Here is a 71,382-nt window from a genome sequence, read left to right as displayed (position 1 = left end):
TACAACATTTTATTAAAAAAAACAAACTTGTGGCTAAATAGCTATGGCAACAAATACCTATAATGTTATATTTGACAGATGAGTAACTTGTGAACAAAGAAATATTTTCAAATTACACTGTTTAAAGCACTCATTATTTAGTCATGCATTTATATTTTCCTTAGAAGTTGTTTTGATAGTAAACATCAGTCCAGTGCTTGGCATTGAATCTGTTAAGAAAGTAATTTCAAATTATTGCCAGCCTTAAGCAATCATTACACAGAATTATCACTGCATTATTTTCTGTGTTCAGTAATTTTGCTCTTTTGTCTTCGCTTTATGTTTATAGTAGAAAAATAGTGAGCAACTAAAAGTGTCACCTTTTCAAGCAAAAAAATACAAAGTCAGTTCTCTCAGCTGTGGTGAATCAGAGGAAGATACAATTAATGTGGAGCTCTGAAGAATAAATTTCTGTCATGATCAGTAGTTTTTGCTGTTGAAAAAGACACATTGAAGTCTGAGCAGGGTTGTCAGAACAGTGTTGTGTTATTGCACAGGGAATACGAGGGAAGTTGCAAATAAGGGAAATTTTAACAGTCTGCTAGTTTTCATTTTCTACTGGTCTGGATTTTTATGGCAATAGTGAAAACCATGCTGCAGAAAAATTAACAGTAGAATTGCAGTGAGTTTGCAATCATGAATATTCATTGGCTCAGTTAGCAAATTAAAAAGGAAATCTCGGTATGTTTTAGTAATACTGTTGCAGCTGTCTTCCATATTTGTACAATAGTATATAATCAAACTCTAAATGAATTCTTTGTCTGGATGATGAATTTTTATTATGCTGTTCTCATCCTTAATGTTTCACATATCATCCTTTGTGAAACATCATTTAAGGGCTCCATTCTCCATTGAGTGGATTCTTTATTAAACTGACTGCTTATGAAGATGTTTTACATTTAGTTTAAGATTCTTGGTCATGGGTTATACTATCGTGGATGAGTTCCCAATTTGTGTTACAGCCAAGGCCAGAAATGCACACTTCAAAACTCATATTTCATGTGAATATTTAAAGTAAATGTAATGAGAGACTGTCACTGTCTTCTCCAATTTCCTACCTGTAGGTGAGGCCAGGATTCCACACTGAGCTTCTGCAGAACTCTGAAGGTTATAGCCACCGTAAGAGGACCATCAAAATTAAAAGCATGAATGACCATTTTTTGATGAACCTTTAAAAATTACATCAGTGATTACTCCAGTGTGCCCCTATCAAACAACAGAGTATTTTAATTTTATATGATGAACACGAATACCACTAAGGGAAAGATAGGCCAATGTCTTTACACAGGCAAAGATTATGCTTTTAGGCAGGTGAATGGAGATTGGCTCCATTGATGTATTCACTCAGTTTCACCACCCTAAAGTAGATAGGTATTACCTAATACTGCCAGCATTTCCACCTATTCTAGCATGTAGCATTTACTGTCACGAAGGCCCATAGCTCACCCTGTGTCTGTGAACTGAATGTATGGCGCTTGTCAGTTCTGCTAGTAAACAGTGTCTGGAATTCATGCTGCTGAATAAGAAAATGTAACTCAACGAGAGGTGGACTTGAACAAACCACAGCTGGTCTGTTCTTATTTTGGCTCACCCCAGAGCAGCTCTTTCCTGAGCTATGTTAATAATGTAAGTAATATATTGGATACGTTACGCTAGCACCACTAGCCAATGGAGTCAGCCAGGATGACTAAAGTAGATTGTAGGATGACATCTGTGTCTGTTCAGTATTTCCTAGCTTGGCCATTCCTGTTCAGGTATAAATTCAAAGATCATGGAAAGTATAAGACTAATCATATATCTAAAGCAGCTTTGTGCGTTCTTGAGGCAATGAGTGATGTCTTTTAACTTCACCAGGTAATGACTTGCTTATCTGTGGAGCATATGTCAACCCTTTGTCAGCATGATGTGCTGTCACTGGCTTATATATAAAAAATCTAACTAAATTATTCCTATGTTATTATTGATCTGCTAACAACTGGAACAGAGACAGTTGTTAAGATTTGTTAAGATAAACAGTTTAAGACAATATACTCATGTTTAGCATGAGTCACCACAAACACTATTTTAATTCCTTTTACTTTTAGAATAATGGTGTTTCCAAATGACTCGTATGTAAAAAATGCAATACATTGCTAAAAAAGCCAGAAAAAAAAACAAAAGCAGACTGTGTTTATATGAAGCTAGCTGAAACCTGGAATACAACAGCTTAGAAAGAAAATTACTTCTCTGTAAACAGCTTGAAAATAGGCAATTTAGTTTGACAGTTCCAGTCTGGGGACGTGACATTTACTAAGTGCACCGAGGACTGCATTTAGGAGGTTAGATATATATTAACAATGAGCATTTGGAAAAATATGAAGCTCAGGATTGGGGGAGGATTAAGTGCTGTAGTTCTGTCAAGAAGGACACAGGGAGAGAAATAGTTCAAAAGAGCATCAGTTCCTGAGGAAAACTGGTGAGAGTACTGTCAAATCAAACTTGTCAGTGATCAACTCTGAACATTATCCCATAGAAATGAGCATTTGCACTTAGTTTAGGACGATGCATTATTTTTTAAAAAATTACGAAGTCCTGTAGAAAATATCTGGATTATAAATAATTATTTTTACAAAAGCGTTCTAGTAATTTTCCACAGGTGCACGCAGTAGGAGGTAATACAAACTTTGATTTTTCTGAGCTAACTGAGTGTTGTGTGGAATGAATAATGTTTTGCAGATAATGTTCCCTAAGACATCAACAAAATGGTAAGAATCAAGATTTTCTGCAGGAATGGAGGTTGCATTATTCATATACAGTTATGGTGAATCCAAGAGACATTTATTTGTAGCTGAAATTTGGGTGAGAATTCATCACTTAATTCCTTTGAAATGCTGAACTAGTTGCTATGTGAATCTGTATTTATAGCTTACTCTGGTGTCACCAGCAAGAGGCAACTCCCTGTAACTTTCTATTGCAATGAGCAAGCTGTAGGACTGGATTCTTGGAAATAAATGTGTGTTTTTTCAAGCTGTTGATTTCACCAATCATAAACTTTAGTGTATGTCATGCTATATATATCTACCACACCTATCTCAAAAATATTTTCCTTGTGTTGATTTTTAGAGCCAAGTACCATAAAGAATGTGTCGGAGAAGGGCAGTAGTGTTGCAGATTACTGCCTTTATGCATCAGTACCAAGGTTATCATGACTTACAAAACAATGTATTGATTCCAGGAACTAACTAAATCAAATGCCTGCTACCAGTGCTCACTAAGAAGTACCTGTGCAAACAAAAGGGTTCGGTTAGTTCTTCTGGAAACTAATCAAGAATATTCACTTTCAGCTACTCAAGACTGCTGTATACTACCCACAACTTGGTATTTTTGAAGCTGTGGTCTCCATATCTTGGAAGGACTTGGGCTTAGAACACATACTAAGAGAAGTAAAATGATTTTGGAATAGAGTAACGGTCTGAAGGACAAAAACTGAAAGAAAAAAACATAAATATTGCCTGGGAAAAACTTATGAGTGGTATTGCTGATGATTAAAAAATCAGGAAGACTGTGAGTAAAATGAATACACAACTGCTATTGATCCAATTTTAAATGGGATGTATGCGAAGCAGACAGTGCTAGACTTGCATGCACTGTCTCATAACTTCTATTGTTGAGATCGAGTACTGAGCTAGGTGAAACATTTCCTCAGAGCTTTTGGGGCATTTCATAGCCCTCACAGACCTCTCTCTTTATGTCTTTTTGGATATTCCTTTCATTTCACTTCCCATTCTTATATTCATATGGTTCAGACAAGAAGTAATGAAAAATATTCAGATTTATTAAACAGAATAAGGTCAGATAATGCCTTTAGCAGGTTTTTCAATAAAGCCAGGAATTCTTCAGAAAATCCATGTCAAGAAAGCTGATATCCTCCAAACTGCTTCATATTTGTAAATTCTGGCTAACTTACTGGGGTAAGGCTAAACCAAGCTTCAAGCTTGAACGTAATTTTTTTTTTTTTTTTTTGTTTAGGTTTTGGATACTATTAACAATCTGTGACGAGATTCATGTAATTCTCTATTGTTTTCTTTAGCTAGAGAGAAATGTAATTTGATGTGTACACATTTGAGGATGTGCTTGCAAGGGTATATTCACTCATGATTATATATTTTGGCTTGTCCTGGAGTGCACATTGTGTCTTCCCAGAAAATAGGGTTCTTGTTGGAACTATGAAATGGAAGGATAGCACTTCTTCCTGAGATAAACAGATGGATGCATGTATGCATTAAAAAATGGAAATAAAAAAAAAAAAACAGAGAACAGAAGTATTGGACATAAACTGTGCTTGGAGAATCAGAAAAGTCATAAATTCATAGACTACTCGTTAGATATTAATCTGTTTTTACTGCTTATTATTATTACTTATAATAGTTATTGAGAGATAATATTTATCAAGACATTACTGTTAATGTGTGTTGCATCTTGTTTAATGGAGTCAAAATTATCTGCTGAAATAGATCAAATTCATTACAAAACAAATTTGAGAATATGTTTCTTCTAAATATTAGAACTAATATTTAACTTGATAATAATTTTAATTCACACTAAAAATCCACATTTTTCTGTTGCCAGATCTTTCAGTGAAAGTTAAGGAATAAACAAAATCAGTCTTGTCATATACATTTGAATATCTGTCTCTAGAACTAGTCATTCACCAGTGTATGAAATAGAAACTTGGAAGTTGTTCCATACAGCAGAGGGCAGCAATGATAAAATGGCCTATCAAGTAGGCGATTACTATATGTCTACTTTTATCTTCGTTATTATAATATAACTTAAGCAATAAAAATAGAAACTATTAAATAAGTCCAGAATTAAGACTTTTATTTCATTTTTCTTTCATGGCAGCATTTATTTTGATTAATAAAAGAAAATTATTTTCATATCTAGTTTCTAAATTTAGAGCTAGAACTTATGTTTTTCATATTGCAAAAAGGTCACAGAACTTCCTACCTTGTTTTTTGTTTCTTTGAACAATTAAATAAAATCTGGTTCTGAATTAACAAATGGATTATTTTTTTCCTGAGGTTGTAAATTGCTAGTTCCAAAGATGCAATGTATTATGGATTGCTTTATTACATATCCTGTTATAATTCTTTTAAATTAGTGAATTATTTTTCACGAGGATTAAAATGAATGGAAATCCATTTAAAGCAAACAAATAGAAAATCTAATGAATACTGATTGTGTCAAATTATATCTTTTGTTTGGATTCTTTGTTTTGAATTAGATCATTTATGATATTCATAACATTGTTCTGCTGACTTCCTTCATGTCTATAGCTCTTTCATCTGCATCTTTCCTGCATGTACAATGCAGTAGATTGCTTCTTCTGGTCCCTGGTTTTGCAGAAAAGTTGCAGAAATAAAATATCTTTGAGGGTTCTGCTCCTCCTCTGTCAAATATATTTGAAACGGGCAAAATTGTTCAAGACTTGCTGGAATGGAAGACGAGTGGAATTCATGTAAAGTCAGGGAGGGGTTCAACTGGCAAAATGTAGTTGATGGTACAGACATCTGCAACAGAGACAACTGCTGCAGGCTCTCGACTGTAAAGGAAGTTATAAACACAATCACTAAGTGTAGAGTACAATTCCTCTCTTCCAAAAGTAGTCTTCTAGAATAGGCCAGATGAGCTGCCTCTTAGAAGGTCTCTTTCTTCTAGTGACACTGTACAGGGAGCCTAGAGTGACTATATAAAGACTTTTATACACACCAAATTTGGATAAGGCTTATCCTGCCTACGCACATAGATCTTGACAATTTAAGCATCGTTTCCTTTTTTCAATATGGGAAATCACACCAAAAACAAACAAACAAACAAACAAAAACCCTCTTTAAAGGAAGAAAAAATATAAATAAAATAAGGGAAAAAAGGTAAATAGTGGAGACAATATTCTTATATGAATACTAATTTTTTTTTCTCAAAAAAAGATTAAAGAGATTAAATAAATTTTTGGCATATGATACAAAGCTTGGCATACGATACGAAGCTTCTCTGGGACAGGATATTATCTATTTTATTTAGAAAACATTTTATTTAGAAAAAAATTAGATCAGAGACTAAAGAGTGGCAAGTAGTGGCAAGTGTGACGGCTTTACTGAAAGTTTGATGTTTTGTATTAAAAAAATAACTAATAGGCACACAGCTGTATATTTGCATTCTGAGAGATTTATTACCACCTTATGGGTGTCTTAAAGAAGAGGTAATGTAAAGAATGCCAAGAGGAAACACTGTGTGTTCTTTTTCTCTCTCATATGCACATAATTCCCTCCCTCAAAATGACAGTAAAGATGGTCTTGGCAGGTTTATCTCTCAGATTTTTGTTTCAGCAGTAGGAGAGCAAACTGAAGTTAATACGCAGCCAGTTATCTTAAAATACAGACAGGCAGTCTTTGAGTTTATGCTTATTCTCTTTACTAGACAGGATTTTCTAGTCAGACCGTTCTGTGTCACTCAAAAAGATGTAGAGAAACAATACAAGGAGACTCATCACTCAGAATGGGGAGGAAATCCAGTACATTGGATGCATCCATTCTCCAGACTTTCATCTAAGGTTGTGTACAGAGAACACGTTCTTAAATCCAGAACTCCCACCTCCCTTTTTTCTCCTTGCCACCGATGTATAAAGAACCTTAGTTTTCTTCTTGAATAAATTTGCCCCAGCTTCATCTTCAGTTCTTATCAGGGATTCTGGAAAATAAAGTAAAATAAAATTCTAAGTAAAACCAAAACCAAACTTCTTAAGAGAGAGTTAATTAAAAATTTCCCTCAATGCACCAACACTCTGCATACTAATCCACTTAATGCTTTCTTTTGCTAGCTAACAACTGCCAGGCATTGACTTGTTCTGCTTGGCTACTTTGAACTTTACACTGAGCTGCAGATTGTGTGTTGTTAGATGTAGTTTAACCACATCTAGCTGTTAGATCTAGTCATTAATGAATACTCACTTTAAGCTCAATTAAGTTGTGGAAAGTGACATTAAACATCATAGTTGTGATTTTCCAGACCTGTGTGTGAGTTCATGCGTGCGATACTTTTAAAAGGCTCTTTCTGTGAAGCTGGAAACAACACTGAGCAAAACTGGGAGCGGGAGTTTTTAAAAATAAAGTGAGAGTGATTATCGATGAGTATGATAGATATGTTAAATAGAAATGGGACAAATTCTGCAGCCATTACATTTTTGTAAAAAAAAGTAACTTTTAAAAGAGGGTACAATAAAAATTGTAGCAATTTTTTTTTGACAAAACAATCCTTTATTTTCCTTTATCAACTGTCCAAACATCATAAGGTAATTTATACTGTAATCTCTTTTTTTTTCTAATTGTACTTCTATACATAGCAATATAAATATAATGCCATCAAATAACGTATTAAAAAAAAACAAGGAAAACAGAAAGATCACTGGCAATGAAAAAAAATGAATAAACGTAGCATTTATGTAAAAAAGACAAAACGGAAAAGCACAAATATAAAGAAAAGAGACTTAAATGTTAAAGTTAAGGATATTTTTCACAAAGGGAGCATGAAAGTTATACAATATGCAGCATCTGCAAGGTAAGTAGCTTGTGGGCACAGATTTTCAAAAACTGAAAGCGTTATTTACTTTAAAATTCCCATTGCTGTCTTGATGAAAAGACAAGTTTAATACTTTCTGCTACTGTTTTCTCCACAATAGGTTATAATTAGAACTAAATATAAAATTAAGACATACAGTTCTTGGAACAGTATGTGGGAGACTACAGGTACTGATTAGAAGTAGATTGTCTGGGTGGTAAAAGCCTTAAATCAGTAATTAGAGCTTAAAATAACAACCAAAATCACATTAAGTGATACTGTTGCAAATACTTGTACTTGATTATTTTCAGCTGAGTGTTACAAGGTTTTCCAAACTCATGGCCTATCACTCAGGTGTGATAGCTTTGTGTGATAGTTGCATGAGATTGAAGTTTGTGGTAAGATGAGAGCAATTAATGAGACCTAAGAAGGTCTCACATGCCATACAAAATAATGTTTTGTTAACCCATATAAATTTTCATGCCAGGAACATACAAGGACAATAGATCTCAAGAATTATTTCTGCAGTATGTGGAAAAAATACTTCTGAAGGTACACTTCTCAAAACTTAAGAGGCTTTGCTGGTCTAGAGCGGGAGTAATCCATGAATTCCTTTTGTCTATTATAAATAGATTTCCAAGTCTCCCTGAGGAAACTTTCTGCTAACACGTGAATCTATCAATCCTGAATGAATATAAGGCTTGTTCCAGAGATATACATTAATATAGTTTCACATATTAATACGTATCTCAGATAATTTCAATAGAATTCAGTCATTTTAATTAATTGGCACTCATATATATAATGATATTGTTGGGATTGACATGTGAGGCCAATGAAGCTGAATAGGCTGTAGTAATTTTAAAGCACTGATATTTTTTATTAAAGTACTCTGGCATTAATTCATTGGCAAGGATACTTTATATAGAGAAATTAAACTTAGATTTCTTGCAAAATATAGTCCTTTCATATGTCAGTATGCTGCCTATGGCTGTAATTATAGTAATGTGCACACATCACATTAATAACACGGGGGAAATTTGCAGTACTTCAGAATTGTCTATTTGCCAAAATTGCTGTGATTAATAAAAGGGCAAAAACCGCATTTGCTTAGTCCATCAAAACAAGTTATACAGTATTTAAGGAATAAGAGTTTATAGTTACGTTTCTCAGTTAAGATATGAAGTTCAGCGGGGGTCTTGCTAAAATGATGCCTACATCCTCTCCCTATTCTGCTGTACAAATAAAATTAAGTGGCTTGCCATGTTGACAGAGCTCATGAGAATGTCCTTGTCATCTCTCAGTGAGTCCTCTAGAGAGTTTTCCTATTCACATATAATTTATTCACTGATCCTTTGAAAAACAGTAAATTACAGAGTGCAGTTATTCATGGCATTTGTGAATGGGCAACTTGCTTTTGTTCTTGCAGCAGGTGCGTAGGTGGGAGAAACAAGACAAGCTGCAGTGAGTCTTACTGGCTCACTTAAAACCAAACAGCTGAAAATCCTGTAACTGAAAAGAGCTTGCTGCATGTGCTTATCATATTCTATGTCTGATTATGCTGTTTGGAAATTGCCTTCACTTCTAGTCATGGAATTTTTGGGACATTATCAAGTGAGCTTTCTTAGTCATAAAAGATAGTGCTTGTGCATGAAGATGTGCTTTGTCTGAGATCATGAACACAAACATGAAATAAAATATGAATTTTGGGAAGTTCCCATTTTTGTCACATTCCTATCTCTTCTGATATTCATTTTACTAGGATGTTTAGCAGTGTTGGTCAGCAATCTGTTACTCTCTTGCAAGTATACCTCCGTGATGCAAGTTCAAACTGATTAAAAATGGTGACTTATCTGTGTAAGTTCTTGACGTCAGATCCTTGCTTGAGCATGAGATGGTCCTGAACTAAATGTCGAATCAAATTAAAGAAGCAAATGACACTTTTTAGTTTTCCATGCCTCTGGTTTTGATCTGTCATTGTGTTAGAAGGGCAAGTTGCTTTGATTGGAGATACCTAGTTCTGTGGTATCTCTGAGAGCTTTTTCTCCATACACATGATCATTCAACAGCAAGCAGAACATCACTGGGTTTTTTCCCCTTTATTAAAAATCACCAAAAGACATGCAATTAAATTTAAGCGAGAATGGGAGAGACTGTTATAAGTAATGAGAGAATTATATTAGTTATAGTTGCTTCTTGAGGTTTAGAGTCATTTCACTATATCTGTGAATCTATTTCTTTCTATTTGTCAGCACACTTTCAATAGGCATCTAATTACATGGCTCTGTTTTTATCACTGTCCAATTTTGTTTGCTGACACAGTATCAGCATGGGTTGGTAGTAGGGTAATAATGCTATTACAGAAGAGTTTGGAGAAAAAAAAAAGGAGTTAGCAGTTGGCTTCAGAAATTATGTAAAAAGTGGTACTCCAAGAGTCATGCAGACAGAAAAATTCCTTGATGATAGCTCATGACTGAAAGCAGAGGCAATGCTGTGATACTGAGGGTTAAAGCAGAAGTGGAAGCTTGAGTCTTCATCAGTAACTTTGCCACCAATGGGAAACTCATCTGCAAGCCAGAAAAGGATGTTTACTACACTTAGCCTGAAATAAAAAGGGAATTTTCTTTGAAATCATAGTGCCCTGCACCAGTTGACATTTGTGGCTTTTTAATACGCTAAATGTTTCCTTTAGTTACCATCACTGTGTAATGAGATATTGCCAGTATTGTTATGCAAATCTTCTCTCAATCTTTCAGTAGTAGTAAAACATAAAATGTGTTTTTTTTAAACATTAGCTTCTCTCAGCAAATTGAAACAATTCATCCTCTGTTTATACACATTAACTGGATGGAATAAATTCTTCATTTCAATTAGTAATTATATACAAAATTCCAAATGATATACAGATAAACATATTTTGTTTGTTCTGAGATTGAGCAATCCACAGAATTAAGTGTTGGAAGCTACTCTCACATCTTCTGAGGAACTGTTTTTATTAGTGGAACAAATGTGAACATAGTTAGATTTGTTTCACAGAGCAAATTACGTAAAGGCTAGAGATGCCTGTTATAACTTTCTGCTTTTCAGTCATTCATGTAACAAAAAAAGAGTTTATATTGTTCCATATACCTGTACTTTGTGTTTTTGAGAACATCATTTCTTTACTTCACTTGAGCTGTTGTTGTTGGTTTCTTTTCTTTTCTTTTTCTTTTTTATTTTTTTGCACCAATGTCTGTTGCCAGCTCTCAGCTTTACTAATGCAAGATTGTTCCCTTTGAGCTGACAGCGTTGGAGGAAACACTACTGGCATTTTAGAACCCAGGATTGTGTCCGTATAGCTCTAAAGAGAACCACGATGTTTCTAATACTGGTAAGGTAAGCAGCCTTACTGCTTCTCAGGATTTGAAGAGCAAAGTTAATTATTCATTACTACACTGAAGGTTTGGAAGGTGGGAGAATGATATGACTGGTGTACTTGTCACTGTGGAAATCTGTCAGTCATCAGTTTTCTCTATATTCTAGTGCAATAATACAGTAGCAACGTGGTGACATAAATGTCAATGTTGCAACAGCACCCCTCAGGAAAATCAGAGTGGGAAGGGGAATGTTTTTGCACCACAGTTTGAGCTGTCCCTGCTTTTATAATTGGTGTGAGTGTGGTACAGAATGAGAAGAGATGAAAGAGACTGTTCTCTGTGGACAGCGTTTCCCAAAGAAAAAAAAATATATTTTTTTTAATGGAAGTGCTTTAAAAATGTGTTTTTTCTATTCTGTTCTGGTATTTTCAAAAGGAAATAAAGTTTTGATTTAAAAAGAAATTTAAGTATATTATAAAATTGCTCCATTAATGTAACATGGCAGAGAATAGTTAGGGTGCTTGCATGTAGCGAATTACATTCTTCAGTAGATTTTACACATCTTGTATTTGTTAGAGTAGAGCAGGCACTATTTACATAAAATGATAACTACAGAAGTATGTGAAATACATTCAATAATGTGATGCTTAGAACTTGCCAAGAAGAACGTGTACTGATTCCTGTCCACCTCCATTGTTACCTTAAGAGCGGCTCTCTCCATAGCAACTGAAAACTTTTCAAGGCAGCAATAAACTAATCCTCTCCAGCTTCCAGAGCACCATCAAGAATTTTAAAAACATTGGACTTCCAGCAGCTAAGTACTTCTGAGGATTCAAAAGGCCACAAAGCTAGATACACAAGCATTCTTTCTCCCTTCAGAAGGTAAGAAAATAATATTTAGAAATCAATGTATCCCCATAACAATGCTAACAGTAATATTTATCTATATACCAAAAGATTTCCTAGCATCTAAAACTTAGTAACTTTAGTTAGGAGTGAATGCCAGCTTGGATTCAGTGGTGTTTTTGTTTTGTTTTTTCTTTTTAGATACTATATTAACTGGTTTCTTTTAAAACAAAACACACAAATCATATTGCACTTTGAAAAATGCTGATCTTGTGTGTGGCTGTTTAATGCATGTGCACTGTCATCCACAAATGTCTGTTGCTGCCAGCATATGCCAATCAATAGAATGAAAAAGTCATTGTGGAAAAGAGAAGTGAAACTCTTCCGTGTTTCTTCTGTACTGGGATGGATTGTTGTTAAAGCAAAGGTGATGGTATAGTCTGATATTGGGAAGGAGAGTGTCAAGACAGATTTATAATACAAAATGTGTTTTGCATCTAGAGTTTAAAAAGTTGAACTTTTCACGATGTGTTTGTCTTGTTTGTTTCCTGAGTTCTATGAATGAAATTATGACCTCAGTCTTGTAACTCTTTCCTCTGATCATAAAATGTCACTGATTTTTAAGGATATCCTGATCATTCTGTTTCGTGTTGTATAGCTGGAGTTTGGTAATATTTATAAAGTGTTTTGAAAATGAAACTTGCTCTATATCACTGCTTTCTAACATAATTACTGTACTTTGGTATGAGAATTAGAGTAGTAATCTTTATTTACAGATATTTTTTGCTACTAAAAACCTGCTTCATAATGGAAAGAAAGTGAAAGCTACGGTATTTTCCTGTTCTTACTGAAGAGGATTATTAGTGAATGCAATACCATAACACTGAAATGAAAACCATACACTTTATTTGTATGAGGAGGGAAAAGCAGTTTCAGTCAATCTCTTATTGGTAATTCTACAGAAATTTTAAGGCCATAGTTGTCTTAGTTTCCTGCTGTTCTGGGCTGTAAAGCCCTTACAGGCTCCCTGTTGTTCAGAAACAGCCTGTCACTGCAAATCGGCTTAGCCAACCAATTAATAAATCCTTTCAAACATATTGCATTCACACTAATTAAGGGGTTGGGGTTTTTTTCCCCTTTACTATTCAGATTCCTCAGGTTTCGAGTTTAAGCTGTGAAGTGCAAACAACACTCCAACACTCAGTGCAGCTCAGGCGCTGCAGGAAGAGGAGATGTGCTTTCTGAGCAAGCACCCGGCTCTTGGGGTGGTATGTTCCGCTTTCCTGCTCAGCGTGCTTATTGCTGAAGGACAGTATGGGGAAGAGCACGGGCAGGATGGCAGCTCTGCTCCCAGCCGAGGCTATCTGATGGAAGTTTTACGCCTTCTTTCAGCTGACAACCCTGAGCTCCACACAAACCACTCACGAGAACTGGTCAAAATGGTGCTGGAGAGAGCTGAGTGCCCACAGCGGATTTATGGCATGCAAGAGGATTGTAATCTGGTCAGTGCTTCAATTAATGAGCGATATTTTTACAGAATCTTCAATGAGTTCTAAAGTTGTTTATTATAGTAAAGCCATCCTAAATACAAAGCCTGAACATGTATATCATGTATATCACTCATTGCAGCCAAAAATTGATAGTTCCCACTTTAATCATTTCATTGCAAATTATTAATGCTAATTGTTTGATCTTGTAAAGAAGAGATGTTCCAGACATGACAAGTATGCCTTAAAAACTCCATACTTCAGTCACATAACAGTAATAGCTTTCCTTTAAAGATTTCAAGTGTTTATTTTCCAACAAGGATTTTCCTGTTTCACTCTGATCTAACTATAAAAGCATGAGCTTGAATTTGGCTCGCAGAAAATTTCCACTGTGGAAGATACAGGTAAAAACTAGGGAGAAGTTCTGTCACTTATCTTCATTGTAGGTTTTGGTTCATAAAAATAAAGGTGAGAGGATTTGTGCAGATTCATCTGCAGCTTCACTGAAGTACTGAAGATTTGGGGAGGTTTTTGGTAAGCAGTTTGAGTCAAGGAAAATCAAAGGCAGAATGATGAATCTGCAAATCCAGACTGAAGCTGGAAACAGTCCAGGGTACTGCTCCACAGAACTCTTGGCTGTCAAGTTGAGTTGAGACTATTTTCAGAGCCAATTCCTGGTTTGACAAGGAAAGGAATGAGAGTAATAAGATCACATATTGTGGCAGGAGGGAGACAGGTGAGCAACTTAGCTGAAAGGAGCTACAAAGGGTTTGGTCGGTCTTGGCCTTGGTTAATGTTACTCCAGCTCTGGCTTGGTCCTGTGACCTACATACAGCCAAACATCTCTTTATGTTAGAATGATGAGGATGTTCATATAGGTGATTGTTTTGAGAAGATACCATTCTTGGTAATCAGCCGAGCCAATAAGATAGATATTTTCGTCCTGTGCAGAGGATGCTTACTCACATAGCTGTCCTTTCCTTCAAATGTTCCCATTTTTCTTGTGAGCCCCAGTGTGAAATTTCTTATATAAGTAGTGTAGGTGTCTAGTTTTCCCTAAATCGTTGTTTTGGTTTTGGTTTTTTTGTTTGTTTGTTTTAACAAAAGGAGTTTGTACAGGGGATTTTCTCAGTGTTTGTAAATATGGACCCAGATTAAGAGTGAGAATGTCTTAAATAGTAATGGGTATAGATGCATCCTAATCATTTCAAAACAGGGGGCTAGGCTTTGTTCTCCCTCTGTCTTTAGCTTCTCTGAATTGCCATCGTTTATCTTCCGTTTGTGATCTTTATTTGGAGAGTATAACCACTGTGTCCCTGAATGGAAGAAATCTAAATGAAACTCTGCTGAGGCTTACTTTATCTCTTTAGGCTTCATCTTGGAAATTTTCTGTGGGAAAAACATGAGGGCATTCACCATTTGCAGTACATTTCAGTGCTGGATTTATTAGTAATACTGCATGCGTCCTGCATGCCTAGGAACGCAGCTCACTATAGGAAATCCAGAGGGTGAGAGCCGGCATCTTCAGTTACATGCAGTCTTCATGGTGCTGTGCTGAGGTCTTCCAAGATGATTTAACAAGATTAGGTAAGCCAAGATGGTGCTTCTCACAGTTTTTGCGGCCTTTCGAGATCTCCAAAATTTTAAACAGAATGCTCCACCTTAGCTTGGCATTTTCTTTCTCATGAGTGTTGAGGATAACTAATTGATTTCAGACTCAGCTTTCCCTTCTAAATCCAGGATTCCAGTCATACCAGATGACTCTGGTTGCAGATTTTTATTTTTCCTTTTTAATGATGTCTCCAATGGATATTTAAAAGCAACGAAGTTTAACAATTTTTTAGACTCCTTCTTGGTTTGCTGTTACATACTGGCTTCCAGACTCTTTAGGCAGGGACTGATGGCTCTTAAACAGCATCTGACATTCCTTTATCTCTTAAACACATGAAGGTATGCATTTCTTGCAACAGTAAGAGATGCTTTGTTTTTTTCTAACTTCTGATCTCTTAAAGAAAATCAGGGTACTGTTCCCAGTTTCAAACCTGGGCTCTGATTTTCAATAGCAAATAAGCTTTTCTAAACCAAGATCATGCAGGTTGTTTTGCCTGTAAAATATTCCTAACAGCAAAATTACTAGTGATGAACCCACTTATGTTCTCTTGATATCTCCTTAACTGTTACTTTTTGTGGGCTGACCATATACAGTATAAGAACTGCATCTTTTTACAATGTACCCGATACCTTCCAAAAAAAAAAAAAAAAATTACTTTTCAACCATCTTCCTTGCAAGAACAAACAAAAGACTCACTGATTACAATTTATCCCTACTGGGTTTTGAAATTTTACAGAAACCTTTGAAATTATTCCAGTACATATAGAATATTTTTTTTTCGTATTGCTATTGGGTATTTGAAAATACTAGCTGGCCAACTTGAGGTCTTTAGGATGGTAAACAGGGTACCTATGTTATCCTAGCCCAAATATTAATGTTCAGAGTCATACACTGGAAAAAATTAGACTTCTAGACCTCGATAGACAATTTAGTCAGGGCACAGTGGATCACATTTTTTATCATATTAAAATGGAGCTTACTTATGAGTATAAATATTTAATTTGGTCATTACCACCCACAGTTCTTTTATTATATTGAGTATTTGTGTCAATTTTTGCTGGAATTATTTATATTAAAAAGTGGCAGCTCTCTCAATTCCTTCAGGGAACACTGTCTTCTGAACACAACAATATGTGTTTGATTCTACGCTGCCTCTGTGTAGGAAAATGAACTAATATACAAGGTGAGCCACACCAACCAACACATTATACTTGTAGCCATAAACAGTTCAGTATGACAACAGGGGTTCTGTTTAGGACTCGTGAATTTGAGTGTAATTATGATTCTCTCATGTGTTGTAGTTTATTCTCACAAATGTACAGTCTGACTGCTCTACCGTAACGGTTGAGATTAGCTGACATGGCTACTTAGTGCTTGGAAAGAGCCAGCTGGAAAAAAAATAGCTGCACAGTAAATGACAATAGTTATGGGATCTCTTCAAGAAAGACTCCTCATTCTGGAATTCACTATCTTATTTTCCATGGCCTGATACAGAGCTCTATTGGTTTTCTGACTTAGTTTAAAGGCTAACTTCAGTTTGAGCAGGCAAAAGTTTCTGTCTTTCCATCAACAGCAATTGGAGTTTTACATATATTATATATATATATATATATATATATATAATTATGTTATATATATATATATAACTTTGTCTGCTCAACCATAAACCATGCACAGCGTGAGTATTTCATTTCAGTCCCTCTTGAAATCCATTTAGAGGACCAGATAATGCTGAGAACTTGTACTGTCTTTGCACACTGAGTTGTTCCATTTAACAGAATGGATTGAGAAAAAATAAAGATAGCCATATGGCTGTAGGGTCAATTAACTCTCTTAACAATGTGTCAAAAATGATATAACTGTTGTTCACATACTGTGAATTAACTGCGGTCCAGATATGGTCTTTGTCATATAGCAGAAGCCCATATAGAATGATTAAGCAGTAGGCCTTATCTAATATATTTTTAATCAGGAACAAAATCTGTTGAAACCAGTGGAAGACTTTCTTTTCTCTGTAGTGAAGTTTTGATAAAAATTGTTCCTGTTTTGTAGTAAATCTTAAATCCTTTGGAGGCTTAACATTTCTTCAAAACAGAAGAGGCTCTGGAAAAAAAAAAAGAAAGACACAAGGTGTTATATTGCAGCCCGTAGAACTGAAATGAATTACGTGTGCCCTCCTCTATTTCCATCAGCCTGCATCTGTGGAGTCTTAGGTTTGATCCCTTGTATTTTAGAGTTGAATTCTCCTATTATCCTGTCTAGTTGAATTACAGCTGACCAGCAATGTGTTTCTTGAATTGAATTTCCATTTATTTTAATTTCTTCACAGTGCCTTGAACCAGATGTGATGTTACTAATAGCTGGTGGAGAAGTAGAAGATCATCTCAGTGAAGAAGTATTTGAGAGAATTTCTCTTGTTCTCCTCTACTACATTCTTCATCATAGAGATATGTGTTCTTCAAAACTCAACTTGAGTAGCAAGGACTATAAATTTTACCTAAAGAGTATGCTCAATTTAAGACACGATGAAGACTGTTATTATTTTTCGCGGAATGAAACAGAAGACATTTTGGCTGCAGTAAAGCAACATTTTAAAACTCCTGAAACCCAGGTAAAGAAAGGATAAGTAAAAATACCTTTATAGTTGCTGCTGATATAGTTCCTTTAAGCTAGTTCAAGCATCGTGTCTATATTGCAGACAGCTGGCAAATAACAGAGCACAGTCTTTTAGTGTACCTGCTGTCCAATGCTAGCTTTCTCCTTGACTTGCTTTTTTGGCACGTACTACCTAACACTTCCATAGATTCTGCTGAGACGTAGTTGGGGAAATAGCATATTAGGGACCATTCCCAATAGCTAATATGATACAGTTGCTCTGCTTAAGGTAGATGGAAAAGGTTGTAGCCGCATAGCTGCAAGATCTTGCACTTTGCCTCGAGGACAGAAAATACTTTTCTCACCTGGTCTTACTAATTAATATAGATATGTTACTAGGAATTGTATGTAAATGGTATAAAGCAGAGCAGTTCTAAAACTGGTCTGGCTGTAGAATAAAAATGATACATCTGTTTGCTGTGATGAGATCCTATGAGATTCTATGTCTGCACAAAGTGGGGTGGAGTGAAGATTATGCCCTAAGATCTGAAGGGCTCATTCATTTGTGACACATACCTAATTGTCTTTGAGCATGAATATGCCTTGCAGTAAGACTGACACGGATAAGCTTAAATTTAAGATTTAAAAATAAAGAACACACTCAGTACATTCAACTTTTAAAGTCATGCAACAAGTTTTATCACTACACTATTCCTTATCTCAAGTCCAATAAAATTATAGAATAATATTATGGAGTTAACAATCTAAAAAAACCCTACTCTTTTCCTTATAAAAAAAGCATTAAAATAAGGTTTTTTCAGATTAGATAACTACTAAAGTACAGGTTGACGTGCTGTGAGAAGCCCTTTAGATCTGTTCATAATATTAAGTTAAATGTGGTCTATTGCAAACTTTGAATTTCTCCCTTTCTTTTTCATGTCATTGAATTTTAATTTGCACCACACTGTAGTAGGAGTTTCATGCACAAACAGAGGATGGCAAGGAGTCCTGGCTGAGCAGCGAGCACTGAAGGCCTCCAGTTCTTCTTTCTGTGTTCTTTGTGTGATCATTCCCCATCATGAATTATTCATTGACCAATATATTTGATTCTAGGTCTTGGTGAATGCGCTGATTTCCAAAAAATCCAATGGTATATGGGCAAATATAAAGAGGCACCAGTGGATATTTGGCATGTCGAGATTAGAATAGCAATCCATAAAGTGCTTTGCTGTGCAGTCTGTTTGTTTGCACTGGCAGTATATTCATTTGTCAAATCTCTTGAGTAACTCAGGCTTTACTACTGACATGAGGGAAAAGAGGGTTGGTTGGTTTGTTTAAATGAAAGATACTCAAAACATTATAGACTTTCTAATGCTTAGAATCACAACACTTGAGTTATGGAATAGGGCCTATTCTGCACAATAGTGATAGAAGAAAAGCAGTTTTAGTGTATTCTTATGTGCTTACACTTTATAGGAAGTATCCTCAATCACAGCAGCGAGTATGTTATTTGAAATGAGAGAGGAAATTTTGGGTTCTGGAAATGAAACTGTATTGCGTTGACAGGAAAAAAAATGTTAGCTTCCACTCCACAGTGTTTAAGGCACGTGTAGAGAGAGATAAGCATGTGTAAAACAGACGATTGTTGTACTGGCTCATCTGACTTTTCAGTTTAGTTGACATGAGAAAAGATAAATGAACTTTTACTGTTTTTTTTTCTCTTTTCTCCCAAACCCCAAATGTTTGCAGTGAAAATGAACAAGAAAGCCAGAACTGGAGGAAATAAAGGGATATGTTTTCAGGTAACAAATAGAGTTGTAGACTGCCTCTCATTTCAGACCTGCCTGCATCCACATCTACGGATGTACATAACTGTCTACAGCACCTGTTTGGTCACCTGAAAAGGAAGTCACCCTTTATCTGCATAATAGTGGCTTTCCGTTTTGTTCTGTATAATTGTCCCATAACAAAGTATTGATTTCATTTAATAAATAAGGAAGGGGAAACACTGAGAGAATACTTTCTGAAGTCTGAGATTAATAAGAGTTAAAATCCATATTATTTGGGCCAATGTCTTGTGCCTTAACAAAAGCTCCTCACTTTTCTGCCACTTTCTGGAATGTGAAGGTAATTGAGCATGACACAGGAGTAGCAGAAATATCACTGAACAGGAATAACATGAATGAAGGTCAGTACTTCTTCCCCTTAGAAACGGAGTAAAATTTAAGCCTTTTTCATTCTATCCCTGTTCCCCTGGAACTGTCCTCTGTTTCTCGTTTGCTGTCCTGCTGTCAGTTACAGCTTTAACCTCAGTGTTTTTTTCTGGCTGGCTGGAAAGCATTCTCTCCACTTACTCCTCCTGTCACTCTTGTTATTTAAATTGAGGTGACCAGGGCTGTCTTCATGCTGTTTTCTCCTGATTTCAGTGTGTTGATGTGAGTACTCTGGAGAAAAACGCTGATATAATGGACAGAGATGGTGCTGATGAAAACACTCTTCCACGCTTGGCTGCTTTGATTGTTACTTTGGCTCTCCAAGGAGTCTGCATGGGGAAAGCAAGCTTGCCCTCCCCAGAATTCTTTATAAAATATATTTTCAATTCTTTAAACAGTACCACAGAGCTTCAAGTGACAGGTAAGGTATTTCTTCATCTGTAGGTGTCGGAAAATAAACTCTTTTTTGGGGGGGGATTTTTCTCTAGGAGATATAAAATATTGTTACTGTGGTTATTAAATATGTACTGTTGTCATAATTTATGACAGCTTCTCAGTCTGAGAAGTCTGAGGGTGGCAGTCTCACTGGGGCCTTATCTGTGTTGCTTCTTCATGCATAGTGTCGTGCTACAGCAACATCACAAGACTAACTTAGAGGTATAGGGGATAATTCGCATACAGTGGGCACATTAAGAACCCTGGTCCCTCACACTGTAGTGCAGACATACCCCTGCAGGAGAGGGATTAGATGCACAGTTCTAAACCACCTACTCAGGGCCTACTGATTTAGAAGCTTATGATAAGACATCTACTTTTCCTTTGTGAGTACTGCTGAAATCAACACTTTTCCAAGATACTCAAAGCACTTTTAAAAGATTACATTAAGTCTGGGTTAAAGAGCTTAAAATGTTCAATTAAGCATAGGTGAACACATTATTATAACTTAGTTTGCAGAGAGGTATATTAAATCACAGAAGTAAATTATAAAACAAAGCCATAAACTTGGTCTCCTAGATCGCACTTGCATAAACTATTTTTGAAGCAAAACCATTCCTTTAAAAATGCCAGTGCAGATCTTAGAAGCTGACTCACAAGAATGGATGGAGATGGGCACAGTGCTACTTAATAGCATTATATGGTAAAATCCAGTCCCCAGTGATGACAGCAGAAAGCCTTCCTTTATGGCCAGTAGAAACTGAAAAATATTCTTAAGTAGTTTATTACAGCATAAGAGTATTTTAAACCTAAGTTAAATTGTCCATTTCAATTTATTTAAAGTCCTAAAAGAAGCTGGAAGAAAAAAACCAAGGAAGTGGAATTGTGGAAAAAAATGGAAATTAGAGTTGACTACATTTAGCAAACAAAGCTAGCTTCAGCTATGTTCAGAGCTGTTTGTTTAAGAAAAAAAAGATATATTAGCATCAGCATTTTTCTAAGATTTATTTTTAAGACTATACCATTTGTTTTTTCTGAATAACAGTATTTAAAAAAAAAAAAAGGGTCATCGCATGGAAACATTCTTAATCTCACTGGTCTAACTTCCCTTGAAATCAATGTGTATGTTCTTAATGTACAAACTCAGGTTTGCGGAAACAATCGTTATGGCTTCATCTTGAAAATCACAGGGGTGAAGGGAGGTGACCAGGCTGAAAAAAATGGAAGGGAAATAAAAGTGCAATAGATCATGCCCTATTGTAAAATTAAGCATTCATTAGCAAGTACACCCATTGCACTCAGTAATGCCATGGGATACATGCCCTGCCTTGTCTAGGATTTGGGTTGGGGCTCCTGGTTCCCTCCTGCCTTCTTCAGTGCTGTGATGGGGCATGCTTCCAGATTAGCAGCTTGACCAAACAAGAGAGAAAATCCTATGCCCTGTGTTCCACTTCAAAAGTACAAGAGGCAGTATGCCATTCTGAGGGGTGCTTTCAGGACACCCAATAAAAGACCTTTATTTCTGGAGTATCTGAATACCTGCCCAGGGCAGAACAGTTAGAAAAGTTATGAAAATATTTGGCAGTAATTTGTAGATAATTTTGATAGAGACCCATGGTTAAATGAAACATAAATTGCTTTTCAATCACCTCTCTTTTCCCCTGAAACTGTCACAGTCAGTGTGGTGCTGTAAAGGAGGAAATGCTGAGTATATAGGTCACTTGAACTTCTGGAGGTGTTATACTGAAATTACCTGCAGTACTGAATGGAGGAGAGAAAAACATTAAAAAGATGAATTGAATTAATATTAAAATTAACAAGACTTTTAACAATTACTTTGAGTTCTGTCTATCCAAATGTGTATTTTCCCATGGTAACATTTCTGTTTTTTTATAAATAACCAGAACTGGAACAACTCCTCAATGTGCTAACAGCCAGAAAGTCCTGCACTGTAAATGGACAATTCCAAAGTTACAGAAGAAGCCATTACGGTATGGTGAGCACAGTTACTGGAACCAGGAATATTCCAATCAAAGCAAACTATACAAGAGAAGACTATTTGAAAGGTTATTATAAAGATCATGAGAGTAACACAAATTGGGATCAGGTAAATTTATTTTTGTTTTTATATTATTATTGTATTGGCACAGTATTTCAGTGATAATAGTTCAAGTTTTGCAAATGCAATGTTATTTCAGGGATAACATTTACAAATTTCAAAAACTCATGTAGATATTAAATTCTATTTTATATATGTATATTATTTTAAATATTGTTTGGCAGAAGAACTTTAAGACTGCTGAATATGTAATGGAAGTGGGTAGTAAAGAGCCAACAGAATCATTAGCGTTAGAGAGAGCCACTGTTCATTCAAGACACAGAGGACTGGCTTCAGTGTTTTCATGTACTTTTCTCACTCCCATGTTTTAAGAGTTTCTATAGTCCCTTACATGACCTTGTTGAGAAAAAGATTGTTCTGCACTAAGTGAAAAATAAAAAATGTAAAGATTCCACATGACTTGCTTTTTAATAGTCTTTAGTAAACTGATGATTGTGGATTTCCAAATACTTTTCTTAGTCTCCCATGGAGTCCAGAAGCCTCATTTAGAAAATATGTGAAGTCTGTAAGATAGAAGTTTAGCTGCCAGTCAGTATCCTCTTTTAGGAGTTTGTTGGACGGTGGTTCATTACAGGTGGTAGTACTATTATCCTAAATATTAAATAATAAATAATTGTTCTTTATAGCAGTGATTAAAATCGCAATTGTGTTTCTTCCTTTAGACTGAAGGACATTCCTCAGATAGAAAAGGGAAACTGTTTTTTTCTTTTTTTTTAATGTATACATTTAAAATATATACTTCAATTAATATTTTTTCTATTGTTTTCAGTTCTCTATCTCCAACTTAACGCAGAGGCAGTGTTTCTTCTTCCTAGAGTTGTGCAATTGACTTTTGCTGAGTGATCATTTTATGATGTGGAACTGAGACAAATGGCATCTGTTTAAATGCCATTCTGATTGATTTGCATAATTTTGTTTGTATCTGGTATACAAATCCTTTCAGAATGGTTATTTCATTCCAAGTGTCCACAAAAGAGAATCATACTGGTGAGCTGACATGAGGCATTTAATTGGAGTATCAAAACATTTTTAAGTGAAAATCACTTTAAATGTATTTCATATTAATTTTAAATTATGAATATCAGAGATCAGCTGTGATATGTGTACAAGAAGCAAAATCATTCTCCAGCAATATAAGAATACATAAAACTCAAGTTTAGATTTCTTGAACTTGTCAGACTGACTTGTCAGACTGACTGTAAATCAAAAGATAAATGCACAGGAGCATTATCTGAGGCTTGTGGGTCAAACAAAGAGCCAAGCATTCAGAGCATGCTGAAAAATCACAAAGAAACAGCTGGAGAGAATTTCTCTTTTTTTTTTTTTTATTGATTCCTAACTTCTCTTTTTTGTTCTATCCCTCTTCTATCTACCTTCATCTATTTTCTTTATCATGTTTTTCCATTGGAAGGCTTTGTGTTCCAGTGTTGTCGCTAATTTTGTCTCCTGCTTTCTGCACAAATCTGTGCTTCATGAGTAACAGATACTGCCACAGATGAGGCATTGACTGGTTTACAGCTTGTGTTTGCTAACTAGATTAAGACCTGTAATTCGATATTTGAAACATCATTGCAGGAAAAAAGGTCACTGCTTTCTTTTTAAGTCATTGTCTGTATGATCTTAAAAATGCGTATAAAACAGGTAAGTAGTAGAAGATCTAATAAGAACAATAATATTAATTTTCATTAAACTTTATTACTATAACTGTAGATTCATTTATGATTCCTCATTAAAGAAATATATATTTGGAAACAAACTTCATCTATCCATTCATTCAACTATCCAGTTTTTCATATGAGAATATGCAAATTTTCTTTTCTTTTTTATCGTCCTACGGGAGTACATATGTAGTTACTTCATTAGTGCAGAAGTTTAGTAGTCTGGCTCCCTACATTAAACAACTTAAAAGGCAAAGTCTTGTCACTGGAAAAGGTGCAGCTCCTCATGCCCTCACAAGAACATTTAGTAAAATGAGTGTTAAATATTATTTGTGTGTGTATGGACAACTTATTTTCCTGATAAGATCTTGCTTTTTCTTTTAAAATTCCTCACTGTTAAATCACAGGAAAATTTAAGTTCATAGGGACCCTCTAAACTCCTTCTCAAAACATCCCAGTTAGATCAGGTTCCACAAGGCCATGTCCAGTTGAATTTTAAATGTCTCCAAGGATGGAGATGACATGGTCTTTCTGGGAAACCTGTACCAGTCCTGTAGCAACCACTACCTATTGCCACTTACTCTTTTGCTGTACATCTCTGAGAAGGCTCTGTCTCCGTCTTCCCCATTGCTCTGTTAGGTAGGTGAAGATGTGATACCTTGCATGCCTTGTCTTCTCCAAATGGAACAACATCAGCCCCTCCTTGCTGCTGCTCCTAGCTCTCTTGGGTGCCTTCAGTCAGACTTCTCTATGTGCAGTATCTTCCTCATACTGCTGGTTGTTAATCTGGACACAGCCAACATGTGAACCCGTCTATGCTGAGCAGAAGGCAGTAATCGTTCTCCATTACCCATTGGCTCTGCTCTTGCTAGTAGAGCCCAGTGTGCAGTGAGCCTTCACTGCCAGCAGGGCCCACTGGTGGCTCGTTCACATTGTCTGTCAGGACCCCGGGGGTTTTTCTGTTAAGATACCTTGCAGTTGCTTTTTCCTCAACCTTTATTGTTGTATGGGGTTATTCTGTTTGATGGGCAATTAAGTTATCTTTGCTGACCTTCAGGAAAGACCATGGCTTGTCAGGATCCCTCTGAACGGCAGCCATTACTGTCAGTATATCTGTTGTTTTGTCTCAGCTGGATTTCATGACTGTGGATAATGCACTCTGTTCCAGTACTCAGGACACTGATGAAGGCATTAAATAATACCATTGAGTACTGACCACTGTGGAATGCTGCTTAGAACCCACCATGACCTGGACTTCCTTCTGTTGATACCGCTCATTGGTGTTCTGCGCTTTTTGCCAAAATTACTGTCTAGAATACAAACTGAAGGTTTTTTCTACTTTGGTAGTTCCTGAATTCTCTTGCTGCTGTCCTTCCACTTGGTGGAACTGATGAGATTCAGGGAGCAAGATCACCCACTGCTCTGAACAACTGAGTGTGATACTCAGATTCAATGTAGCAGTGCTCAGTTCATCTCACTTCTTAGAGAGCTGCAAGGCATATTTTACTTTACTAATGGATGATCAAGTACAGGAAAACTTCTATATTCAGTTTGGTTATTTAAAAGTAAGGTTAATTACAACTTTTTAAAAATTATTTAAATAGTGATTTTCCTTTGTAAGAAACCTAACCAATTTACAAGTTTCAGCTACTAGAAAAGTAATATTCAGGAGTTCTTCAATTCTCAATTGCAGAAGTGAAAGAAACAAAATATTTATCTTTGAATTGAAGTGCAGAAAATCAGACGGGGTTAAGAAATGAAGGTTTTCCCTGTAAGGGAAGTTTTTGCTATGAATTTCATCTTTTTAAAAGGTTTTACAGAAATTCCCACTGGAACAGTATTAGTGCTGTATGCTTGCGACTTAACCAGAAATTCCACCCTGGAGGTGGAAGAACAATTCTTCACAAAATTTTTCAAAATAAATTTTCTTCTTTTGAAAAAGAGACTTTATAACAAGAACAAAAAGTATTTGAAATTCTCATGTACCTCTAAAAATGCAATTAAGTAGTCTTTAAACCAAGTCTAGACTGTGTAACAGCTATCATGCTGACCTTGAAGTGTTGTGGCATTGTTAAAAGAATTTGAATGCAAACTTTGTCCCATATCTTACTGAAGATATAAACATGCAGCACAAGAACAACCTTCAGTACTGCCTTGTCACAGAGCAGTATTAGACTAATAGCAAAGATCATGACTTGTTAGCAGATACAATAATAAAACATCTAGAGCTATTATGTCAGATCCTCAGATGGTATTAACAGAGTTCTAATATTTCTGAAATATTTACTAATATTAAGTTTCAATGAAAAAAAATAGAAATAATTGAAGTAATTGAAATAACCTAACCAGAACTGTGTATGTGGAAAACAAGTTTTTCTACATTGTATAGCCATCTGTTCTCCTGAGATTACATATTTCACCTGAGGATAAAGTGTGGGTGCATGCAACATACTCAATAATTTTGTATCTATTTCTACATAGGTTTGTTTCTCTGCTGGTGAACTTGTGAACATATTTTTAAAAAATAGTTCTTCACCCATTTCCAAAGAGCACTTCGAGCAAATGAGTCCAGCCATCGTTCAGCAGCTATTAAGTTGTTCATGTCAGCTTCCTGAATCCAAGCAGAAAAAGCTTCCACCAACAACTTTGGAAAGTGAGTTATATTGCTGTTATCAGTATAGCGTTGTTCCAACTCAGGTGAAGAGGTGCAGGGGCTTCTGAAAACATTTCATTCATGATTAGCCTTAAACCAAACAGGATGAGATTTATGCTCTCTGTAATTTTCCGCACTGCATGATTTCATAGCATGCATGCCAGATAATAACATTATATTGAGAAGTGAGGGGATTCAGTGGTTTCGATTTTACATTAAACAGAATTGTTTAATATGTGAGATTTCTTTTCCCCATTTCTTAGAGGAGTGCTTGCTGTAGGCAGCAGGTGAGCTGCAATGGGCCCTCATCAGTGGGCTGCTGGGCAGAAATTTTACAAAATTTCTGCAAGGTTTATACTGAAGTCATTACACTGGTTTTACGTATATAGCCTCAACACTATGTTAGCTGTCATTTTATACCATGGTGTGGCAAATGCTTAATACAGATAAATTCTGTGTGAACATTACTGATTTCTCACACTGTGATATTTTACAGCAGAGAAAGTTTGGGCATATTACTGTGAAAATAAAAACTAACAAAACAAATTGTATGGGCAGTAGAGGTTGTGTGTTAGAGCTGGAACAAGGGCTGAGTCAGAGGATAATCAGACAGCTTGTTTCCAGTTGCAGTCATAGCCCTCACATGCCACTGCTTCCAGGCATATCTGCCCCACCATTTTTGCTGATACAGCTTCTTCTCTCACCACTCTCTAGTCCACCATCAGAAAAAAAAATTGAATCTGATCTGAACTAAGGGCTTCTTAATATGTTTCTGATGTTTGTTTTTAGTTTAAACATGCAACATTCTGGGAAATGTTTAGAACCATAGATGTGCTGCTATATGACAGGAAGTGTTAGTTTCTGGCAGGAGGTTTGGGAGCCAGGAATGAGCAACAAGGAATGAGCATCTGACAATAATCACTTGCACTGAGAGCATCTCTTTTAATGTTCCTGGAAAAACTTGTCAGGCTGAAGATCAGCACCTTCAATACCTTTATCCTAACATCTACATTGCTAGCTCTAGAAGACTAGATCCATTAGGAACTAATAAGTTTTCTTACATCCTAGCTGGCCAACAGTCTTTTTCCGGAACAGACCTTTCAGTCTCTAAAATATGTCTCTTCTTTAAGCTAGACACATTAGTCAGTTTGTGGGAATGAGTTGAGATATGATTCCACGGTGTGCAGATTAATCGAACTATGAGAATGAATTAAAATGCATTAGAAAAGGAATTAGAAGAATTAAAATACATTTGAAGAACATAACGGATATCTCAGAAATAGTTACAGGATAAAGAAATGTACAGAGTAGGGGGAATCATTAAAGCTCCCAAAAAGGTAGCAGTCCTTCTTTCTTATGTTCTTTCTCTTCTCATTATCTGAATATTTTGCAGACTTTAATTCTTTTATCTTTTCTATGCTATGGTTATATGCTCATTTTTCAGATGGGAAATCAAGGGACCGAGAAAATAAGGAACGTACCCAGGTCATGTACAAGGTTCATGGTAGTTTCACAGCATGTGTGAGAATTTCCTAACTGTCAGCCGGATCACTGACATTTTAATGATCTCAGAAACATTTAGATCTGAGTAGATGAGGAAGAACTATACAAACACAAAGGGGAAGAAGCCAGAGCCCTTTGTGCAGCCTTTTCCCCATGCTTGGTTAAGAATGGTTTCCATGAGCACGGGGATACTTTTGCTGGCTTGACACAGACAAGCAATGGACTTCGTGTTTGACCTACATCTGACCTGAGCATATGCTCATTAATTTTATTCTTAGTTCTATTTTACTGACAGGCTGTGCTGTTTTGGATAGATCATCAGGGCCTGAACTCCATCAGTATCTACTATAACCTATTGGATGTGCAGTCTGTGGGATTTACTGTCTGATTTTATGAGGTGTTGAGCTATTAAAGTGTGAAACATTAAGTGACACTTTTGAATATTTTGGCATTAGTTCCTTTATGTCTGTTTTTCATCAGTGTTTTACCTCCATCATAAGACTTTCATACAGATTAATCAGGATTCATACTGTGCAAGAGGTTGGAAACAGGAACAGTGTATTAGAGAATTATAAGAGTAACCTTCCAAAAATCCCAGTAACCTGGGAAAAATAAGTTGCTGGTCCTGATGCAATGACTAAAGGAATGCATGCCCACAGCACATTTGTAAACAATATGTGAACCAATAGGTTTACAACTAGATACTAAACTAAATGCCTGCATTCATTTGAAGCTTTAGGCCTTGATCTCTTTACTGGTTTAGTTAATAATGTGGTGTTGACTGTAAAAATACACAGGTGATGACATAGAGAAACAAGCACAAACCTGTTAAGACAGGGAACAAATGCAGACCAGCAATCACTGTGCTGCTCTGTGCCTCTCTAATTGGCACAGTTATGTTCTACTCAGCACTTTAAGGCCTGAAACTTGAAGATATTAGACTGTATTAACTGTAAAGCCTGAAAAAAATGATTTTTTAGGCTTCTAACTGTCATCTGTATCACATGTGACTAGAAAAAATAAATGTAGCACAATGAATCATTTCGTAGCCTCAAAAACAAATATAAAACAAAGACTCAAATACAGTATAATGCAAATGCAGATACTGAATGGTTAAAAGCACACTTGTTTTTTTTTATTATTTTTATTTTATTTTTTTCCTACAGAGTATGGTTACAGCACTGTTGCAGTTTTACTTATTACTGTTGGATCTATGTTTGGTACGACCTTAATTTTATTTAACTCCTGTCAAGAAATCTATACACTCATTTTACAGCTGTTTGTTGGTTTGGCTGTTGGAACCCTTTCTGGAGATGCATTGCTACACCTTATCCCTCAGGTAGGTAATATACATTTAAATATTTTTAAGATCTTAGCATATGCACACAGTGACATACAGAGGAAAGTTTCATTTAAACCTGGCTAATATTACTATGTTTAAAAATAAAGCTTCCCATGAATCTGTGAATCAACAATTTAGCATTCCAAATATATCTACACTTTGTAGTTAGAGGGAGATTCCAAGGAGTAAGAAGCAGAATTCAGTGAATGATTAATTCAGAGAAAATAGGGTTCCCATTCCACAAAGTCTTTTCAGATAACCCACAAGTCCTGCGCAAGGCAGGTTCTTCAGCTGCTTTCATGAGGCAGATTCTTTAACAGACTGCAGGATAATTTGTTCAAATGTTCTATAAGGCAGATCCTGGGGCCCTCAACCAAGTTAATGCTACTGCCTTGAACAGCATGAATGATACAATTTCTTCCAAAATTCGCAGAATGAATTTTAAGAATATGCAGTGTGTAAAACAGAAACAAATTTTCCATTGTGTATTCATTTATTTTTGACTGAGTTTCCTCTGATATGGCACAACTGTTACAAGGAGACTTCTATTGGTCATTTAAAGAGTTTCATGCCTTCATGAATGATTCTGGTTGAAATGTTCTTGTACTTTATGCATTACCTCTGGAAGTGGAACTGGGAGAGTAGTTAAAGAAGGCAATTCTCGATGAGTATCAGACAAATACCTTCCTTTAATGAACATATTTACGTTTGAAAGTATTCTTCACCATTTTTCAGTGATGCATCCGGCAACTTTTAAAGTTCCTTCTTTCTGAAGGGAAGCAAAGTAAGGCTACTGTTTTCTCCTGGGCAAAAATGGAAGCACTTACCAGCAGAAAGCCTTCCAGATTATTTTCAGTTTGAACTTTAAATCTGAAGATGACATAAGCAACTTTTTTGACTTCAAAAATATATCCTCTGAAAATGTGTGAAGGACAATTTTATATAACTGTCTCTTGAAACAATGCAGCTTTGAACATTGAGAGATGATGAAGGCTTATGTTAATTCATCTCATCTCATCTCTCTACTCTGTTGATTAGCTCAAAACACAATTTAAATTGAAAGAGGTGGGAAAAGAAAATCTTGAGAACAAATTGACATATGATAAATTGCTTTAGCAAAAGTTAAAACATTACCACTTAATTTTTTTACTTTGTCTCTTTTTAGACTCTTGGTTTACATAAACATGAAGCACAAGAGGTAGAACATTTCTATGAGGGAAAAGAATATATCTGGAAACTTTTGGGAATAATTGGAGGGATTCATGGATTTTTTCTGATTGAAAAATGTTTCTTTCTTTTGGTAACACCACATGAACAGGTAAAGTTTTGTACATTTTGTCCTTTTAAAAAATCCCTTCCATTTAGAGATTTTGCAATGTACAAATTGTTAAAATGACTATAGAAGTTAGTTATCACTTCTTTGAGTGAAAGGAAACATGGAAAGTTGCTTACTAAACTGCTCCTACCAGATTGACTTTTGATTTCTATTTCACTTTGCTCCATAGACTTATATGCTCCATGAATGTGATCCCCATATTTGTAGTTCAACAAAGGAAACAGTTAATTGAATGTATTTTCTAAGTATACTAGGAGTGGTTTAGGTGAAGAGTTTTTGTCCATATGAAATAATAATGATAGTCATTTACTCCAGGCACAGTTTGAAGAGAAGGAAGACAGAGATGAAAGCACAATATATTTTGAAGAATAATATCTTAAAATTCTAAATAGTTTTAACCCTTATCCCAATGTTTTTGAAAATTTAATATAAATTTTGTGGTCAATAGTACCCAATGTTATATTAATAATATCTGCCTTCTCAGTTCCATGCTTATAGTAATTCTGTTGTCTTATCTATGTGCAGTTGATGCCTGACAATATGACTGCGCACAAGGATATAATATAACAGTGTGATAGCTCGTTAAGTTTCTCAGCATGAGAGGCTATTTAATGTCACTTAAGAAAGCTAATTGTAATCTTAGCTTGTTGTGTTTTACAGAGAGTGTTTAATGACTGGACTGATTTAGATATTTAGTACTGAGTCCCTATTCCCTATCTTTGAGTCAGCCGCAAGAATATTATGTGAAATTAATGGAATGAGAATATTTTGATGATATTGATATATATAGTTTGGTAAAGAAGTTGTCACTAATGTTGCATACTTGGAGAGAGGTGCATTATCATCATCTCACAATTAAAAAAAGTTTTAAAACATTTGAACAATTTTTCATCTTCACCTTCAAAACAAAGTATCTTTCCACAAGCCATTATGATCATTCATGATATATTTGATTCAATTTTCAGGCTTTTTTTAACCGAATAAGCAATAGGAAATGTTGACGCCAGCCAATAAATACAATTTTTGTAAATGCTGAACTTTCTCAGAACTTTGAGAGAGGCTGCACCTGTGTTCCTTGGGTTTAAGAACTAATTGCAAAGCATCTTCATTCAGCAGGGCCTTTCTTTAGTTAATGGGCACTGGGAACATTCCCATGATCTTCCAGTGGAATCTGAATTAAATGAACATTCAGGCAGAGACAAATCTACTTCAACCATACAGTTGGTAGGTTACCAATATGAAATGCTTCCCTGATTTTTATATTCTTCTTTCTTTGTTCCTCAAAAAAATGAACCAAATTAGTATAATAAATCAGTATTATTTTTTATTCTTTATTGATTTTTCCTTTATTATATGACATGATTGTCAGGAATGTATAGATTTTGAAGCTTATAGTAAGCTTTTACAGAGAAAATTCAAACACAAATTTTTCTAATGACTTTTCTTAAGTGTGTACCAGATCAATATAACTACACACATCCTGTACTACTTACTGTTGAGAAAATTTTTGAAGATTTCTTTTCTCTCTTCTTTTTAAAATTATATTATATGTAAGGGCAGACACTCCCATTGGAAAGACTTTGGGATTTTCTGCAGTGAGAGTTAAGTGTATAAGTACTGAACAGAGGAAATCTTGGCCTTTTCTTGGGTGCTTTTTTCCACAATTTTGGAGAGTAATACAACCAAGTTGGGTATCTGGGAGCAGCGCTTACCTGTAAGAAATTACATAATTTCCTGTCCATCTGTGGAGGATACACAGACAGATTTGTCTTTGCAAAGTAAATTCACTCATTATTTCTAACCCATTTTCTCTTTTTCCAACCAATTTCTTCACCTTATACGTAATACGTATATATATGTTCCTGGTAATTTAAATCAGAGACCTTCCATAATGTGAATTCCATTTTAACAAGCAGCTGTGATGGGTAAGAGTCTCATGAGCCACTGCTCTTCTCTGAAGCACAGTTGAGAAACTGTCACTTGAATGCAGAGCAAACAGCCTAGTGAAGAATGTTTACTAATTTGTGAGTCATGTCATAGCTTCCTGTTTATGGTGATGAACAATCTAGTCCTTCCTTTCAGCTGCAAGATCACCCTAAAGTTATGTATATCACACAAACTAGTCTGACTTAGCTAGTTTGTACAAGAGCAGCCAATTTTTTCAGAGTCATGTGAGTAATAGTAAGAAAAACACTGGTTGACTAAGAAAAGCTTGTAAATCCTTCAGGTCAGTGATTAGTCCTGCAGTTTTGACTCAGAGTTCAAAGAAGTGGCATGTGAATAAATATTATAAGAGAAGCTAAACAATTACTGGAATTCATATGGCTGGATTCAATCATGGGAATTAAAGACTTTTATTTTTCCTTTACAATATAGAACTTTAAAACCAAATCCTTTCCTTTTGCTCCTCATGCCTGTACAGTACAAATCCCACACCACGACCAAGCTAATACCAGCCAAGAAACATATCCTGTTTTGCAGCCAATACACATCTCTGCTATAGTTTTTGCAGTGGTAGTTGCTGACCCTAACAAAGCACGCTTCTGGGCCGTTGTTGACTCTTCACTGGCTGCCATAATAGCTTTAATATGCTTTTTATGCTTTTTTTGGACAACAAAACAGAAAAAGATAGTGATTAGTAATTCAACTTTCCTAGTTTGGAACAAATAAGTTTTTTGGCATGTCTCACCCTTACATAAATATCTAATTTCTCTAGTCAGAAAGAAAAGTCCCAGGAAGCTAGAGGGTCAGACAGAGACATTCCTCACCTTCTCTCTTCTCTTCCCACAGTTGCAGTTTCCGTAATTAAACATTAGGGCTGATGCATCAGATTAACTCTCTGGGGCAAGAACAAAGCTGCTGTATCTTTACTTCTTTACTACGGGTAAAGCATGCAGTACAGTGTGCTCATGAGCTATTATGCCTGGCCAGGGATGCCTGGTGATGATCAAGCCCTAATGAAAGGCCAAGAGGCAGAGCACTGGGGTCTGTTCACCATGAAGAATAAAAAACTTTTTTTAAAAATATTTTTTTCCTATTTCCTGGAAGAGTGTTTCAATAACTGTGACAGGACAGTTTTTGTTCTGAACATAAATGAAATACATCCTGTTGGGCTACATTTTAACAATTGCACATGCTGCATTTTTTGCTTTTAAGCAAACAGCTTTACAAACAACAGGGAGAGGAGGGAAGGAGAACTCAGCTGCAGTGCTTCTAGCTATTGTGAGACATATGATCATCTCTTTTATCCTTATATTTTCAAAGAGCAACTGCGAAAGTCATGGAACACCAGGGAGACTGGTATATGCACATTTTCCTTGTAAATCCTCTATCCAGCAGGAAACTACAATCGTCTTTTTATGACAAACTTGAAAGATAAAATTTGAATTATGATGTCCTTTATAGTTCTACATTTGGCTCAGATATTTGTGTATTCAAGCAGAAGCATGATTTTGGGGGGGATTACAAAAGTGCTTATGAATCCCTTTTTTTCCTACTTGAATTACTGTAATCTTTTCTGAGCAAAGGTTTATATTTTTTAATTTCTTTCTGCAATATCAATCACACTGCCAGCACTCAAAATATAATCCTAATTATATCTATGGAAATGGCAGCAGCAATCTTTGTTTCAAAATGCATGAATTACTTTATATTTTCCTATATTTATAGCAGCAGTGGGAATAGCCTCTGAACACTGATCTATTATTTTTCCTTTTAATTAGAGAAGCCCAGAAGATTCTGAGTCTGCTGAAGTTCCTCCAGGCAACAAGATGATCAGCACAAAAAGTTAGTATCAATAAAAAGACCAGGCAAGCAATAGAAAAAGCTTTCAGACCTAAGATGGAATAGAAAGTGTGAAGTTGGCTTAGCTCTGTGTTTGCTGTGTGCTACATCACCGCATCTGATGGTGCTTGGATACATAATTAGATCACTGCTTAAAGACTTTACAACTGCCAACCCTGTAGTTGTGAAGTTCATTAATCTTATGGTGTCCACTCTTTAGTGTTTGTTTATTCACTGTTGCAAACTATTTTTCTGAATCCTGTGCTTCAAAAGAAACAGTCAAAATGTAATATGAAACAGCTTTTTATAATTGTAAACTTTGCTGGGACCTTTTTTCTGAAGGTAGTGAAATGACTGTATTTTGTTTTGCTCTTTTGTTGGCTCACTACGTTAGTATAATTCTGCTTCCTTCTTCTCTTACGTGGTAAAGCAACAGCCCCTTTGAACTAGAAATGATTTATTACATGGATGGAATTCTGCACTCAGGATGGCTCTCAGTTTTAGGATAAACTGTTTTCTTCAGAAAGCACTGAAGTAATTCTTGTCTTCTCTGTTTCAATGCTGCTTAGTCCTTGAAATGGGAAAACAGAGCATAAGCCAAACTGACTGTACTTGTGTAACCTTGTTGAATTTAGTAGTATTGAAGTCATTCAACGGAGAGAAAAGCATTTAATTGAAATCAATTTATTTACTGTAATCAACCTCCCTTTTTTTAATCTCAAATCTCATGTCATGAGTTGTTTTGTTTAACAATTTCACTATCTTCTTCTAGGTTTTTAATATTCCTTTCTGTTCTTGTGGACTTCATTTCCATTTCTGAGACATTTGAAAACTAGATTTCCATTTCTTCAGTCTCACCTATCCAGCAGTACACAATCCAGTGCCAATTTCAGTGGAACTGTCTAGTCCATCTCTAGATGTTTCCATTCTGTTCAGGCATAACTCCCTGCTGGGCAGAAACAGATTTCTAGTGATCCCAATGTTATTAGTTGCCGAAGGTGTGTAACTAAATTTGGTGTACTTTCTGCCTAATATACTTTGCTTCCATTTCTTCCTCACGGTTCATTTTTTACCTTTATATTAGAAACCAGTAAGTGAAACTGTGTTAAGGAAGGAGAGTTGCTTTGTGGGTTTCTTAGTTATTTTGTTGTTGTTGTTGATTGGTTGGTTTGGCTTTTTTTTTTCTTGAGAATACCTATTTTCAAGCTACTGTCATAACAGGTTTTTTTCAAGGAGCTCAAAGCATAAATGCGCTGAGCTCAGTGTTAATTCTATCCTCAAAGGGAATGGAATCTGACACCATAAGACAGAAGCCTGACAACTCCAGAAATGCATTTCAGGTAGGACTGTGGGAGGAGGCAGCCCCTTAGACAGCCATTGAGTAACTCAGAAAGCAAGGAGCTACTGGAAGAAAAAGATCTTTCTACTGGCCCTCTGCTTCTCATATATCCACTCTCATTCTACCAACATCTTGAAAGATAAAACAGTAGCATTTTTCCTTTTGTATTCTCAGATATTATATTAACAAATATTCTTGCTGTGCGAGTAATGAATATATTGAAAAAAATAGATCTATTTACGGATAAATGTTTGCTTTAAACTCATATTCAGAGCTCAAAAAGCATGATCCCCTGGTGGGAGTCCTGCACTCATTAGCTTTATTAGGAAATTTATGGAATAGAATTTGCAATGAGTATCAATCTCCTTATTTCAACAGATAAAGTTATGAAAATAAGGGTAGGATTGTTCAAGAGCAAGAGGCTTTATAGAAATTGTTGTGGCTATTTGATAGTTAACAGTTATAGTTGCAGCAGTGTAATGCAGTGAGACAATTGCTAGTAACTAAGGTGCTCTAAAATTGGCAAAAAGCAAAGAAATCATTCCAATTTGTTTATATATGTGTCTTCTTAACTTTCAGTTGAGTAAGTTCATGATGTTTACATCTGAGCTCCATAATGTTAACCTGACCCCTGTGTTATATTATAAACAACACACTGGAATGAGTTCCAGTAATTATGCTAAGTCTTTTTCAATAATCAGCTCCTTGCATAAAACAGACTAATAATATCTCAGGGCAGGCCCTGATTTCATCCTCACCAGTCCTTATTACCAGTCACAACCTTAACGTAGTGCAGCAATCTATTATTTCTGTGTAACTCATGCTCTGCACTATTGATTATAAACTGCACATAGTGTTTAGAAAGAACTCTGCAAACTGGGGACATCCATGTCTGGCTCTGGAAGCTGGCAGGGAAATCTAACAGGTCTGCCAATTGCTCTGAACCCGCAAAGCTCCCAGGCAACTGAGGAGGATTTTCTGAATACAGTTGTTAGGCTTTCATATGTAATGTGTTGGCTTTTTTATAATAGCCTGAAAGCTTCAGTTCTAGGCAGTTTTCATAAGAAAAACATCTCCCTCATTACTATAGAATGGTCACCTCTGGAACAACATTACTGAGGTAAAGCCTTGTAATAACAATATTCAGTCAGTTCTGCACAGCTCCCTAGTCTGTCACATTATGTCTGTGTGGGGTCAGCAACACTTGGGGAAAACACATGATGCTTACAGCCCAAATCATGACCTCACTTCTCCAGGCATAAATACAAGCCTTAGCAAGGTGAACTGTCTTTTCTGCATAGAGGGAAGATGGATGAGTTTCCTGGGAGGCCTTAGAAGGTCCTGCTTGTAAGATTGCTGGTAAAATGGATTGTGGATAGCTTCAGGGAGCCTATAAAATTTGTTGCAAAGCCTAGACATTGAGCCTAAATATAGGGCTCACTGCTACTTGAAGAGATGAAATCCCTCCTGTAAGTCTACTCAGCATGCTGCCCAGCTGTCTGGGTTACAGACTGGACAGAGAGTGTTCAATTCCCTGCCTTGATATCAACACTGATATCGCATCTAGTGCCTTTCCTCTCGTGTCAAAAAGTCTTGCTAAATGTCACAAGCATCAAAAGTGCTGTCCACGCTAATTTCACTGAACAGTATGGGAAGGAAAAAACAGCTGCCTACATCTGTGAGTGATGCGGTAGACGACTGAGCACTATGAGCATAACTGCTGTTAATTGATTGGAACAAAAGTTGGAAATGATGCTGTAACACTGCACTAATAGTGATACTCTGGGGCTTATTGCCTTTTATCTCTTTCTCTCCACTTAATGCAATCTCGTAAAAAGCATACTCTGAAAATACAATTCATCATTATTATGCTGTAAAGCATTATGCTTTACAGCATTAAAATGATCAGCTGCGTGACACTAAATATTTGACTTCATTGTAGCTATACAATTCTGAGCATGATGGTGTAAAAATTCCCACCTCTTAAGGAAAAGAAACACAGGATACAGGAAAACTTGTGAAAATTTCACCAATCAAAGAAAGATTAATGGAAACCCTTAGGGCATATCATGAGGTTGGACTCAACAAACAAACAAAAGCAGGAAGATAGTTTCTTGTATTTTAATCTCTGAATGATTCTACAACCTACTTTTTCATTTCAAGTGTTTTGAAAGAAGTGCGATGACAAGGGCAGAAAAGAGAAACGTTGTCCTCTGTTTGCTGTGACTTTTCTGTTATATGTGAATTCACAAAAAAAAAAAAAAACAACAAAAGCAAACATTTGTAACATAGCAAAATTATAATATGTTTGTGTTTAAACTTCTGGGCATTTTTGTTGCTTGTTTCTTTTTCTTCTTTTCCTAGATAAGAGAATTAGCTTGTTAGCAGTCATGGTTTTGGTGGGTGACAGTCTTCACAATTTTGCTGATGGCTTGGTAATAGGAGCAGCATTCTCATCCTCAACAGAAACAGGTGTGACAACGACTATTGCTATTTTATGCCATGAAATTCCTCATGAAATGGGTAAGACATATATATATATGTATATTCCTGACTGGCTTTGTAGTTACAGGTTTTCCAGATAATTCTTTCCTGCATTATATAAGTGGGAACTGCTTGTAGCACCATCATTGATAGGATAAGGAGAAATGGTTTCAAACTAAAGGACAGGAGATTTAGATTGGATATAAGGAAAAAGTTTTTTACAGTAATGGTGGTGAGGAAATGGAACAGGTTGCCCAGAGAGGTGGTGGATGCCTCATCCCTGGAGACACTCAAGGTCAGGCTGGATGGGGCTCTGAGCACCTGATCTAGCTGTAGGTGTCCCTGTTCATTGCAGGGGAGTTGGACCAGATGATCTTTAGAGGTCCCTTCCAACTCAAACGATTCTTTGATTAAAACATGTTAAATGGATACATGTGGGATGAATATATGAAAAGGGTTTGTACTTCTCTGTTCCCCTTAAAAGAGAAGTGGAGACTTCTTTGCTGTTATGATTGGCTGCTATCTCATCTCACTTCTTCAGTTGTAAATTCTGTCAGGTCAGTGTAGCTCTTTATTCTCATGTGTTTAAACAGAAGAAAACTGTAAACTGTGAGCAGGAGCCATGTGTGCCAAATGGCATATCTGACACAATGGGCTATGCAAGAGTTTCAATATGCAGCAAAGCCATTTAACAATGTATTCTTCAGTGTACTCTAATTCCTGCTAATAATCAAGACTAATAAGATAATAAAGGAAGATATATGACCCATTTTACTAGCAGGCAGGACAGCAAGATAGCTCTATAGAAAAATTTTCCCAATTATCTCCTTGTTGTAGATCTTTCAGTACGGCTGCAGTTGTTCCTGACATTGTGTTGATGAAGGTATATATGCTGGCAAGTCCAAAATGAGAACTTTACATTCTGCTTTCTTTTTATTTTTAAATGACTGGAGATTTCAAGTGCTGTATGTGTAGAAAACTTCTTCCCCTCAAAAAGTGGATGGGGAATTCTTGTAAAGCTGGTAACTTGTGTTTATATAGTGAAGAAACTATGAAAGTACCAAACAGCTAACTCCAAAGAGACCTTCTTAATTCTGGTGCAGTGGTGCAGTGTCAAAGTGCTATTTCCAAATGCACAGAGAAGAATTTTTAAACCATTTGCTGTGGGCCTGTTAGGAAATAATTTACTTTAGAAGAAAAAGAATCCGTGATGATTTTCTCATATACGGTTTACTAAAGTTAATTACATCTGAAATGAGTGGAATTAAACAAAAACTGGAATTGGACAAGCATAGGTTTTTATGACTTGTAGCACCTGTACAACACTAAAAGATCCAGCTGTAGATATGCTCACATGATTTTAACTTGCAAGTTCCCAATCAAGAAAGATTAAGAAACTTGGGGAAAACATGTGACTTCCCTTCTGCATTTATCCAAGCTGGAAATGTCACAGAACACGGAGAACTAACAGAAGCTACTCCTGTATATTCTGCTATCTTTAGGAACAGCTAAACAAATACAAGCTGTTTGGGGTTGTTGTTTTTCCACACAAGATGAGTATTCAACCAATTTTATAGAAATCTAAGGGCAATCCTCCATCCTTCACTGTCTCCTTTGTAAATTTATTATGAAGAATCTTACAAACACATTTGCCACTAACAATTTTTTGTCGTCTATTTCTCTACGCAGGAGACTTTGCTGTTCTACTGAGTACAGGGCTCCCCACGAAGATTGCAATTTTGATGAATTTTATAAGTGCACTAACGGCTTTCTTAGGGCTTTATATTGGCCTTTCTGTATCAATGGATCCATGCATTCAAAACTGGATTTTTACTGTTACAGCTGGAATGTTCTTGTATCTATCTTTAGCAGAAATGGTGAGAAATTCTGCCTATTATTATTTTCCTTTTAACGTAGCCACTTCACAGATGAGTGTCAAATGAATGGAGGGAGATGAACTTGAAGAGAAAGAAATTTCATAGGCTTCTTGGGAAGAGCGTGTCTTCTGCCCTGTATGTGTACAGAGCTTAGAAAAATGGTCTGGTTTTGTTTGGTGTCACTGCCACTATAGATGTAATTAGTAATGAAAGGGTGAAATAAAGCTGTGAAGAGGGTAACATATGAATGAGACAAAGAGGACTTTTAGGCAGGTTAAGGTATCAATAGAAGAATTAAAGATAACTGAATATAACATAAAGAAATATTTGAACATGCAGGACCTTTTAAAAATCTTGAATAACTTGATAACATTTTCTCTGTGCTCTCTCTCTCTCTCTCTCTGTATATTCTTAATCCATTATTTCAGCATGAATTTGCAGTTTCTGAACTAAAATGTGAGATGTTTATCCTGTGCTCTCTCTGACCTGCCTTTCTACCTCAGAGAGGTTTGGATGAGTTCCTAAGCAATTCAAAACCCATTAGATTGTCTCATAATTCCCATCATTTTTCATATTCCTAGTTCAATAGCAATGATCTAACTATAGAAAAATAAAATGTGAAGACGCATTACAAGAGAGAGGTCTAAGGACTACAGAAGAATGTTGTGGAGTCATAACTCATGAAGGTGCCTCAAGATGCATCATTTATTGAAGAGGTGGCTAAATGTTACACTCATTACAACATAGACCTTAATTATCTTGCCAGCTTACTATAATTCTGTCACACTTTTTAGCTAATGTATATTAATGTAAAGTTGTTTGCAAGCTTCTGAACAAAGACTGAGTGTATTATGTCATTAGATCGAGGGGAAAAAAAGAGTTTCCTTTCTTTATGAATTGTTACTGTGCTTTTCTTAAGCCTGACTGTCTCCGTTCTGTTTACTACCACTCCACACCTCATGTCTATGATACAATTTTCCAGGTTCAAGAATAATATTTGAAACCTGATATGCCATGTCGTTATTATAACCTATTTAAAAATCTACTTGTAGTCATTGACCTTAGACCTTGGGTGTATTTCAGTCCATTTTTTCCTGCTATAATGGAAGTAATGTGAACATAACATGCTCCTAAGAGCTTATGAGGGTTATGAGCTGCCTAAGGACTGTGGATGTATTAACTGTCTGGATCAAGGTGGTGAATAACAGACAAGAACACTGTGTACCAAGTTACATAGTCGCATCTTGTTCTGACAGAGAAATTTGGAAGTTTTGCTGCCTTCCTATTCAACAGGCATGGTTTTATTAACGTAGCTGAGGGCTTAGTCACACATTTTCTTCAGTGCAGGATCAGAATCCATCAAGGATCAAACTCCCTTAACAACACCACGTTTTTAACTTGTTCTCAACTCCATAACCCTGATGTGAGTAGAAGAAGAGAGAGAAAGAGGAGAATCTTATATTTCTCTCGTATTCCTCCTATGAACAAAAGGAACTCCAATCAGTTTTTCTCTGCTTTTGTCAAAAGAACTGCTATTGGGTTTTCCAGAAGTGCAGCCACTGAATATCACAGGGAATCTTTAGGTCTGAAACGTTTCACATGTTTGCATAGAACATCACAAAAGAAAATCTGCAGTGCTTTATATATTTTTCAATTTTCTTCACAGAAATATCTTCTATTCACTGCTGTGTTCTCATCTAAAAGCAGCAATTATCAATGTTCCTAACAAAGGTATACAAATACCTAATGGTGTCCAAAGCTATAATTTTAAGAGTCTGTTTTCTGGGCTTTCACATACTTCCTCTATTGGTGGTTAAATATGGAACGTGACAGAACAGCCTCACTGATTTTTGCGTTATGGAAAACTGAGGGATAGAAGGTGGAGGCTTGCTGACAGGACAGCACTGTGAGACTACTGCACAAATAGAACACACAAAACTGCTTCTGTACCTAAAAAATGGTATTCTGGCTCCATTCACAAGCAGGGTAATCTAATTAATTAAAAATCTGGGGAGTAAGGCAAGGGATAAAATTATTTATAGCCTTCATCATTTTACCCAGGTAATTTTGCAAAATTTAATCTTCATAGATATCAGGGAGGGTAGAAAGGAGTATTTTGTCTTGTGAATGTGTATGCACAGGTGAAATATTACATCATAAATTGATGGCTTCAAGATATACGTGTAAGTAAAAGCCTGTAACTTCATGGCTTTAGATGTTAACCAAAATTAAACCCCCTGACAGCTTTTTATGAGCAAGATAGAGAGCTGTTTTTGTCTGCCCTCTGTTTAAAGGTCATAACTATAATCATAGCATTGCACTATTTGCACCAGTCCTTCTATTAAAAGCATAGCTTTCTTTAACATTCATTTAATCTGAATCAAGCTTGAGACATCAATATATGGAATGTAACAGAGCAACTCCCTCCTAATGAATTGTTTCTTTGACAAAGCACATCCCTTTTTCCTCTTGAGAAACAAACTTCCAAATCCTTAATCAGCCTCTCCAATGAGTATCTGTGATGTAATCACTATGGATAAACATTTATGAAACTACATGCATTGTATTAAACCTTAAGGACTGGGCTGTCTTTTATGAGTGATTGTACAAATTATGTAGGCTCATTTATTCTTGACAAGAAAAGACTCATCTAATTTAAAAGGAAGAGGATAAGAGCAGTAAAAGGTATAAAAGCATCCAAGAAATATGAGCTAGCCAACCACTCTCTGAGGCACCTACCTGAAGTTTTCTCTGACTAACCTTAAAAATCTTTCTGATTTCAGAGACAAAAGAGTATTTTGAAAGTGGCTTACTGTGTTGTTGTGGTACAGCAGCTGTACCCCATGTTGGTAGAGCTTGTGTTTAACCAGCACATGGCTGAGAGCCCCCATTCCTTCATTCAGCATTGTACTTGCTAATTCTTCCTGTCCTTTGTTTGCTCATTATAAAAACATGAGCTGGAACAGGAACAAAATAGCCATTCAGTTAACAGTAACTCTTTTTCTTCCAACAGCTTGAATATGGTGCTATTAAATGGTGGTGTTACACCACTGAATAGCTAATTGAATCTCCTCATGCTTCCCAACCATAGCATTTCTCTCTGCTGTGCTATGCCCGTTTCTGTACAGCAGGTTCACAGGGAAGGGGAACCACAGCTGATACTGGGACAGCAATCAGCCTTTATTGTCAGAGAGATAAGCAGGGATGTCCCACTAGGCAAGGCCATTAAAATGGTCTGTGCACTTGGAAACATGCATATTAGATGGAGGGAGTGGAGGTCTATATTGGACACTGAAATGGTACTGCCTGCTGAGGATTCTTTTTTAAAGCATTCTTAGCAGCCTGCTGTGCCATGTGTGTAACATAAATCGGCACTGACACCAGTATGAGAAAAAAGTAGCTTTTGCGGTAGAAGGGCAAATGTTTCTTCTTGTAGGTTATCAGAGAACTTGTTCATCCATGTGCTGGGGAAGGCAGTAAAAGTCTGATTATAAGGCTAAACTAATAAGACAAGAGTCCTAAGCTGAAGTCCTGGATTCAGGCCTGGATCTTAATTAATAGTTTTTATTTGTATACAAAATAAAGAAACACATATTCTGAACACAGATGTGATGTCAGTTCAGATTTTGATTTACATCAGAAGTGTTTGCATTTCCTCCATGTTTCTGATGACTCTTAAATATATATTAAACATAATTATATGAGTTTTTAAGATGCAAATTTGTATCATAATTTAAACCACTGCCCAGTTGTTGCAAAGATTTAGGACTTCTGGGTTTGCCTGTTATTTTTATTCAAACCTTTAAAGCGGAGGCAGACTTTTCACTATAAAGACTTCATTTGGGCCCATATCAACTTCCAGAGGAGTGCAAAAGAAGCAGAGACAGAAACCTCATTCTAACGGAGGAAAGGATAAGCATAGAGGCAAACAGGGGTAAATGTGCCCCAGCAGCTTCCTTGCTGAGTGCTGTTTCACTGCCTCCCAGTGAAGGCGCTGCCCATGGAAGGAGGCTCTGAAGGTGCAAGGGCAAGGAGCAGATTAATTCCAACATGGGCTGGCAGTGGGGAAGGAAGGCTATATAATGGGAAGGTGCCTGGACAGCTCACTACATTTTTTAACAAATTTTCATTTGTTTTGAAGTTCACATAAAATAGACAAAATATTAAAAAGTGCCGTACCGGGCCATTACTCTATTTCCAAAATGGATGTGAAAATATCAGCAGTCATTAGTATCACTCCTGATGTCAATAACACAAAACATAAATACTGAGAGTCTGAGCCTGAGGCATTATTTTCACAGATTCTATTGAGACATATATTTCGTTTGAATCTTTGATAAAAGAGATCATGTAGGGTGGAAGGTCAACATGTAAGTAGCTTTTAATATGATTATAAACAGCTGCTGCTGCTTTACTCAATTTAAAACTTTTAGATTCTGTTTTCTACTTACATGCTTACTAGAGCCCAAGTAAGTAGGAGTGTTGCCAATTATTTCAGTAGGAGCAGGATTGACCCTATATATAGTACAGAAACAAAATAACTCAAACTAGTTTATTCCCACAAAAGGGAATCACTAATTTTACTAAATAAGAATTTCCTTACAGACAGCTGTATAAAATTACTATTAACAAATTTTGGAATCTCATCTATTCTTGCCGATGTTAGTGAAAGAACAAAAATGGATATAATTTTATTAATTGAAGTATTTCAGTGTCTAGATCTGTGTTGTCACAATGTACAGAACATGCTACAGATTAATAGCTATATCCAGAAACCCAGCATTTTGAAAGCCTTTTTTAATGAAGTTTGTCTTGTTTTCCCATAAGACTTCTTCCCAGAGATGAATATATCTGGCTCTCATTCTGGTGTCTTATTCTTTTTTTAGCTTCCTGAAATGACTCATATTCAGACACGGCGACCCTGGTTGATGTTTCTTCTACAGAACCTTGGATTACTATTAGGCTGGCTATGCCTCTTACTCTTGGCTATATATGAACAGAAAATTAAAATATAAGTTTTCTTTTGGAAATCTTGAAGTACCACTTATGACAGTGGGTAGTGTTGTTCAGTTTTGTCATGTCTGCCATAGCAATATATAAATTAAGTTTTTGGGATTTTTTATCTGAACAGTAGATAACTATTTCAAGTTATTAACTTATTGTTCAGATTTTGGATTTTCTTTTTGTAAACGTAAATGTTTAGAAATATGTTTTATTTGTTACTGAGTTTACCAGACCTCCATGCTCAAACTCACAGGAGCTTCTGATTAGTTTTTATTGAGACTGTTCTAGTTGAATGCTCTCAGTGATAGCTGCCAGTCTGATCGAAGAAAAGAATAAAGTACATTTAAAAGCAATAATTAAAGTAGACTAATCATAGTTGAATATTTCAAAGCATAAAACTTTGTTGCCTCTTAGTATAAGAAATAAATGTATTTATATAGAACTAAAAAAGTATAAAAAACCTAAACTGTTAAATTGCATACAGCATCTCTTTATAGTATCTGCCTTGTTCACTTTGCCAGCATAATGATCTTTGGTTGTCTTGCTGGTCCAGTGTAGCTGGTGTAAACGAAAAGTTCATGATCTAGAAATATGAGAAAGCTCTTTTCTGACTGTAGCCTAAATCTCCTACATGTGATGGAACCTGTGACAGTCAACCACTGGACCATAGTACCTGTCGCGTTAACCACCCTCTGTGTTATCCCACCTCTGATGGTTGTTCAGCACAGATGTTTATGAAAGATTATAAGAAAAGTTTAAGAGTTTCTTTCCCTCAGTATCCCTTCCAGCCTTCTCAAATCAAGGAAATCCTTGAGCCAGATGTTGCTTTTAAGCCATCGTTAATAAACACCAGTAGTGCCTTCCAGCTGAGCCCTCTTAGAGTCTGACTGCAACTCCTTCTAACCTGAGGTTTTTTTGTGTGTAATTAGTCCTCTTGGTTGCAAGGCAATTCTGCATAAATTGCAGATGACTCATTTAATTTTGCATTGCAGAATCAAGCCTGAAACAAATCTAAAAATTCTGTTCTACTTCTGAGGTGCTGAGCAGCTTCCAGGAGGAACCAAGCAATGTTCAGCACTGTGGAGTCTGCTACTTAGATGCTACCAATTGCTGGCACAAGGAACCCTCCCCTGTCTAATTTATGTTTTTATGTGAGATTTGAAATGCATTCCTTCTCCCTGCTCTGATGAACTGTGAAAATAGGGACTGCAAGTTACAGAACAAACGTATTTTCTTTATACGAGTAAATGCATCCTTTCCTTCCTTGTATTAATCTACCTTTAAAAAAGGCTACATCGTGATACTGTATATCTGTCTCATAATGTGTTTACTTGACAGCTCCTACTGGAGATACAATTATTCTTATATTACAGAGGAGATCAAGCCCTATTCTGGAGCACAGTCAGTTCTCAGAGGCTTTATGAGCAGTATGCTACTTAATAATCGAAATCTAAAATGAAAATTATTGTGAAGGTTATATAATAGCCTAGATTCCTAGAATTGTGGATCCCTCGTCATCAACAGGCTACCTCTGGGAAAAATGTTAAGGATAATTTTAAGTTTGCTATGCACTCATTTTCCGTGCCAGTAAGTTATGAGAATCTGTAGCAAATACTCCAATGCACATCTAAGTGTATATTTACATACCTTCAAAAACCTTGTCCTAAACAATTTATCCAAAGTTGCGCAGGAAGTTTCTAACTGACTGGGGAAATGAACCGAGTTGTTTAAAGTCCCAAAGTAAAACACTAACCTGTTTTATGTAGGTGTGCAAATGTTATGACTGCTTTTTCTGTTGGTTTAACTTTGAAGGCTGCCTAGTCAGCTGACAAACCTTAGCTTCACTTCTCAAAGTTTACATTTTTCAGGAGTTTGTGCTTGTTTTTAGGAAGGTAAATTTTTTTTTAAAGCAGTTTTCCAGTATTTCATCTGACTGTATTGGCACTGATTCAATGACCTTCAGCTGTGACAGTCAATTCAAGCAATAGCAGGACACCACTGGACGTAAGCAAAATCTATTCCTGTATCAGATGGTGCAAATGAATATTGGAAACTTCTGTTATTTCAAAATGCAGAGCTACTGTAGTTTGAATGCTTATATATGATCAGTGTTCACTACAGCAGGAAAAAATGTTACAAATGCAAGCATGTTTTGGCAATATTATGATATTCCAAAATCATTTTCTATCATTAACATGTCTGGAAAAGGGCAGTTAGTTCTTTGAAGATGCATACAAGCAGCGGTTCATGCTGAAATGATCTGTGAACAAACTGTGTTCACATCTCTTTGGAAAATAACGTCTTTTGGCTATATATGTATATGTATTTATCAGGTTTCTTGATCACATTTAACAAGTAAGTATATTCATACAGCTTCCACTGCATGCACAAACACATTGAACAGAGTGCCTGTAACTCCTTGTTTCTGCCACAAAGGCAGCATGAGTCTGTAGTGTTCATTGGTACGTGAATGATTCAGTTACATTGTGACATGGTACCAACTCTGAGTACCTGATGTCTCACTAGCATATAGAAGTTTGAATTCTTGTGGCACCTGTGAGAACTTTTGTCACTACTAAAACTAGTGCCTCTGTTCTAGTTCACCTGGCATTAGTATCTTTAAGATTGGATACTGAACATGGAAAAATACAAGACATAAAGCAAGATGGGACTATATTTCATACAGGGTACTGGAAACTATTTCTATATATCACTGAATTGGAAAACTAAATCTGTTTAAATCAAAGAGATCCACCTGCAGGATTCATCTTTTGCCAAAGCCCAGGAAAAACGATTGAAGAACATGGGTTTATGTTCTTGCAGGAAAGAAGGTGGTGCAAAAGTATTCCTATGATGCATTCTCTTTTTGTTTGTTTTAAATTCTGTAGAGTTTATTCATACAGATTTCAAACAAGGCTCTATTTAAAGCCAGATTTCTTTCTGTTCCTCCAAACCTAACAGCCAGGACATATTATGCCAATGTTTTCATTGAGTCAAATCCTGAGTAAGGGCTGCAGAACTTCATCACTTGCAGCGCTAAATCATGGCTGGGTATCTCTCTAAGAGGTACGCAATTACTCAAACAGATGTTACGTGCTTGATGGAGGGATAATTTGATGAAGTTTTACAGCCTGTTGGGCAGTTCTGACTAGATAATCATAGTGTTCCTTTGAAACCCTACAATATATAAATCTGTAGAAACTGGATTTTTTCTGAAAGAAGGTGGTTAGCATTTCTCTCTTTCCTCTATTCTTAGTTTTCTTGCACTCTTATGATTAAAAAGAAAAAAAGAAAAACAAGAAAATATCTTGTTTTTTTTTTACATATCTTGCTTTCTTACATACACAGAAAATGAGAGATAAGAGGTTTAAAGAATTTGTTTGCTACACTATCTTTTCCTGGAAGTTAAGTGGTAAAAAACCTCATGAAAAATAATCTCAATTCCAAACTACAGGGGCTCAAGAGTAAAAGTGTTGACTTTGTACCTCTTTTTTTTTTTTGTATATGTTACACATTACCCAGTGACTCTTAAGATAAATAGTGCCTTCTTTGCAGCCAACTATCCTAATGCCCTTAGAAAGTTTCTGGAGCTCATCTGCATGTTTTAAATACTGCCATCTATTCCATCCCTGTATTTTATGTTTTAAACACGAAGATGGCATTTCTCCAGAGGAAAAAAAAAAAACGTCTTTTTAAATAAAGAAAAACATGGTTAGTTTGGTGTAACAACCTATCCTTAGAAAACATATTTGTTTTTCTTTCACCTTGCATTGGAGAAAGCATATTATTGTAACAATTTTTGGCCTGCATTTAGAAACCAAAAGCAGGTTTATGTCAAGTGAAGATTAAGGCTGATAATTTGTAACAAGAGAGTGATTTATCAATGTTTTTAGCTTCTCTTGCTTTACTGTAACCTGTTGTTAGGTCTTCCTTTCATCTTAAAAATAAGCTGTCTTCTATTGTGATTGCAGCCTTAGGAATGTGACTACAGAAAGTACAAGCAGTAGTTACACAATGGCTTTAATCAAAACAGAAAGTCATGGAATGTGTTTTATTAGATCCACCTTCATTTCCTCCCCCCAAAGGAGCAAAAAAAACCATGTGCAGAGCCACTGCTGCGGGTCATTTAGTACGAGCCTTCATCCTTTTATGTCTCTCTGATAAGAGGGTTGGCACAGTGGGAGATGTGGCTTAGCAGCCCAAAGTCAGTGCTAAGCACCCAGGTGTGGGGGTAGTAGTACAGAGGGCAGTACAGAACACCCTGGTGTGGGGGTGGGACACAGAGGGCCAGCTGCTTCCTTTGTGGAGACGGATGACAGGAGGCAGTGAGGGTGGCTACAGAGCTCTCCCTGAGAGGCCTGCCTCCTGCTCCCACGTGCTTCAGCCCAGCATTTTAATGGCCGCAGTACAAGGATGATAGGTTTTATAGCTGAAGCATCCTGTAGGAGCTCAGTTCAGGGCAAATTTCCAGACAGTTTGTGTTGTCTTGGGTTTGGAGATCGGAGATATTGTGAAAGTAATCTAGGTGATAACCCCATGAGTGCAGACTCCTGCTGCGCACCCCACAGCACGCCAGCAGTTAAGATGACCCCCAGGAACATCACTTCTGTGCAGAGGAACCTACCATGGTGCTCTCATTAACTAAGGTGAAGCGCCAAGTCAGGGCCGGTGTGGAGGCCTTACTCCACCTTCATAGCACATCCATGGGCAAACAAGCGAGGCATGGTGTGGCAGTCCCTCCTTCCCAGATCCTCAGGTCTGATGCTGCCAGAGAGCACAAAACGTGGGATTACCTGGTAAAGTAAATCTGGCTAGGAACTAAAGTAAATCTGGCTAGGAACTATCTACCTACTGGTCCAATATAACACTGACCAACCAGTAATCCTGTACTATATATAGGTCTATATGTGAAAACATTTTTGTCCCATTGAAGCTGACTTGGCAACCCTCCCTCATCCTTTTCCTAAAGTTGAGCAGAAACTTGCCAGACTTATCCCATGACAGAGAAATATATGTATAAGGGACTGGACTAGTCACTTACTGTGATATATCCCAGTCTTAAATTAAGACCACAACAATTTCTGCTCTCTTTCTGTGTCTGCTAATGTTGTGATGAAGGCACCAGGGCAATATTTGTGCTGATCTGCTGGGTACGTGATGTGTGAGCAAAATCCATATCCCAGGCCTGGAAATGGTTTCAGAGTATCTCAGCTATCTCTGTCCTTGCATGTCATACATGGCATCCACTGGCACACCACACCTCACAAAAACTTGTTGGCTTGTCTGGCAAGGACCTTCTAGCATTTGCCCTATCACCTGCTTGTCTGTGCTATGCAAATATCATAACCTGTAAATTAGTCCTGTAAAAGAAAAGGACTCATTCTTCTTCACCATCCATGCTGATGGATGGTTGTTCAACACTGGAGTGATATATTGCAGATACTTGTGACTTCTGAAGTTCAGAAAGGGCAACACAGCATTGGAAATTTCACTAAGAACCACAGAGGTGGAGATTACCATTTACGACATTGCATCAGCAATTTCATTCTTCCCATTTGAGAGACTCTACTACCAGTACCAGGCAGAAGCACAAGTCATTTTGAATCCACACTGTATTGTTTTGGTGTAGTCCTGGTCATCTTGGGTGGTTTTATCCCTACCACCTTGTACTGTGTCCTGATTTCAGTACTTCAGATGTCATCTTCATATTCCTGTGTAAATGTTTAGTCTTAGCTCTAGAGCAGGAGTGAACCTACTTTCCGGGTGCTGTTCTAATCCAGAAAGTGATGAGAATTTCATTTGTAAAGTATGCACATGGATGTAATCTATATATATTGTACAGCAGTTCAGCAACAAACAGCTGTAATCACCAGAAAGTTCAGAAAACCAGAACTGGACAGTATACATCTGGTCCTTTAATATGTCTAGGTCAGTAGAGCAGCATCCAGAACACATGACATCTACAGCTGAGCTAAAGCCATGCATGCAATTTGTTCCCCAGGTACTATTTACTTGAGGAGTCCCATGAGTATTAGAATAATTTTGTCATTCTCTAGGAGCTCATTGGTGACTATTTCTAATGGGACTTAGACAAGGCTTTAGAAGGAAAGATGCAATGGAAAATAAGTCTTCTTTTATTTGGTTAAGAAATGAATACAAGTGGTGACATGCTCTAAACTGCATAATGATTCATAATCCTGCACAAATGCAAAGCATCTCCTTTTCCACTTGGAGGCAAACATGGCAAAATAGATACATACCAGAAAAGTCAGAACAAGGAAATGTCCAAGGAAGAAGTTTTTGTAGGTGATAGGGTAAATGCCAGCAGAAACAATATATATGCAAAGCACATCAGCTCCTTCTCATTGCAGTTCATTCTCTTTGGCAATCATAAAATCCACAGAGCTTCTGCGTATGTTAGTGGAAAATGTCATGTCTAAAAAGTAGAGTTTCAACACTGGAAATAGTTTAAATATTACAAAACATATGACTTATAATAACTCTTAAACTTGAGATATGCATTAAAAATATGATCCATATGTTCATAGCCATATATTTTGGAAAATACATATTCATAGTCAATGAAATCAGTATAATTTTATGTGCAGAATTTCAATTCCATCTCAAGTAATAAGAAAGAAACAAAGCTTATGAGAGCATATTCTAACATTTCCCACTACCAGAAAACCTACTTTTTAATTTGGCTTGCTGTGCTTGCAATTAGCAAGAACATGCCATTTTTCTAGACAACAGAGCAGCTGACTGTCTGGCATAGTGTTGTGTGGCATTATTAGGAAGTACTAAGAAAACAAGACTGTTGCAAATTCTTTTCTAGCGCATAATATTTTAATATGCCATAAAAATTCTTAGACTGGATGGCACTTAATTAACCCTCCATCCTCAACATTGATTATCCTTTATGGAGCTATGGTTTTTTAGAAATAATTCTTAATACACATCACTGAAGAGCAGTGCTTTTTTGTTTCTTTCCTTTAACCTCCCTGCCTCCTGTTCCCCGACATAAGCTCTGCTATGTGTTAAATCTCCGTATTGGTGGACAAAATGTAATTTGTTAGAAGATCTTTTTCTAGATATTTCATAATTGTAGCATATGTAAGACCATGGGCTTCATTCTGAAAAGCACAACTAGAGCAAGAGCTGTTCCTACCCACTTCTTACTGGTACCAGAAAACACACTCAAGCTTTCTGTGCATAATTGATAGAAGAAAAATAAAAAGATGAAAATGACTTTGCAAATACCAGCGCTGGTATTCAGCACTCAGTCAACAACAGAATGCAAGTGATCAGATCTCCTGCACTTCTTTAATCACACTGTTTTAAAGACATTACTTCCCAACTGACACATTTTAGCTAACACTGGGCATGTGCCTAATCTTCAACTATTCTTCAGCATAACAATTGCTAACCACTTTCACTTTTGTGGTATACTAGTATTATATATGAAGACATAGAAAAACAGTTGCCAATATTGGATAGTCATTTGATTTGGGGAATATAAACTGCAAGTTGTTGATGATCTGAACTAAATACTAATGAACCAAAAATACACTCTTGAAGCTTACAGTTCAAGTATGAATGTAAACCATAGCTTTAACAAGAGTCTGGTTTGAGTCTCTCATATTTGAAATATTTCACCTCTCCCTCTTTCTGCAGAATTCGCAACAAAATGTATGCCAGATGCAAGAGAATAGGAACAAAACTACAGGTCCCTATCTTACTTGAGATTTACTTTTCTATGCATTCAAGCTGGCTATTTGAATAGCAAAAGTCCCTTCTCCTTCTTCTGCACTTACATATGCCCTGATTATGTTAGAAAAGGCCAGATTTGTCAGAGAATTTTCAAGCCTGTTCCCCAGCAGTCAGAATTAGGGGCCCACATGGTAAGAAACAGAAAGTCTTGCCAGAGGAGACATTCATGTTCACTGTCTATGTGTTTATAAATTAGCCTCAGATTCAGACTTTGCTCTCCAATTCTCTTAATCAGTGAAAATTACTAAGAATTATAGTATGTAAACCACTTCTGAATTCTCGGGTCAGTTTTTACTGATGAAATGTTATTAAAAGGCATAAATTTCTGATTTGTACCATATTAAACAAACAAACAAACAAATATGGGCTTATTCATGTCTTTATAACAGCAAAAAGATCCCACAGGTCTGCACAGGTCCTCTATTGCTGTGATCTACATGATAAGGAGGTCATCTGAAATGCAGTTGACAACTAGCATGGTTTCTCAAGTACTGAAGTTCCTAGGCAGTATGCTTGATGAAAAACACATTGCATGTTCATTTATCCCCTATGTCTACTTAAAATGTAAGATATAAACATCTCTTCTATGGATGTACTCAACAAACCTATATCTGGTTTGCATCCTTCAGTCACTGCAAAGACATTTCTTTAGCTAATCCATTGTGGAACTGATTTTTAGAAAAATAGAAGTGGACTCCATTTTGTTAAGTTTAACACGATCTTATAATATCCTTCCAGTAAGTCTAACGCTGTGGTTCTGGCTGCCTTCTCTTATTGCTTTCTGGTGACAGATACGCTGGTGCAGATACTTCTTCCATAAATAATCTGCTCCAAGATTGAAAAAGAAAAAAAGAAAAAAAAAAAAGAAAGAAAGAGAAGAAAATGGAGTTGAAAGTAAACTAAGCTACATAGCACCTTTACATAGCACCTTACTGTGTAAATAGCTTTATGAAAATCAAGTAAGAAAAAACAAAACCCGATGCAATGAAAGACAAAAGTGATCCTTGATATCACTGTGACTACTGAGTAATTATCATGAATGACAGCATAGTGGTTATGGCAGTACTTTACTTCTCTTTACCTCTGCTTGTTGTCTATACCCTCATAGGCTGTTACCAGCTTTGTTGCCTTACTCTATATTGCTACAAGCTCTGAAAAGGGGAGTAGAATGAGAGGTGAAATTAACTTTCTATCACGCCCAGCCAGTCCACATCCTTGCAAATTATCACTGCTCATGGTGTATAAAGAGTATTAGAGTCACAGATTTTTGCTTTTAAAAATTTAAACAAGTTAGCATTTTTGCTCAAGAAAACTAAAAATTTGCAAATTCTGTGTGCTACCTACCATTTCCAGCCATCTCAATTTCTACCAAAGCTGCACGAAGGAGAGAACAAACCAAAAATCACTTCATTAATAAGCATCTTTGGCACTCTGAAATTTAAAGAAAAACATCCTATTTTCAAAAGTTAACAATTTAATTGCTATCAAGAAACTTCTTCAGTTTCCTGCGCTGCACAGTTCTGACTGTGCTGTGAGCTTTCCATGCTTTTGTTAATCCCCAAATGTGCCCATCAGATAAAGTTTTCTATTTGGATAGCACTCCTTTTCTTTCCAAAGTTGTTCATAACTCTGGAACACAAGCTTAAAAATGCCGAGTTGCTAAGATGTCTCTATCTGAGTGAATGCATCCTCAGTTAAAGCCATAGATCCCTACACTTCAGAGATTGCCTTGAGGAAAACCAGAAAGAAATTCAAGTTAAAAATGAGTGATGAACTACAATAGTGAACGTAATGTACCTCAAGGTTGAACTCAATGCATTTTAATCATTTAATTTAATTTTATGCACATTGTATAAATCACATACCTCTTGATTAGAACAGTTTTCAGAGTGCCTGATTTATTTCTATAATGGTTTCAGGCCTGACTCCTACATGGAGTCTTTGAAATTCATCTGTATAAAGCAGTTCTGGACCCCTGCAAGGACTCCAGAGAATCATTTCAGCAGCAGTACCAGCTGACAGACATCAGGGCTCCCCTGGTGTTCCCCAGATGAGAAACCTCTACGCACTTGAGAGAATGTGTACAGTGCAATGAGATAACATGAAGAGCTGTGATTCCTTGAGAAGACCCATAGACGTTTTTGGGTGTAACAAAGGCAGGATTTTTGCCTTTTTTAGTATTTCAACAGAGCAAAAGATAACCAGCAGTCAGGTAATATATGGGACATGAGAAGAATATAAGGTGTTTAACAGGGCAGACTACACGTAAGAAAATGATTCTCCAACAAGTAACAGCTTTTCTATCTCTGGAATCTGCTGGCTGTGACCGTGTTACCTCCACGAGCTGTGGGAGAAAAGTGTAATCAGTTTGCAGCCCACTAGCTATGACAGACCATGTCTGCCACAGATGACTTCGACCAGATTTTCTCTGTGAAGGCAGTAATTGGGATATTGCTCCTCTATCTAGCTGAGTCTTTTCAGAAAGTGTGTTAAAATTTAGTTGTCTATAATTGGCAAATTTATTTGAGAGCAAAATCAGGGAGCATTAATAGATTGTTTGTTCATACAGCATTTGTATCATTTGAAAAGGAAACTACAAAAAATCACTGTAGATCACCCTGGTGTTCAAACCTTTAACAGCAAACCGAGTTTCAACAAGCAACACTCGAACACCACCTTCCTACTCAGGAAATTTCACTTAAAAGCAACTTAAGCTTCCTCAACCCCGTTTCAGTGTGACAACATTCAAACGAAAACCTCAGTTTTCAAAATTTAATTTCAAAATTAAAATAAATAAATAAATAATTGAAATTGGGCACAGCTGCTCTGGGTAAAGCCTAAAAGGGAGCATGCTGCCTAAAGCATGAGAGGGAGATCAAGTTGTTGTTGAAGCTCTGGTGATGTTTTGTGCTGTTCTGATGCTGTTATTAAGTAAGTGCTCTTATTTCAGAGACTGAGGAGAAAGCATTAAGTGAATTTAGATGGCTCTTGCTTTATGAAGTACTCTTCTTAGCTGAGTGGTATATCTCAGTTAACCTCATAATTATAGAGACAGAAAAAGATGTTGCTTTGCTTAGTTCTAAAAAATTATGAGGTCAGTGAAACAACAAAGTAATTTTAGAGAGAAATCTTTGCCTCCTTCTAAATACATAAGTCAGTTCATATATTTACCCTCTAGCAATAAAAATGGAATTAGTTATTTCTTGCTAACAAAATGTTCTCAGCATTTATAATAGTAAATGTAGTTATCTACTCAACATTTCTTCTGTAAAAGCCAAAATGAAGTAATTACTTTAACAGATAAATGAAGTTTACATACATGCATTTTTATGCTGTTTCAGGTAATTCTAGTACTTTGGTCATGTGCTTTCTCGAAGGTCTATCAGGTGTCTACAACCAGTTAGCGCTTCACAGAAGTGCTATGAGTTGAATTGGGGAATATTCAGTGGGTTTATTGCAGCAATTTTGTTGTCCTTTTTCCAAAACCTTCAACATTTTTCTACTCTTGAAAAGCTCTTTTGTTCACGTTATGTCTGTGGTATGACTGTGGTAAAATGAGATAAAATCTCCACCATATGAAATAAACAGCTATAGAATTGCAAATAATTCTAAGTCACCCCAAAAATGCTATGCTTCAATAATATTTAAATTCCTAACAAAGATATTAAAGGATTATTTAATGCAAAACATTTAAAATGTCCTTTCCCTAAGATGTGCAGCTCTAACCCTTTTCATGGTAGTTTATCGGGTTTAGCGTAAAATACACTATAATCTCATTGGTTTGTAGTCCACTCTGATTTCATCATGGTAGTTTTCAGCTATTTTTTCCTGAACTGTATTAAATATAAAGAATAGAAATTAGAAGCTAATGCTATTGCTTCTACAGAGAACCTAGTCTTTATTTCTTAAATGCTGTGATTTCTTCTGGGTCAGATGCGTATTACTCATAAATTCACAGCAAACAATATTTGTCATGTGAAAACACTAACACGTTTTGTGAAGTGACCCCTACAAGTATATTGCATGCTTGGCCTCAGAACACATTTATGTGTTGTGAGATGAAGAAAATCTAGAGCTAATGAAAATGTAAATGCATTCTTAGGAATACAATATACCTCATGCTAACCATTTATTTATGGTGTGGGCCAGATCCAAGATAGGAAAAAAAAATGAATAGCTGTTTTCTGGCATGAGGGCTCACTCCACTATTATGCACTGGATATCACAACAAAGAAGGACTGTTTCTATTTGGGATCTCCCAATGAATTGACAAGACATTTGGCTGTCATCCTTAGAAATTTTGGATATACAAAGCTGGGCTTTGCAATAAATATTTACATTTGTTTGGTTTTTTTAGTATATAAAGAGTTATGCCAAGACCAAATGTGAAAAAGGCTTTAAACCTTCAAAAACATTGAAGTAATATTTTGTTTTTCTCATTTTAAAACATTCATTTCTTTTAACTGTATTTGTGCTTCTCATTTGGGAATTCCTAGCAAGATCAAATTGTCTGAGGCTTTTAAGGTAATGGAAGAGAAAAATTGGAAGCTGCTGTGGGAAGTGGGTTATTATCCTGTGAATTTGTTTTCTACCTGAGATTTTATAGAGGTACAAAATCTTAGGTGGATATTTCAAATATCTTCAATAAGGCTATTTTGTAAGGGAACAAGAATATGTATCTGATTAAATCTTATTTGTGAGACTGGGTATTTAAAATAATGACTGGTATAAAATCTTGAAATTAGTTTTCTTGATTTTTATTTTTATTTTTTAAAAGAGGATCACAGCTGAAGTAAGCTAAGCTTCCATTCACATGAAGTTAATACTGCAAAATGGAAAAAATGACAATAAACATAGCTATAGCATTTCCTGCTTTTTCCATCAGCCTGTAATGTAACAGAATGTTAGGATGAGAGTAGTGGATTTGCATGGAGTACCCAGGTCAGGCAGGTACAGCACTGCTAATTTACTGCCCCAGGCTTCAAATTTCCACTTGCGATTGTGTAGGGGAGTTGTGTAAGGGTGGAAATGAGTTAAATAGAATCATAGAACCATAGAATTAGCCAGGTTGGAAAAGACCTGCAAGATCATCCAGTCCAGCCATCCACCTACCACCAATAACCCCACTAAACCATGTCTCTCAACGCCACATCTAAATGTTTCTTGAACACCTCCAAGGACGGTGAGTCAACCACCTCCCTGGGCAGCCCATTCCAGTGCCTGACCACTCGTTCAGAAAAGTAGTGAAATGTATCACTCAGGTTTGTTAATTATAAGCCAAATGTTGGCTCTTTAGCGTTAGTGTTTGATGTTATTACATCCATATAGAAAAACTATGTAGACTCAATATCTTAGCCTGTTTTCCAAACTACAATGCAAAAAGGGTTATCTAATACCTGATAATGTCAATTAGCTGAAGAGCGATAGCTCTAACAATATAAGAGAAATGCAAAAAAACACATTCTTCTTTTGGCAATTTAAATACAGATTTTTCTGCCTAATCAATTGTACAGCTTAGAGAACGCTCTAACCATCTGATCCCCTCTATGGAGTGACTTATCTGGCAGTGCTCAGAGAACCTGACCTAATTTCTGCAACCCTTCTCGCACTCATGCTAATATGAAATGTGACAAGAGCACTTAAAAAATATTCCTGATAAAATCTCGGGGGCAAAAGGTGGTTTGCATCTGTATCCTATCTCATTACTCCAGCAGGCAGCTAGACAAACCGAGCTGTCTTAGCTGGAATCCAAGTGACTCATCACTTTAAAGCCAATTACAATGCTAGCATATATTTGAAATATGTATTCTATAGTAGTCTGAAACATTCCTTATGGCATGTAGAGGATATGACTGTTTATAAGTATGATTGAGTATTTATATCACTTATGTTTTCCTTCTCTCTTAAAGATTCGTGATAAACATTCCAAAATAGTTGTTCCATATAAAATATATAGAAGGTTTGACAAGAATAATTGCTTTTTCTAAACCTGTATTGAAGTAGTTAGAGCTTGCATGGTTTCTGTCTCAATTCAGAGCTCTCCTATAAGAGTTTATCACTTCAGATAACTGGTTATCTCATCTGGATATTATTCAGCTAGTCTACTTGTAGAGGTCTAGTAATTTCAGGACACCTGAAGTCATAGAAATCTTTTTTATTTTTTTTATACTGGCCTTCTCAATAAGCTTGATTTGAGTTTATGCAGCTGAAATAAATACTGCCTTTTCTAAAATTTATGTCTTTAGCTTTATTAAGCTTGATTTGAGTTTATGCAGCTGAAATAAATACTGCCTTTTCTAAAATTTATGTCTATACCTTGTAAAGAATGGCATGACTGTCTGTCAGTACCAGCTAGAAATGCTACTACTGGTAACATGCATATGATGGTTACAAGTCTCTCAGGAGTTTAGTTGCTCACAAGCAACACTACTGAAATTTTATTTTTGGAACTGTTAATGTACGCAGTGATTTTTATAGTGGTATTTGCATCCATGAGCACTGCGTTCTTAGAAGTGCGTTCACAGCATTGTTGTTAGAATCTGAGAAACTGCCATGATTGCCACAACCCATCTGCACTTAGAATGATCACGATGTAAATTCTATAAGGCTCTGATAATAAAACCCCCATGAGGCAGCGAACTGATAATACAAATTGAAGTCGGAATAAATACCAGAACACATAGGCATGGAACAATGTGGAAAAACATGGAGCAGTAGAGATACTGCTGCTTTGATGAAAAGGTAGGAACCATCGCTGACCAGGTTACAGGATTTTAACGTCAAGATAGTGATTAGAGTCATTAGGGAACAGATTATACTTTCATCCTACAAAGCCTCTTTCAGTGTATGATGGCTACAGCAGCTATCGGATCAAACAGCACTTCAAACACAAGGTACTTGATTGGGTTGCACTCAATGTGGGTATGTATAAGCAGCAGTTACATTTCATACTCTGAAATAGAGAATCATCATTAATCTGTGTCACCGAGCTTTATTCTTTGACTCTGCTCCTCTTATATCTAAATTCCTTCCATGGCACCTGTCAGCAAAGTGTAGTTTTTTCGTCATTGTGCCCTTTTTCTAAGTGGGATGTATAGAACTGTTTTCCATTTGAAGTTCTTGCTGTACGAGCAAAACTCTCTTGGAACGTGCATGCTATTTCACTAGAGTGAAAGGGAATTAGTTGTATCAGCCAACATTTTAAAATCCTTCCAAACTAAGATTAATTGCCAGATGTTCCAGGAACTTTATCATCAGTCTGGTCAGTCCTGATGTCCTTGCTTTGTGGTATATGTGGTAGTTGCTTTTTTGGCACAGTATATCATTTCCTAGACAGCTTCAAGGGCTGTAGTTAGATGAACTGATTTTGCTTTTTTAGGCTTTGTGCATTTTTAGGCTGTGGGAAATGCGAGAACTCTGTATGATTTCCCTTAATTATAGTGAAACCTGAGAGTACCACAAGAGTCTGATCTGTTTTTGCTCTAACTGTATGTAGATAAGTGCTAAAAGAATTTGCATGTGAGACTCACTCACAATGTCCAGAGAATAGACTCCACAGCAAGAATTCCTTCCCATTCATGAAATCCTGTATTTATCTTAGGGCATTTTGGCCTTGTAGTTTCCATGTATGTAGTCATAGCCACAAGGAAAAATCTTTAGTTCAAACAACTCCTCTTGAAAACGAAAAGGACAATAAGCAGCAGAAATGTTAGAGGTAGCATGTACCCACCAGCCAGGCATCACATAGGCTACAGCCATAAATCAGAGCTGGTTTTAAAATAGCTGGTCAGACAGAAGAAGCATACTTGCAGTAGGACAGAGTACAGTCCCTGCCAGCCAAATGAACACTACTGCCTTGGGGAGGATTTACAGCCTGCTGCTTTTTGTAGCCCAATCTCTCTCCTTTTGCCTGCTTACAGTACAGGCTTCTGGCACCCAAGGAGGCTCTGGGATATACCTTCACTCACCCAGCCAAACCATCTCGCCACAGGAGAGCTGCTGTTCTACAACAGGCTTTCACTTACCCTCGGTGTCATAAATCTTTATGGATCTGCTTGATGTGTGGTGTTTCAAAATCGTTTTGAAGTTCGGGAGAAGGTGATGAAATAATTTGGATTTCTAATTTGCAGTATTTTGCTCTCAGCAAAGCCACAGAATGACAAATATTTAACAATTTATGGAGTTTTTTTCCTGCTAGAAATATGAAGATGATATCCATCTGCAGATGCAATTTACTCACAACACCTTGGGGTATTTTTACAGAGAAAAATATAAATTGATAAAGAGATTACAAAAATGCCTCTTGACAAAGCTGATACTTAGTCATAGGTGTCGTGGAGAGCTGTAGTTTCAGACTGACAAATGTACAAAGAAATTTCAAAGATCATATGGTCCTTGTCCTGGTAACAAACAGTGAAGGGGACTGATGGTACTTCTGCAGCAGCACTGTCTCATGGATTTGCTGTTTAAGAAGAGTTATGGTGCTGCTAAGGTACAGGTGAAATGAGACAACTGAGTGGAGTACACAGACTGTCAGACTGAGGTTGGTTCACATGTTAACAGCGATTTTTCTACTGCTACTTTGGACAGCTGAGTAAAAACTAGAACTGTTTGGAAAACATTTTGTGTTCTACAGAAAACAATATTTTCCCATCTAACTTCACTCCTGTTTGGGTTATCATTTTTTTATATCTAGCAAATATAATATTACCTTTACAATAATTTTTCTTTTTTATTTCTCTTCCCCAAACTACAACTAGGATCACAGACAGCTGAATCTGAGCTAAGGGCTACAAGTGGCTCTCACTGTGTGCTTTTGCCAATAAAGTTGGCCAGTCATATATGGACCCCTTTTTTTCTATAAAAGATAAACACGATGATCAAGTAATTGCATTTAATTATTCTGAAGAGGTTTGATTCCAGATATTTGGGTGATTATGGTAATTAAGTAGCAAATAATTTTAAGATGCTAAACATGAAAGACTGTATTTGTTTGGTTTTGTAATAAACTGACCTTTTACGCTTGCTGCATATGCCTCCCAGTTTGATATGTAATTTTTAATGTAATGCAATGTTACTTCTAACTCTCTGTGTTCTCAAAATCTAATCAGTCTTCCATTTGATACTGCTGTATCCATTACCTCACTTTATTCTTCTGTATTTTGTTTACTGAAGTATATATCAGTAAGGAAGATGTGGAAAAGTTAGTGAACGCTCTGTGTTCCTTTGCACTGGTGGTTTGCAATACATCATTTTACCTCTTGGATGAATATATATATATATTTTTAAGAGTGTTTTTTGGAAAACAAGTTATTTTTCAAACATTTTACATTTAGAAAGATGGTGCTTGTATGCTACATTTAAAAGTAATTTGTGTCACTCATCAGTAAAAACATAAATGTGCATTGACTAGTCAGATAATAACTGGGCTGATAGAGCTTTGGTTTCTATTTCTAAGGGTATTTTGGTTTTTATTCAGGTATCTATTTCATCATCCAAAAAACACAAAGGGGCATTTTTAGGCATCTAATATCAGCTTTGTTTTCCCCTTGCATTCTCAATACTTTGTCTCATTTTTCTGCTTGGATGTGGATTTTTTTATTTGATTTGACAATTGGATTGATTTCCTCTAAAAGATGCCATGTGATAACTCTACAATTTAAAATGATTCTAAAATATGAAGTCTGATCTAAAATAGATAAATACACATAAAGTGTAATACAAAGTGAACTGAGATTCCACAGTACTAAAGAGCAAACTTGCAAAGCCCTCCTGGGGTGCCTGGTGGTCTCAAAGGCACTAAAATCAATGAACACTGTATTTCTATTTAGAGTTGCACTTATGAGCAGACTAGCTATCTTTTCTCCCTAGTAAACACTCCTAAGGGTGCATCTACATTCTTTGACTCTCAGGAGGCTTCCTGTAACTATCACAAATAGTCTCTTCTGTAAACAAGGCTCCTTGAGAATTGTGATGAGGGGAAGACCAGATACTAGTTTTTAATTTAATGGCAGAATGTTCCAAGAATATGTGAAAACCCTGAGACTTAGTCTCTTTAACTGTTCTATACTTCTGTTTCCTGATGTCTACTCTGCAATTTAATTGGCTTTTTATGATATTATTTCTAATTGATGTTTACAAAGATTTGTGAATGGTTTCTTGAGAAAAGACTGCGTTTAAATTAGACAGTGCAAGATAATTAGAAACAACAGACATTCAGTGTAATGAAAGCATTAAATGTACTGGAAGACTCACTCTACATGTAAGATATTTGAACTCTCAAGATAAGTTCCTCTTTCTAATTGAAGCATGATAGTAAATGTAGAAGACTGGTGAATTTTCTTACAACACAGAATTTAGCTATGCAAATGAAGAGATTATACGTAAACACTACACTGGCCTGTGGTAAGTAAACTATTATTGCAGTTGCAAACTGCACCATAAGCTCTAATTAAATAGTTTATAGATTGTTATTACACAATAGCAAATGTGCAATCAAAGAAAAACAGAGCAGAGACTCAGATACATAGTGAACTGAGGAGCAATGTGGAGTAGTGTGCATTGTGACAGCAGCACTTTATGACGAACACTTAAAAGCAGCACATAGTCTTCTGGTTTTGAAGTCTCTGAGCAACAGGGACACAAGATTTTCTCCTGCACAATCTTCACCCTCTGTCTGATACTTTGACGTGCACTTTTTTTACATTGCTGTGGTGTAAGAAAGGTAAGTAAGAGTACTTATCACAACTCCAAACTTGTTTATTTAGGGGAAAAAAAAAAGAAAATAGTATATCTTCTGCACATAAACCCATTAAAGTTCCTATTTAGTCCTTTTAGTTTACACTAGTGACTGAATAGGGGCTGCAGTCAAGAAAAATCCTTCTTCCACAAGGAACCATGAAACAAATGCAGTTGCAGTGGCTGAATGGGTGACCATCCTCAGCTTCAGGACATTCCTAACTCAGCCAAATGGCCTCTTTACTGGTTTGAGAACTACTGAACTCAACGTATCAGTGAGAATGAAAAATTACTCTTGGTTAAAATTAGCATATTGGATTTGAAACAGCAGGAGTCCAGGAGCTGATTCATGAACAATAGTTTGGCTGCAAACAGCTAAAATTTCTATCCTGACTATCTCACTGTGTTTACTGTCATTGTTTCCTTTATGCTGAATGACATATACAGCAAAACTGAATTAAACAGTATTGTTTCTGGTAAAAACATGTGGGAGAGAATTTTCTCAAAGCAAACAACCTCACGGTGGACAAAACTGCAAATTCCTCAGCAATTAATCATAGAGTTCACACTGATAAGTTGTTAAGACATTTGCCATATAATTCACCAATGTATTATTCTGTTGTTCGGAGGACTTTAATACACAGTGTTGTTTTATTCTTGTGTGTTTGATCTATTCTAAATGCTTTATGTCAGCCTGTAGAAAGGAAAACATGTTTTGCTGTGCATTGAAAAGTTGATGAGCATTTAGAATATTTCAAAATATTTGCTTCAGTACATTTTTAATTAGTTTGTGTAAAGTGCTTTGGAATACTCTCATGAAGGAAGAATTGTGTTACTGTTTACAAGCCATGGTGAAGTATACTTAAAAGAAGAGAGAAAATGTATTGTCTGGGATTCTGGCATCCAGTTAAAAACTAGTGTATAGCACCCTGTAACTCATTAACAGTTCTGCAAGGCTAATGAAGCTATTTATATCAATGATATACAGTACTCCTTTTGGTGCTAATTTATATACAGCTCGTTCACAAATCAGTAATGCTAAAACTGGAGAAATATCCAGTGCCCAAGAAATAGGTAAACATGAACTCTTCTCTTTTTTGATGCTTCTGTCCTCAAGTGGACATGAAAATTTTCACTGCAGTCAGTGGGACTGTTAGCAAAGGTTGGGCTTCAGGACTGCATCCAAACATGCTTTTCATAGCCAGCAGAATATGGCTAAATTTTGGGTATTCTCCAGGTTTGTTTAGCCAAATCTCATTGCCAGCAAATGCAAAATCAGGTGATCCTACTGCGAGAGGGCTCAGCTAGGAAGCCAACAAGATTAAAGATTTATTTGGGAAATATCACCTGACTTCATCAACCTTCAGATAAGCATTTCATGTAAATCTAAAACTAGGTTAATCTAATGTAAAACCAATGTCAATTGTCGCTTAAGGAAGCTATATTATAAAGAAGTCTCTGACTACTTTTGGAGGTCTTTAATATATCCATCTCACTGAAACTGCATTAGAAGAAAGTAGACGCATCGATGATAGAATTTCTCTCCTTTTGTGGGCCAAACAGTGGTTCATTCACTCATGGGGAAACATAGATAAATGTATGTTGCTATCAAAGCTGCAAGAACTGATTTAACACCATTTATTTTTGCTGTAGAGTAGTGGGAGTTTCAAATTCTAAATGTTAAAATTCATATACAGATTGTTTTTTAATGTTGATTTTGCTTAATATGATACTCAAAACTAATTTTTCACTGTCTCCTTATAAAGAACCAATCTACACCTGCTAGTCTAGCAATAAATGACTGATGTTCTTGTTCTTACAATAACTCCTATTTCAGAACTTTCATTCTTGGAAAGGCAGTTTTTAAGACTGCAGTCATTATCACTGTCTAAACTGTGTTTCTCAGCCTGCTGTGCTGCAGTGGAAGCAGTGGCATTCCCTGTGTCCCCTGTACAGAGTGAGAGTCGCTGCTGCAGCTTGTTGCCATGGAGCTAGTGCAGGCCGCGCTGGGCCTTGGACTTGCCTCAAGTTAGTTCTTTTTTAATTTTTTTAGAGACCTTCAAGATCATCTAGTTCCAACCCCCCTGCTATCGGCAGGGACACCTCCCTCTAGACCAGGTTGCTCAAAGCCCCATCCAGCCTGGCCTTGATGCCTCCAGGGAGGGCGTATCTGCAAACTGTCCAAGCAACCTGTTCCAGTGTCTCACCACCCTCACAATAAGGAATTTCTTCCTGATGTCTAGTCTAAATCTACCCTCTTCCAGTTTAAAGCCATTTCCCCTAGTCCTTTCACTACATGCCCTTACAAAAAGTCACCCTCTGCCACTGGCACAGCAGAATTTTGTAAGGGATGAAAGTAAAAGCAAAGCATGTACTGGTAAGGAATTATTTTAAGCAAAATGAAAGGTTCATTTTGGTGTTGTATGCTTCTTCAGAACACCCAGCACTCCCTCCTTCAACTAACAATGCTTCATGGAAGGTATTCTTTTCTCTTTGAGAATTATTCATTCAAGAAGGTAACAGAGGACGTAGCTGTGTTTAAAGGCTTCCACTATGAGCAGTGGTTCCTGCGGCATGCAGCAGGGGCAGCACTGCCTGGTTTTCCTGTGTGTCCCAGGCTTAGGCAACAATGCATTTACATGTTGGTTTTTAATAGAGACAAGACTGTAAAAGATAATCCTTTCTTATTATGACATTTTAATTCAATAATGCAAAAAAAATTTTTTAGAAAAAGCTATTATGTTTATTTCAGTCTGTTTCTCCTACAAAATGAACAAGAAGAGATGGAAGGGAAATTGCTTGTTAGCATCTAACAATATTAAGAAACCATTCAGATTTGAAAAAAAGTGTTGGAGAAAGTACTAGAAAGTGTATTATAAAATGCATTGCTTCAAAGTAATTTTAAAATATTTATTTAGCTGTGAAATGTAGAATAAGTCTTCTCGGTGCTTGCCACAACTTTCTCCTTTGCACACGAAGGAACAAAATATTGTTGTTAGAATTCTTTTTTTTTTTCTACTGAAATCATATGGGGTCCCATAGTGATGTTACAGTAAAAATTATCATCTCAGCCCAAACTTCCATTCTTAAGTTTTTGAAGGACACCTTGGTATGGCTCATTTAAATTAGTGGGATACTTGCCTATGCCCGTAGGGTGTTGGAGCAGGGAAAAGTTGTAGAGCGTTTCATGTTTCAGGAGGGCAAAAGTTTCTCTCAAAATTTTGCTCTGGAAATGCATGAGTAAAGATGGGTTTGATGGCAACTGACTATGGACAATACACTATGTACACCATTGTATTAACATGACTGCAGATATCTTCTTTTTCACAGTCATTTTTTTTCTGAAACTTGAAAGCTACTGGAGATTTATTGAAAATTGCTTTCTTACAAAATGAAAATTTCAATCTTTTTAAGGATTGTGGGGCATCTGAATAAGAAAAGACTTAGCAGTAAAGGAGAAAAAGAAGGAACAAACGAAAGCTTGAAGACTTGCCTTCCTCCCCCTCATTTTGCTGTGTAAACTCAAAGCGCTTACCAAAAATTACTTTTCAGAAGCCAAACCGACATTATTCTGCAGTAATGTTTTCACAACTGACCCTGGTTGAAGCTTGATGTTTATAGCTGAGCTGCTCTCAGGGCTGGTGTTCTGCCAGGAAGGAATTCCTGCAGCCCTGCTCCAAGTGCTGGGCTCCTGCTGTCCCCTGCTCCGCCCAGCACTTGCACTTATCTGACGGTAAGATGGCTGGTGGAGATAAAGCAGCAGAGAATTAACCCTCTAGAAAGGTAATTAATTTTCTGCTGCAATTTAATTTCAATGCCTGAATGGAGCGTCTTGCACTGGGAGAAGCAAGCAGGATGATGTACAGAGTGGGTTAGTGCAGCCAAGGTGAGGAGGAAGGGAAGTGACTCCTGGCAAACAATAGGCGTTAAAGTCAGCTTGATGGTACTGTGGAGCAGTGCCACCAGCCATCTGCCTTCAGATCCATGCACACATAAATCTGTGAAGAGTCTGTAAACTCTCAGGCAAGTTAACTCTGCCAACAGCCCTGGTAATGATGAGTTAACTGTCAACCATGTTGATGGTTTTGCAATTCTTCTACATATTAGAGTCTGTCATTGTCTTTTCTTACACCATTTATTGTGAATGGAGTTATTTCTTGCCACAAATAAGAGATTTTTGGGTAGAAAGAAAAAAAAAAAGTCCTCCCTAAAGCATAAAAGCACAAGCTGAGCTTGGTGCTCAGTGAAGGGTAGAAGAGAGGCCAAGCCCACGAAGCTGTGAAGAGCTTGGATGCTGTCCTTGGACACAGTCTGGATGGTCTATTAAAAGTTGTCTCTCATGTCAGTAACTCACGTGGGCTGAGCATATTTGTGGGTGAGAGTGCTATAAAGACTTTTTGTACTCTTGTGTTTCATGTATTTAATAATAAGAGAGCAATAACACTATAAATAGGAACACCATAGTTGGTAAGGACTGGGGCTACAAAGAAGATATGTGGTCTCAGCTATGACAGGAGGGGAAGGAAAATATCATCTGAACCAAGCAACTTCTACAGAAGTGCTTCATTAAAATGAGGTTTGTACACAACCCATAGACAGAACAATTGCCTTTTGCAAAGTGAACAGCTAGCAAGCAGGAGTGTGCCTTTTTTGGTCACGTTTTTAAAAGGGTTGAAAAATATGTGCTTAGTAGGTGTTGTGGCTTTTGTGAGTAGTGTGAGCCTTCCTGTGCATTAAGAGCATTTTTCGTCAATGTTTGTACCTTGTTCCTATATTCTGTCATGGAGAAAACTTCTTCCTCCTAATCCTGCTCCCCCAAGGATATATCAAAACAGTATCAATCAAGGTTTTGTTGCACCTCACCTATACCCCACAGAGTAAAACATAATGAACTCAAGCTGGAAGGACAGATCTGCTCATTTAATGCAGCCGGCCAGCGTTGTGTTCTGATACAAACTGATAATGGATTCAAAAGTGAGCTTGTCTAGATATTAGCTGAGTGCTTTTGTTCAGATTGTTGTGGAAAAGATAAAGCACAAAAATAAGGGAAGTCTCTTTAGTTTGCACACCAACAGCCAGCTTGTGATTCATCACTGGAAAAGAATGGACTAAGTTTGTTCTGAGATATTAAATCCAGGTAACAAGTGAATTTGTGTTTTCACAACACTGAATTTACCTGCTACAATGCATTTTAGGCAGAAAGTGACACAGAGGAATAGGTGGCCAGTTCTTCTTTTAAATGATATACCTAAAGAGCTCGCTGTATTAGAGTTTTAAACATAAATTCAGTTGCAAGCACTTCAGTAGTTTCATAGCAGACATTGTAAGCTCACAGGTCTATATTTATGCAAGTTTTTAATCTCCTCCCTTGGGCCTAAGTATTTCACTTTTAGCTGCATTTATTCAAACAAAAGCAAAACATTTTATTTTGCACATTCCTATGACAATAATGGATTAATCAATATTATACATGAGAGCAAAGGTTAAAACACAGTGCTGGAGAACGGCATTCATGTATTGATGGCAAGGACAATTAAACGTGTAAAGTAACTTAGTGCTCCTTGCTCTAGAAGAACATCTAATCTCTCAAAGAACAAAAAAAATACCATTTTTTTTATTATCTTCTCAACCAGCCTAAGATTTTTGTTTTTTTTTTTCCTTAACAAATAGCTTCTCTTTGCTCCCAATCTCCTAAAATTTGCATGTTTAGAAAAGTCCAAATAAGCATGCACAACACCTCTCCATTGCAGATAAGAGTGTAAAAGAAAAATACAGCAGAGTGGTTTTCTTCTGAGAAGTGGTCAGGAATAGCAGGTTGTTTTCCCCCTGAGAAACAGCTAGCAAATTGGAATCTCTGTATATTGTTTTTACACGTTGACCCTTCTCCTGGAGATGTGGCCAAAAACAGCACACAGAAGGATAGATGACAGCAAGTGTATGTGTTCAGCTGAAGGATTTTCACTGCACAGTTCAAGGTTAGAAAATGCTGTTCAACTACAAACAAAAGGGTGAAACAGATATTTTCCCCAGTTAATCTTCTGGCCATCTATTATATCAAGGCAACGAATGATAATTGGTAATAAAAAAATAGGTATATTATCAGGAAGAGAAACAAAATAAACATACTATTTAGAAATTTATAAGGGGTCAGTGATTTATTTTATTTTGTTTTTAGTGAACCATATACAAACCAGCTCTCTATATTTAGCTATTTTCTCTTTTGATAATTTGTGACTTAAAAAACGTATTTCCTGAGTCCCTGTTCACTACAGCCCTTGTACTGGGGTGCTCCAAAATTAATGCCTTCTGTTTTATTATGTTGGCCCACAACATCAGAGGTGGATGTTGGTGGTATGGCAGTAGAGGCTGAACCTTCCCACCAGTATTCCCTAACATTTTGTTGCTGTGTGACAAATGGCAGTAGAGGGGCAGTCTGACAAAATGGTAACTGACACGGAAGAGTGTAGGAAACAAAGGCGTGGAATTGAATTCCTCTGTGCAGAAAAAATGGTACCCACAGACATCCATCGGCCCTTGCTGAATGTTTATGGAGACCAAACAGTGGATGTGACCACAGTGAAGCAGTGGGTGGTGCATCTCAGCAGTGGTGACAGTGAAGTGGGTCACCTCCACTGTTGTAGAATTTTATGAGTGCGGCATGCAGGCTCCTGTTAATCCGTGGCGAAAATACATAGCTAATGGGAGTGGCTGTGTTGAAAAACAATGTTCTGTAGTTGAGAATTTTCTCTACCCTGGAGTGTTATTGTGCTCTTTGTATTGGTTGTAGTTTTCATGAAAATAAATAGGAGGTGTTACTTTGGGAGTAATACACATATATGTGTACGTAAACAAAAAAAATTATTACATTCATCTTTTCATAAAGAAAAGAAAAAATAATAAAAGATACATAACTCAGCAAAGGAAAATTGAACATGATTTGATATATTTGAACTCTAACTTATGAGGAAGTAGAAATCCCCTTTCAACACAGATGTACAATTTATGTTTTCAGAAATTGTAATGCTTTCAAAAAGATCACTATTAAAGAATGGTATATTTAAAAATAAAAAATCCTGAGAGTAGTAATATGCCCTGCACAACCTGAAAAATTCAGTGTGAAGGACCACTGCTACATAACTGAATAGCTACCACTCCCTTCTCCATGTAAGAGAGAACAGGCAGACACTGACAGATGCCTGAAAACTTACCAAGTCCAGGCTGTACTGAATCACAGTGGATCAAGAGCTGTTTGTACAGAGTGTTTGAAACAGAAGGATAAATGGTTCCAAAGCCATAAAGATGCTGGAAATGAAAGCCAGCATCATCAGATAAAAACACCCCTCTTAGCAGTCATAAACAGAAATATTGTGCTAGGATCTTGTACAAATTTGTACTTATGCGATGTCCTCCCTTAATTGTTATGGTTGTCACAAAAAGTAACTCAGTTAAAACAATCTAATTTGAAAGCAACAAATAATTACTCCAAGGCGTATATCAGAATGTGAAGTATGCATTTTTCACATCAACTGTGGAACTTTTTGGACAAGTGCAATTTCTGAAGCTTCTTCAAGCCTCAGAGCATTTCCACTTGCAGAGAA

The 71,382-nt window shown here is 36.5% G+C and overlaps 1 protein-coding gene across 1 annotated transcript; it reads left to right on the top strand.

Annotated features, from left to right (window-relative positions):
- Positions 10,922 to 45,378, top strand: SLC39A12 (solute carrier family 39 member 12). Its single transcript, XM_021387849.1, has 14 exons — positions 10,922 to 11,010; positions 11,698 to 11,873; positions 12,987 to 13,339; positions 17,266 to 17,547; positions 19,958 to 20,165; positions 22,084 to 22,286; positions 26,438 to 26,609; positions 29,279 to 29,451; positions 30,620 to 30,772; positions 31,904 to 32,014; positions 34,513 to 34,576; positions 38,277 to 38,435; positions 40,086 to 40,273; positions 45,160 to 45,378. The coding sequence occupies exons 3-14, from the start codon at positions 13,070 to 13,072 to the stop codon at positions 45,286 to 45,288; spliced, it is 2,112 nt and encodes a 703-aa protein (XP_021243524.1). The 5' UTR covers positions 10,922 to 11,010; positions 11,698 to 11,873; positions 12,987 to 13,069; the 3' UTR covers positions 45,289 to 45,378.

The sequence above is a fragment of the Numida meleagris genome, chromosome 2 (genome assembly GCF_002078875.1).
Source record: "Numida meleagris isolate 19003 breed g44 Domestic line chromosome 2, NumMel1.0, whole genome shotgun sequence".
NCBI classification, from domain to species: domain Eukaryota; kingdom Metazoa; phylum Chordata; class Aves; order Galliformes; family Numididae; genus Numida; species Numida meleagris.
The sequence above is the reverse complement of the archived record's forward strand: the minus strand, read 5'-3'. Positions and strand labels throughout refer to the sequence as shown.

Coding starts and splice junctions, on each gene's coding strand:
- SLC39A12 (XM_021387849.1), top strand. CDS start 13,070: ATGTGCTTTCTGAGCAAGCACCCGGCTCTTGGGGTGGTATGTTCCGCT. Junction 17,548..19,957: donor TTAAAACTCCTGAAACCCAG/GTAAAGAAAGGA, acceptor TCCTGATTTCAG/TGTGTTGATGTGAGTACTCT. Junction 30,773..31,903: donor TGGTAACACCACATGAACAG/GTAAAGTTTTGT, acceptor ATCTTCATTCAG/CAGGGCCTTTCTTTAGTTAA.